At 44.1% G+C, this 56,968-nt stretch overlaps 1 protein-coding gene across 1 annotated transcript; it reads left to right on the forward strand.

Annotated features, from left to right (window-relative positions):
* Nucleotides 1–2,460: 2,460 nt before the first annotated feature.
* Nucleotides 2,461–41,016, forward strand: LOC147620083 (thylakoid lumenal protein TL20.3, chloroplastic-like). Its single transcript, XM_086772254.1, has 7 exons — nucleotides 2,461–2,711; nucleotides 38,282–38,444; nucleotides 39,758–39,787; nucleotides 39,909–40,015; nucleotides 40,115–40,149; nucleotides 40,240–40,368; nucleotides 40,517–41,016. Exons 1-7 carry the CDS (start codon nucleotides 2,513–2,515, stop codon nucleotides 40,709–40,711), a joined length of 858 nt encoding a protein of 285 aa, XP_086628380.1. The 5' UTR covers nucleotides 2,461–2,512; the 3' UTR covers nucleotides 40,712–41,016.
* Nucleotides 41,017–56,968: the final 15,952 nt, after the last annotated feature.

Below are 56,968 nucleotides of genomic sequence, written 5' to 3' on the forward strand. Positions count from 1 at the left end.
AAAAAAGAAGAAAACAGACACCAACCTATTCATTCACGTTGATGTTTCCAATGATGCAAATATCAAAATTAGCAAGAAAAAACAGTGAAGCTCTATTTTAAGACCAATCCACCACACACATACACAACATCACAACCAATTTCACACGATTTCTTACTACCACACAAATCTTATCCATTCATTTTCTACACAATGCACTACCAGAATGCAAGGACAATCATGAATCTTATGCAATGGGAGTTGAAACTCCAAGAGGAAGGAAGAAACGAAGGTGTTTCCCCGACAGCGGCGCCAAAAATGTTATGGACTACCACACCTCCAAGAGGGAACTCAATGCATTCACCTAAAGGATGAGCAATAGATCACAACTGTCGTAGGGCACTTACCAATGCTTCGAACTCGAGTCCCTTGAGGCCTCCAAGCTCACTTATTAAGCTCTAACCTCTAAGCTCCACCTCCACGCTATCACCGTAGAGTCGCTCGCTTATTAAGCTCCAACCTCCAAGCTCACTGATTAAGCTCCAACCTCCAAGCTCCACCTCTACGCTGTCACCGTAGAGTCGCTCGCACTGTCGCATAAGGCAATCACTCTCTCTCACTCTCCCACACAAGCATGAATCATACAAGCATAGAAGAGGAACAATGCTAGAATTCTCTCTCTCTCTCTCTCTCAATCTCTCTCAAGACACAAGGAAGAGCTCTCTCTCTCTCTCTCTCTCTCTCTCTCTCTCTCTCTCTCTCCACAAGGAAGAGCTCTCTTTAGCACAAAGGGGATTGTGTCTTTTCATTATGAGAAAATGCCTTATATACATTTGGCCCTTATTCACACTTGGGCGCCCAAAACTTACTTAACTAGGCCTTGGGTGGCCAATATCTCATAATGTACAACTTTTATAGTGCCATTTCATGACACTTATTAATGTTCTCAATTGGAGGATCATGTTTGTTAATCCAAAATGGGATTAACATGCGTTTAATGAAGGAATTGATGAGGAGTTGTGGGGCCTTGACCTAACCCCCTCCTGGGGTCCCCACTAGGTGACCAGGACGAGGTCTAATGATGCAGTCCTAGGAGAGGCTATGACCTATACGGCTCTCCTGGAAGAGTCCGACAATGGAGTAATCAAAAATCCCATGGATCATTCGGGTATTAGACCCATGGAAGGTCGTGGACCAAGGTATCTAGAATAGGAGTCGGTGTTAGGCACATGAACTTGCATAGTTATGAGGATGGGCCTCAAGTGTAGGAAATCTTATCATGAAGAAATTTGTATTGGAATTGGAAATTACAAATTGTTTGCTGACTTTTGAATGGAATGATGAACTTAATGGAAATTATAAATTGTTTGTTGACTTTTGAATGGAACGATGAACTTAATGGAAAATCAATTTAAATCCATCTGTAGGGACTGAGTGGTAGGGTGTTGGCTAGATCATGGGGTTCATGACCAAGGTTGGATACAGGCTTGAGTCTCCTCCCCTGTTTCCTCTATAGAATTAAGATATATATTCTGCTGCTTATTTAGAAAAGTTTTAAAATGGGTAAAAAGATCTGGATAATACTTTGTTGAAACCCCCTTAGGTTCGGAGGATCATCCATCCTGATCCCAAGCGGGAGGCACACAACTACCCATGAGGGTGATCCCAAGAGGGGGGAGCTGGGCTGGGCCTCACATATAACGTAGCACCTAAGTGCACTGGTGGGGGGGTTGGGACTAACATGTTGTGAGGGGATTATACAAATAGTGTTTACTACAATTTATTTATGTAAATTTAGAGAGGAGAGTTTTAAATTCAAAATCCAAACACAAAATAACAATTGTAAAAAATGTAAAATTTTAAAAATAAGAGTATTTTAAAATACATGCTTGCATGCACATGATGTATGGGTTTTTTATAGAGCGACCCCCTTGAGATGCCAATCAACACTACTAGAGTTCTTGAGGGAGGAGTTAGAAATACCCTTAAAGGGATACCCAATGGTTCTTTTAAGGGGCAAGGCTCATGGCTCATGGCTCATAAGCTATTATTGACGACTTTAGCAGTCTTACCTTGAGCTAAGTGTTTAAAGCCATATAGCCACCATATTGACTAGATGATTTGGAAAACAAGTTTGGAATTGGAGAAATATTGAATAACCCAAGGGAAAAAAATTGTTGGTGCTTGTGGCGGGACTAAGTTTAGAAAGTGAGGGGTCGCGACACCTTTAATCCTTCACACATGTTACATGCAAACTTGTAGGTAGGCAAACACATAGGGTTTAAATTAGGACCAAAGGGCTTCACACATGCCACAACATAAGAAACAAAGATTTCCACTGCCCATCAGCATCCCATGAGGCAGCCAAGTGTGAAGCAAAGATTTCCACTGTCCATCAGCATCCCATGAGGCAGCCAAGTGTGTAACGGCAAGCAATCTTAATTTCCAATGTAGAGAAGTCTACATTTCCAACTGTGAAGGCCCCAATACATATGGATAATGAAATGATGACAAGCGATCAAAACAAAGGATCATGGCTGCTATCAACATGGCCCTCCCATCGTCTTACCTGCGTCTTGGGTCTTTGAATGCCAATGGAAATCTCATCTGCAGCAGCAGTAGCAATAACAATACCATCATCAGCAACAGAGCGACCTCTCTCTGTATGATCAAGTGCGAGTCCTGCACTCCCAATTCTGGCTCCAACATCACCAGCACCAACCCACTTCCAGGTTTTCTTACAAACAACTTCCGTTTTTTTAACAGAAAACTTCTTATCGACCATCTGCTTTGCAATGTCCGTACCTTATTCTTTTTTTTTTTTTTTTGGGGAATCAAGTTTCAGACTCTATTGCTTAAGTTCATGCCCTTTTACCCTTAGGTTTAGGTTTTTTCAGTGCTGATAAGATCGACAAAACAGGACAGAGAAAGAGTGCAGTGTAGTTGACTAGCCGTTAGAAGGGAGATTTTGATCTTTCCAAGCCGTGTTTTTTGTCAACGCCACATCCATTCATGCGTGAATGGCATCCAAAAGAAGCTAGAATCAGCTTATAGTAAATTGTCTGTAGCTTTTAGTGGGGGGCTTACCATACTTGTCCTGCTACAATGTCGTGCATGCTCTTACTAGCCCATGTTGCATTACTGGCCATCTTGAGTCCCCTGTCCAGTGCAACCCAGTAGCCAGTGATAAAGTTTCTATTGATCTTTGGTATCATATGCTATAAGAGTCACGATAATGTTTCTGGTGTGGTCTAGTGTTTGATGATGTGTTCATTGGGCTCTATTATGGAGGTTTGAGATGTACCAAGGATAAAGACAAAGCCCAAGAATTGGGGGAACAACGGTGTGTCTAGGACCAGGTTGCCAGCATGGTGCAAAAAGCACAGGGAGTGGTCCGAAATGCCCAGGAAGTTCCTTTCCCAATAAAAGTGACAGAATAAAGTATGAATGAGGACAATCAACCTTTGTAGATATAGGATGTGTAAACCCATCGTTGCTAGCTAGGTCAGTTGCAGGGTGCAAAAAGCAGTGCCAAAAAGTTCCGGAAGCACCCAGATTGAGTGGAAAAGGAGGTGTAAGGCCATGAAAAGGGGGCTAGTCAATGAAGAATCCTGTTGTGTTAGGAAATGATCAGCAAAACCATGTCAGTGGAAAAGGTAACATGATGGATTGTAAAATCAATCTCTCTCTCTCTCTCTCTCTCTCTCTCTCACACACACACACACACACACACACACACAGAGGGTGGGGGCAGCATCTGGCAGTGATGATGTCAGCGGTACGGTGGTACTGTAAGGAACAGCAGCAGGGTGTACAGACCAGCAGCCGGCAAGGAGATGGTGTGGGTACATCTAGGCACAGCAGTATCACCAGCAGCCGTACTGTTTGGCAGGGTATGAGCAGCAGCCTGGGTGTACGGACAGAATTCGGATTTTTGTATTTAACAGATGCGTGCCCCTGCTGACTAGCCAATTTTGTAGGCGATGATGATTTTCCTTGTTTGATAAGAGAGAGGAGAGAGAGCCTTGGTTGGCCATGCACCGACTCTTTTGTCACGTGTGGGCCAGCCCACACACATGGCCCCACTTGCCCCTTTGGGTATTGGGAACTCATATAAGGGTGCCCAAACACACTCATCCACCATCACAAGAGAGAAGATGAAGATGCCCCTTAACAAGCCTTTTGGCCGGCTGGACTTGCCTTTATTTAAATGAAGTGTCCACCCCCTATTAAACGGGTGTGCAAAACCATCATAACTTGCAAACCTGTATAAAATAAACCAAGGTTTAGAAACCACACTTACCACTTGTTCACATGGCCACCCTCACATACATGTTTAGGCAGTGTCTCTAACGGTGGCATCTATGAAACCATCTGATGCCTATGTAAGAGCATCAAACTGTCAAAGTTAACATGCCCAAAATGTGCATGCCAAAGCCCTGCATTGGGCATAGCAAATGTGGCAATCATTGCATGTGCAACATAAGCAACTTTGACATATTTGTCTAACTTGTATAACCCATGGCATAATGTACCAGATGCCACAATCATATCACCATCATTCCTGTCAAGAACTCGACACTTGTCATCATGAATGAATTCTGCCACAAGACCTGCTCTTGTAATAGTAGACACTAAAAGCAAATTTGTCTTAATGCTAGGGACATATAACACTTCTGACAGAGCAATAGTGCCGTTATCAGTGTGGCAGTGAGCACTATTTGCACGCTTCACAGGATATGAAGAGTCGTTAGCACACAAATCACTTCCGCCTTGGTGTGCATGTCCAAGAGAAGTAACCTTGACGTAATGTGCTGAGAGGCACCACTGTCAAAGTACCAAATTCATCCTCTTCTGCAGAAAGCATGCATCTGCCTGAGAGGGATCATAACTACATGCAACAATGAAGGGTCAATCTTCTTGTACAAGGTTTGCAGATTGGTCTTCCTTCTTGGCAGTAGGGGCTGATTTGTCATCAGTAGACATACCAGCATTTTTCCTTTGCGAGTCTCTTCTTGCACTCATTAATGTAATGACCGGGCTTCCGATAGTAATTACATTTGTCTTTCTTCTTAGTTTTCCAAGCATCACTTTTGACTTTCTTGATGGCTTTCCAAAATCAGCTTTTGGCTGAAAACCACCATGTGAAGGTGCCTTCCTGTTGCTCTTATTTGCGGCTGCAAATGCTTGATCCCCACCATGCATGCCGGACCTATTAGTCCTAGTCTGCTCTTCCTGTAATAATAATGGCACCAACTCCATGTGATGGAGTTAGGATTGCCCCTCATTGTCAGGTTGAAAGTGGTGTGAAAAGTACTGTAAGAGTTAGACAAAGAGTGAAGAGTAGTAGTGACAAGGTGGCCTCATCAATATCGATGAGCTGTTCTGAAACTCGCGGCGGGGGGTGCCCGGGGGACTAGGGCCTTTGACACACTTGTTGATACCATCAATGCATATTAAAACATTTAAACATGGCCACAGCCTTAACACATATCCATCATCACTTTGCATAAAACATAAAAGCTGGACAAAACATCCACAAATGCGTAAAATGGAGCTTGCACACGTGACACCGCATAGAGGCCGGAATGGGCCGACCCCCCCCTTGGAGTATTTTATTACCCAAGGAGAATAATATCATGTACAAGCTTTGAGGGCCTTACTCTCCCCACGGGAGATGCCGGATTATCCATATACAAATGCCATAACATAGCCCAATACGAGGCAACCAAGCCGGAACATAGGCTGTAGAAATGCCGAGCCAACAATATAATCCATATACCTCCATGTGGGTACTGATTCTTCCCCAAAAACCACGGGTCTTCATGCAATAGAGAGGGTACAACAAGTACAACTCTCCATTCAGTCGGTACAGTGGCTGGTACAGCAGGTACAGCAAGTACAACAAGTACAAAAGCTGGTACAGCCGGTACAATGGGCAGTACAGCAAGTACAAAAGCTGGTACAGCCAGTACAAGGGCTGGTACAGCAGGTACGGTGGTTGGTACAGCCGGTACGGTGGCTGGTACAGCAGGTACAGCAAGTACAGAAGCTGGTACAACCGGTACAATGGGTGGTATAGCAAGTACAGAAGCTGGTACAGCCAGTACAAGGGCTGGTACAGCTTGTACAACAAGTACAAATGCTGGTACAACAAGTACAATGGCTAGAAATCATAATAAATGATTAAATACCCTTGCCCTCAGTATTTCTTCGCGATGGAAGCCTCCAAAACAGTCCCCAACAGCCGGTATTCTTCATGGGCAGCCTTCAAGTGAGAGAGAAAGAGAGTAGCCATCATTAGGGCAACCTGTAACGGTGGTAGAGGCTAGTGTGGAGCAAGAGAGCCTCCATTAATGAAGAGAGAGGGCTCCAATTTATAGATTTGAGCCTCCCATGAGCTAAAATGGCAAGAGAAGGTTACGATGACAAGTGGAGAGCCACACAATAGCTGAAGTGACAAGTGTGAGGCCACTTGTCTCACTTTGATCCTTTTTCTAACAAGTGTCAGGCCACTTGTCTCACTTTGGTCCACTTTCTTGCCACATGTCCCAATCTAAGAGATGGGTCCTTCCATAATCTTTACCTCTAAAAATATCCCAACTGGTAGACATTCTGTCATAGGCACTTTGCCAACTCTTGGTATCTGCTCAATTCCAGATGTAATGACGCGAACAGAATTTCCATCGGAGTCGGGCCAAAAATAGCAACTCTCCTAAATTTTAGGAGTGTGGTCCTTTGTATTCTAGGATAATCCCCCATTCCCAAAGCTTGTACTTTCCAAATATTTAGACATCCTGGAGTCCACCAGACCCCTTTCATACTGGGAAATGTCCAGGCTGGTGACATCCTCCCCAACTTCTTAAAAGTTGTCCGCAACTTTAAGCTTCAAGCCATATATTCAAGATATAATCATGTCCCATCAATTGGGCGAGACGAGACAGTCTCAAAAATCCAATATAAGTGAAGAATCCATGTCCCAAAGAAATGGGCGAGACTAAACAAGTCTCCATAATACCAATATCAAAATCATGTCCCAAGATAAATAGGCGAGACAAAAACAGTCCCATAAGTCCAGATATCATAATCATGTCCCAAGATAAATGGGCGAGACAAACCAGTCCCATAAGTCCAGATATCATAATCCATGTCCCAAGTAAATGGGCGAGACAAAACAGTCCCATCATGTCCACTTTACCACTTGCACTCCGTGTTGGTACTCTGACCACACACCTTGGATGAGAGGTGGGCTTACAAGAGACACACAATGAGCCGGAACGACCGACCCCTCCCTTGAGTAAATTGTATTACTATTGGAGAAATTCAATACATAGCTTCACGGGCATCCATTGCCAAATCCTCCATGCCAATGCATATGAAATTCAGCATTTAGAAAACAATGGTATGTCGATGTAGATCACCAAGGAGCTGCATTGACGCCCGGCCCGACTTCAGTGCCCATATTCTCTACCATTGGCTCTATGTTCTACCGAGCAAGGTAGCAACATCTTGAAGAGCACTTAGGACAAGAGAAATAGTACACAGGGCGGCTAAACAAGGAGTCCTGAAAACAATCACTCGCACGCATAGATAACCTGGTGTTCCATATGCATTTCTGCTACACATAGTTTATAGGCATTTCGGCCACCAACTCACACTACCCTCTCAAGTGCCCATGTTCCCTTCCATCTGCTCTCTATTGTTCCACCCACGCATGGTAGAAACAATCTTCAAGAGAGCACGTAGGACAAGAGAACACTACACAGGGTATGTTGTGCTTGTCACTATCCTTTGAAGTGCCCATGTTCCCTTCCATCTGCTCTCTATTGTTCCACCCACACATGGTAGAAACAATCTTCAAGAGAGCACGTAGGACAAGAGAACACTACACAAGGTAAGTGAACCATGAGTTCCATAAGTCCAATGCATCCCAAATAAAGGGAGCCAAAAAGAATAATCCATCCCAGTAAAAGGGAGCCATAAACATAATCCATAAACCTAAGGATGGATCCAAATTCCTAGAAAAGAAGTCCAGGAATCCATACACCTGTATACCATAACTCTTACCACATACTCCGTGCTAACCACACACCTTGGAGTAGAGGTGGACTTTATCCATAAAAGCATCATATCCATGAGATATCCAAAGATTTCTTCTCTATAAATTCGGACAGATTCGTCCATAGAAATTGCTTGTGAAGCCCAATATCTATATAAATCTCGTCCAAGAAAGAAATCTCCATAGATATATTCCATCCCAATAAAGGGAGCCATGAAAAGAATTCATCCCATTAAAGGGAGCCATAAACAATGTTTCCCTGAAACCATCTCAAGGCAAACAACAACACCTTTCTCCTTGCATAGCTATACAAGGGTTAGTGAACATCAAAAACACTTCATAGTAAATAGCAAAAGCACCAACTTTGCAAACTCAAAGTATACTTAGCTTTTCTTTGCCAGGTTGGTCATGAAGCCAAAAGAAATATCTCCTCACCATATCCTTAAGATATCCCGAGATATATCTCCATATAGCTTGCCTGTAAGCTTGATAATATAATCCACAATATCCATATGGAAAGAGTGCTAAACGTGTGCACATAAAGCCAACTCCATACTTCCAAGATAAATTTTGTGAATTCATAAATCCTTAGATCAACAAGCTATCTACTCCTCATGCTCTTGCTTCATAAGCTATGAAGCGGCTAGCCATGCTTAACAGCAATGATGGTAAGTGTGGTCCCCACTTGAGATCTTTTCTCTTCCTTATTGATAGAAGGAAGCCTCCGCTTCCAAGGAAGTCTATGCTCTGATACCAATGAAACTTGCGGCGGGGGGTGCCCGGGGGACTAGGGCCTTTGACACACTTGTTGATACCATCAATGCATATTAAAACATTTAAACATGGCCACAGCCTTAACACATATCCATCATCACTTTGCATAAAACATAAAAGCTGGACAAAACATCCACAAATGCGTAAAATGGAGCTTGCACACGTGACACCGCATAGAGGCCGGAATGGGCCGACCCCCCCCTTGGAGTATTTTATTACCCAAGGAGAATAATATCATGTACAAGCTTTGAGGGCCTTACTCTCCCCACGGGAGATGCCGGATTATCCATATACAAATGCATAACACAGCCCAATACGAGGCAACCAAGCCGGAACATAGGCTGTAGAAATGCCGAGCCAACAATATAATCCATATACTTCCGTGTGGGTACTGATTCTTCCCCAAAAACCACGGGTCTTCATGCAATAGAGAGGGTACAACAAGTACAACTCTCCATTCAGCCGGTACAGTGGCTGGTACAGCAGGTACAGCAAGTACAACAAGTACAAAAGCCGGTACAGCCGGTACAATAGGCAGTACAGCAAGTACAAAAGCTGGTACAGCCAGTACAAGGGCTGGTACAGCCAGTACAAGGGCTGGTACAGCAGGTACAGCAAGTACAGAAGCTGGTACAACCGGTACAATGGGTGGTATAGCAAGTACAGAAGCTGGTACAGCCAGTACAAGGGCTGGTACAGCTTGTACAACAAGTACAAATGCTGGTACAACAAGTACAATGGCTAGAAATCATAATAAATGATTAAATACCCTTGCCTTCAGTATTTCTTCGCGATGGAAGCCTCCAAAACAGTCCCCAACAGCCGGTATTCTTCATGGGCAGCCTTCAAGTGAGAGAGAAAGAGAGTAGCCATCATTAGGGCAACCTGTAACGGTGGTAGAGGCTAGTGTGGAGCAAGAGAGCCTCCATTAATGAAGAGAGAGGGCTCCAATTTATAGATTTGAGCCTCCCATGAGCTAAAATGGCAAGAGAAGGTTACGATGACAAGTGGAGAGCCACACAATAGCTGAAGTGACAAGTGTGAGGCCACTTGTCTCACTTTGATCCTTTTTCTAACAAGTGTCAGGCCACTTGTCTCACTTTGGTCCACTTTCTTGCCACATGTCCCAATCTAAGAGATGGGTCCTTCCATAATCTTTACCTCTAAAAATATCCCAACTGGTAGACATTCTGTCATAGGCACTTTGCCAACTCTTGGTATTTGCTCAATTTCAGATGTAATGACGCGAACAGAATTTCCATCGGAGTCGGGCCAAAAATAGCAACTCTCCTAAATTTTAGGAGTGTGGTCCTTTGTATTCTAGGATAATCCCCCATTCCCAAAGCTTGTACTTTCCAAATATTTAGACATCCTGGAGTCCACCAGACCCCTTTCATACTGGGAAATGTCCAGGCTGGTGACATGTTCTCTCAAATCCTTGATTTTTGGCAGGTGCTCATTCATAGAGTTGCTCTCATTCATCTCCAAATTATCTAGCTGCCTCTTCAGATAGGTGACTCTCGCTTCATTGCGAGTCTAGTAGAGGGCAGCCAATGCATCCTCTTCACAGGCAATGCAATGTGGGAATGAGGAGACACATCACGCATATCCCATCTCCTCTGCTCATGTGTAGAAGGGGGCGGGCGTGTAGGTTTTGCAAGTGGCTGCCCACCACATTTTTGGGCGAACTTCGTCCAATGTAATGATTCCTGAAAACCCTTTGGCTACAAGCATATGCCGCATGATGTATGTCCATAATGCATAGTGCGACCGCTCCAACGTGTCGTCCTCTGCTGTCAACATCCCAAATACATCATTATGAGCCATTTCAGATAAAATACCAAGCACAAAATGCAAGCTGTCCTCTGTTAAAATTCGTTGCAAGTAATGATGCCAAAGCTCTCTAATTTGCACCAAACCACTGGCACCTGCAAGAAATTGATTGAAAAGCAGAGAACATTGACGATTTTTGAATTAGTGAAATTGATGGTTGCAGACGAAAAGCCCCAAATTTTTATGTTGCAGGAGCTTTGATGCAGAAGGCTGATTTTTACAAAAGCCACAAAGTTCGATGGATCCAAGAGGTCCAATTTTGTTGGTTTTCACTCAAAATTGAAAAATCTTCAAATTAATTTTCGACGTGGCAGTTGCAGGTACAACATGTACAGTATGCAAGCATAGTTTCAACAAGCGGGTAGTACGGACAACATCACACATTATGGATGCAATACGGACAAAGGTGCAGGTGTACCGACAACATCACAGAGTATGAATGCAGTACGAACAAAGGAGCAGGTGTACGGACAGAGGTGCTTAGGTGTATGGAAATGCTACGTAGGTAGTACGGGTGGTACATGATGACTGAACGGACGTCGCGCGAGGATGTACGGAAAAAGTACGAGCTCGCACGCATACGAACAAGTATGGGTTTGCACATGTGTGCGGTCGTAGCACGAGGATGTATGGACAAGTATGGGCTTGAACAAAGCAAGCCGAACCGTTTGTTTCTGATGCCACTATTGGGTTTAGGGTTAGATTTAGGTTTAGCAAATGAAGCATAGAATGCACAATGAACAAAGAGAGTGAGAGTGAGCTTGCACGATGTACACACAATAATGACATAATGAGGTAAGGTACAAAGTACAAGACGTGACCTTTAAAGGTTAGTTACACAACGTAAGGGTGTGTTCACATACGAGGGAAAAAAACCCTTTGATATACAAAGGTAACAAGTGCCTTGTGTGGAGAATTATTACTCCTAGTTCACACGCCACTACACTTGCATTCACCAAATTTAGAAGTTCACCTGCTTTTCTTGCATGTGTGTCAAGTATAGTCTTCTGGGGTACACATACATAATGTTAGACACTCTTTATGGCGTCCTTGTTTCTAAAATTTGTCCACCTTGCTTGTGAAAAGCATTGTCCATCCTTCATTTAATGTAATGTGTACTTGAGACTCAAACATTAGTAATAAAGGTGTAATAAAATATTAAAAGGTTGTGTGTGCACACTTACCACTTCAAAACTCAAAAAACACTGATTTAGTTTGAAACAGGGCAAAAAACACTGTTGCATGCGCGGAAACCTTGTGTACTGATCCACAGCCCTAAGCTTGATTAAGAACAAGATGCTGATTTATACATGATTAAGACAAAGAAGAGAGAAGAAGAGAGTGATAGTTGGTGTCAGGTTTTCTTGTATTTAATATGGTACGAAAAGGTGACTGAATGCTTGTACATGGTTAGGCCCTTGGTTAGCCCCAAAGGGGCAACCTCTGGCCCCTACATGAGTTCGACTGACTTTCTATGATAATGAAATGATGCATGACTTGATGGAAGTAGTGAATAATGACTTCATGCTTTTATATATGCTTGGAGGAGCTGGTGGGCCTGCTGAGGTGTTGTCAGCCCGTTCTTGGACAAATAAATTCATGTAATGCTTTGATAAATGTTGCACTTAATTCTAATGCTTGCCCACACTAGCTGGCCTTTACACGCATGCTGTCGATTGGATGTTTGGATCCCCCATGGGTTGCGGACATGGTTGTTTCCGTACGACGTACGACGGCATATCGTACGGCACGATACCGTATGTACTTGTACATATTTTTTTTCAAGAAAATTTTATTTTTTCCAAAAAAAAAAGTTCAAAATGTTTTTTTTCTCCAAAAAAATTTAAATTTTTTGGTAGGTAATGGTCTTTCTTTTGCTTATCTATGGGTGTTTGAGCTTCCTCTATACTATGATGCTTCCCTCCTTTCTAAAATACTCCATATCTGGACTTGGAAATACCTAAGTTTATAAGTATTTTTTTTAAACATTGTATTTTATCGTACGATAAGAATTTTTTTAATATCGTATCGTATTTTCCCGTACGGTATTGTATCGTACGAACCGTATGGTAATATACCTGACAACTATGGCTGTGGACTGCAGCTGGTATGCTCTTGATGGTTGCCGACAAGGTTTCCAAACCTTGCATGGTGATGTTGATGATGATGGTGCTGATTTTGATGGTGATGCTACTGTAGATGATATTGATGAAGATGATACTATGGATGACCTAAAATACTATCCTAACTAATGGATTAATTAAGGATTAATGTTGTTCATGCTGGAGATTAGCCATGGCACGGGCGTGCACGTGACAAACACAAGCATCCACGGGGTGCTTAGGTGTCCCTTGTCCCATGGACATTTGTACGCAAGAAATACCTAACAAGTTCCACACAGGGTCATCGTGAAATGCACTGCGCTTCTTATGAAACGCGAAACGCGAAACGTGAAATGTCCATGAAACGTTTTTGTCATGGACTGAAACGTTGGGCATTTCAGGGCAACTTTAAAAAATATGAGGAAAAAAAGTGTTACGATACAAGCTTTCTAGCGCGGTGCCATGGCTTAACCTGCTTCTCTCATCTAGGAATCGCTTCAACAAGGTAACCCTCTCTCTCCCCCCCTTTGACACACTCTCTCTCTCCATGTGACTAGGATTAGCTTTTCATTTCAGTTTTTCTTTCCATGATACTACTCTTTCTCTCGTATTTTTTTGCAAAAATTGAAAAAAAAAAAGAACTCTCCCCGTAGCTAAATTTTTTTCCCAAGGTTATCAATTTGTTTTGTTTTGTTTCTTTTTTTTTTTGGGGGTAAAATGGGTAAAACAATTAGTTGCCCAATTCGAGCAATCCCAAATTGGTTGCCCAATTCTACCAATTCGGGAGTTTGGGCAAAAACCCCCCAGTTTTAGATTTGTGCCCAAATTAGAAAAGGCCCAAATTTCAATTTGGGCCTTTTTAATTTTTATTCTAATTTTCAACAACAAATTACAATTATAATTTATGGTTGAACTATTGGTGTGTATACTTTCAACTCTTTTGGCACCATGGTTCGGAGGGGAGTAGCATCAGGCTCATCGAGAGGGAGATCTTCGGTTGGAAGGGACCCATGGCTTGATACGGTGGTCATCACCGAATATAACCGTTCAAGTTCTAGGAACGCGGTCTGCATTTATTGTGGGCAAGTGATGTTTGGTGGTGTGACATGTGTAAAGTCACGCCTTGCATGGGGAGATGGCAGCAAAGGCATCAAAGGCATGTGTTGGAGTCCCTGAGCACATCTTCATAGCACATGGCTGTGGGTTGCTTCCTTGGTAGACAACACCAAGGAGATAATAAACTTTGTGACTCGGAAGTCATTTGCGCTTGGCTGATTCCGATCCCACTGCTAATGGGAATTGGTAAAGCCAACGAAAATCAAATTTTGCTACATCTTTCTTGTCTTGTGCCGGTAAGTCTATTTGGATATCGAGTCTTCTTTTTGCTTGGTTTTCTTAGGGCTTAGGGTTTTTTATGATCTTTCTTAATTCTTTTACATATTCCAAAAGTGCAAGCTAATAAGGAGCAAGGATGCACTACGGAGTATGGTAGTTAACCAGGAGTGGATCGAGTGGCCCGAGTCTACCATGCTTGCTGCCATAAGCATCCAAAACACTATCTTCGACGATGAATTCTAGACGGAGACTGATGGATTGCAGTGTGCATTATTGCCTATGGTGTCTATGCTACAACTCTCTGATGGTGAGAGAGCCACCATAGGTCTCTTTTACAAGTTCATGGAGAGGCTTCAACGAGCTATCACAGGGTTCATGACTATTAGTCTTGATAGGTATTGCTTGAACCATATTTGGATGATTCAATATTCATAATTTAATCATGATTCATAAATAAATCATAATGATCAAAATTTGGAATGCTCATTTGTGACACGTGCAAGATTTCTCTCATGTTGAGGATTTTTGAGAAGAGATAGTCTTGGTTTCGAAAGCCGATCCATTGTGTTGCACACATCCTCCATCCTGCATATGGAGAAGTGATAGCCAGAGGTCTGATTGTGTGCTTTTGATTGCATGGAATGAGTATATGGAGAAGGTTATCCTGATGGGGCCATGTAAAATTAGGTTGTGGAATACATCTTAGAGTACAAAGCTAATAGGGGTAACTTCTCTCGCCAAATTGCATGTGATCTGGAAAACTAGGTATTGCTTGTCATCTGGTGGGAGAAGTTTGGTAGATTGAACCCCACATTGTAGAGATTAGTCTTGCGAGTTCTTTTGCAAGAGGTGAGCTCATCAGGCTCTAAGAGACTGTGGAGCATTATGGGTGACATCCACACGAAGGATCGAAACATGTATAGTTTGTTTGTAATTTTAATATGTGTATTATATAATATAGACAACATTATGTCTGAGTTTTAACTCCCAACTTGTTTTTAAAATAATTTCAGACTGAACACAAGCCAACTTGATAAGTTGACTTATGTCAATGCGAACCTCGGAGTGTTGGAGGTTTGGTTACTATGGCAGCATTGAGTTAGATGGCGGAGCAGATGAATTATAGAAAGATTGATGTGAGACTTACTGATGTGTCACAACTACAGCCGAGGATAATGTCTACGACGTCATCGTTGACGAGGACATGATGAGATTTACACGTCAGACACACTTCTTCACACGCCATGCAGTCCGTGCTCATGAGGAGGCATCCATTGGAGAGACATTTGCAACACAAGCCCGTTGAGAAGGCCATGGAGATGTGGACAGTCTATCTAGATGGACTAGAGAGATGGATCCTTTACTCTCTAGATCTACTTCCACTCCCTCTAAGCGACTAGGCTAGAAGAGCCTAAGACTTTGTCCATGTCATGGTCTTTTTTGATGAATTGCACACTTGTTTTTGGACTCCAGTAATGTCCATTTATCTGTTAGATTTCTTATTTAATCGTTCATGCCATTGAATCATGATGTAATAGGTTAAAACTTTAAGTTATTGAAATCTTAACTTGTCAATGACTCAATGGTCATGACCTCATGAGACATGTTTTTTTAAATATAAATGTTACATATATGACTCATTATTAGGAAATCACTATCCATGAATGTAATCAACAATGTATTATAGTTTTAAATTTTGTTTGGTAATTGCCAATCGGTTACAAGATTTTTGTACTTTTGTTTTCTTGATTGTATGTTATTAAAGTAAATAAGTTTGAAGGTCCAAATTTGGAATTTCAGATTTGGGCTCCCAAATTGGAGGGAAAAATTACATTTCCTCTCTCCAATTGAAAGTCCAAATCTGAAATTTCAGATTTGAATCTCCAACCTTCAGATTTTATGTATATAATTGTTTCAGTCTATCATTTGATTGTCCACCTGTAACGCGCGGAAGCTCTGGGTAGTGTTCTTTCAGCCCTAAACACTCTTGGAAACCTTTTGATGCAAAAACGCACCATCTGATGCAAAAAAGCAGGCAGAGAGAGTAGAGAGAGAGAGAGTGAGAAGTGCTGGAAATTCAGTATATACTATGGTACAAAAAGGGTACATATCTTGCAGCCCTTGGCTGCCTTCATAAAAAGGTGGTTAACCCTAAAATCTGTCCCCTATGGGACCTCTAATGATCCAATCCCCTAGTGGGAGAGAATGAATTAATCTATGAGCACTTGGGCCTTTTTATAGGTTCTTGGACAATGTGGGAGCTGGCCGACTACTGGTCGGCCAGTTCTAAAAGCATTTAATGCTTCCTTTAACTCAGCCGACTGGTCTTCTTGTTCATGATGCGCAGCCGACTGGTCCTCCTTCTTGTTCATGATGCGCAGGCTGCTGCCCTTGTCCCCTGGTTCAGCCGACCACTTCAGTGAGCAGCCGACAGTCCTTTCTGGCAGCCTTGCTCCAAGTCCTGCTCCAATTTACATTGCCATCAGTGCTCTTTGCTCTATCATCCTAGTTCTACTCTTTATCTGGTTGCCTCTTCTGGATCTAGCCCTGAGAATGTCCATGGCATCAATGATGCACATGACACCACCTACCCGGTGGTGAAACGTTTCGTTGCAAAATGAATTGGGGGTCTAAATCTGAAATTTCAAATTTGGGCTTTTTCAAAATCGTGTAACCGATTGGCATTTGCCAAACAAAATTTAAAATTACAATACATTGCTAATTACATCCGTGGATAGTTGATTTCCTCATACTGAGTCATACATGTAATTAAAAAAAAAACATGCCTCATGAGATCATGACCATTGAGTCATTGACAAGTCAAGATTCCAATAACTTAAAGATTTAACCTATTGTATCATGAGATCATGACCATTGAGTCATTGACAAGTCATTGACAAGTCAAGATTCCAATAACTTAAAGTTTTAACCTATTGTATCATGATTGAATGGCATGTACGATTAAATAAGAAATCTAATAGTTAACTGGATGTTACTAGAGTCCAAAAAAGAGTGTGTAATACATTAAAAAAGACCATGACAGGGACAAAGTTCTAGGCTCTCCTAGCCTAGTTGCTATCATCACACTCACACTTAGAGAAAGTGGGAGTAAGTTCGAGGATAAAGGATCTATCTAGTCCATTTAGATGGACTGTTCACATCTCCATGGCCTTCTTGGCAAGCTCGTACTGTAGATGTCTCCTCATGAGCACAGATTGCACGGCATATGGAGAAGCGTGTTTGACGTGTAAATCTCATCGTGTGCTCGCGAATGAAGTCGTAGATAGCATCCTCGGTTATCCTGGCCTATGGTTGTGACATGTCAATCTCAGCAAGTCTCACATCAATCTTTCTATAATCCACTTGCTTTGCCGTCCAACTCAATGCTTCCATAGTGACTAAACCTCCAACTCTCTGCAACACTCTCAGGTTCGCATTGAAATAAACCAACTTATCAAGTTAGCTTGTGTTCAGTCTGAAATTAGTTTTAAAACAAGTTAGGAGTTAGAACTTAGACATATTGTTGTCTATATTATATAATATACATATTAGAAATTAGAAACAAACTAATACGTGTTTCGGTCCTTTGTGTGGATGTTACCCATAATGCTCCACTGTCTCTTAGTGCCTGACGAGCTCATCTTTTGCAAAAGAACTCGCAAGGCTAATCTTTACAGTGTGGGGTATAATCCATCAAACTTTTTCCACCATGAGACAAGCAACACTTGGTTTTCCGGATCATTGGCGAGAGAAGTTACCTCTACTATCTTTGTACTTTAAGAGGTCTTCCTCAAGTGGATTTTGCACGGTTTCATCGAGATAACCCTTCTCAATATACTCACAAAAGCACACAGTCAGACCTTTGGCTATCACTTCTCCATGCAGGATGGAGAATGTGTGCAACACAATGAATAGGCCTTTGGAACCAAGACCATCTCCTCTCAAAGATCGTCAACATGAGAGAAATCCTATACGTGTCACAAACGAGCATTCCAATTTTTAATCATTATGATTCATGATTAAATTATGAATATTAAATCATCCAAATATGGTTCAAGCAATACCTATCAGGGCTAATGGTCGTGGACCCTATGATAGCTTGTTGAAGCCTCTCCATGAACTTGTAAAAGAGTCCCATGATGGCTCCATCACCATCAGAGAGCTGCGGCACAGACACCATAGGCTGTAATGCACACTGCAATCCATTAGCCTCTGTCCATAATTCATTGTCGAAGAGAGAGTTCTCTGGATGCTTATGGCAGCAGGCGTTGTAGACTCGATCCACTCCTAGTCAATTACCATACGCCGTAGTGCATCCTTGCACTTTATTACCCTGTACTTTGGAATATGTAAAAGAATTATAAAAGATCATACAAAATCCTAAGCCCTAAGAAAACCAAGGAAAAAGAAGACTTGATATCCAAATAGACTTATCGACACAAGACAAGGAAGATGTAGCAAAATCTGGTTTTCGCTAGCTTTACCGATTCCCATTGGCAGTGGGATCCGAATAAGCCAAAAACATATATCTTCCAAGTTACAATGTTTATTATCTCCTTGGTTTTGTCTACCAAGGAAGCAAACCCAACGAATGCAACCGATGTTCTCCATCATTAAATCCAAGGAGTGTGCAACTATCACGAGCATGGACATAGAACAAGCTTTCAACAGTGGGCTGTTTTGGGACAGATTCAGAGATTGTTTGGGATTGCTTTTGTGGGATTGTTTTGGCTTGGCTTTGTGAAGAGGGCTTTGTCAAAGTCTTGTGTGGACACGTGTGGAAAATCCGGGTGTTGATTACACACTCACCTTGGATTCTTTCTAAAAAGCTTCTATGTAATAAACTAATAGGGAGGGCCGGCCGTTCCGGCTCAGTGTGCTGTCTATGTATACGGTTTGTGGCTTTGTGTTGTTATTCTTTGTCTGTACTTGAAGAGTTTCTCTTCTAGTCCGGGTCTTATTGGTTACTCTGGTATCAGAGCTTAGGCTTTCTCGGATTTGGGTGGCATAGGAATACTGAGAACTTTAGAACCTACAGCCACAATGCAAGGCGAAAGCAACCCAACTCATGGGGAAAGCTATGGAGGATGTAATACTCATGATCAGCCACATTCTTGCAAAGAGGATTCTAGGCATGAAATGTAGAATTGACAATTGCAGTGCCCGAGGACAAAGGGATACAATTGGAGAGTCCACTTGAGACCGAAACTTAGCAGAAGGGAAGTGGTGGTGGTACAGTCAAGGCTGTCATGGTAATTGGTCTTAGAGGATCAACAGGTAGCTGAAGAGCTTCATGAGTGTCTTTTCGAAGCTCGATGGAGGAGGATGTACACACTAGCAATTGTTCACGCACATTGGAACTGCTTTATTTAAAGCCTAAATACAGTGCTAGTTTACACAATTAATCACTATCAATATTTAACATTCCCCCCATAGTGAAAATGTGGCTAGAAAGCCCAATCATCTTTGGGTAGGTTTGCTTTTTCTTCTTTTTGTTGCTTCTTATCGTTCGAGATAGAAGTAAGAGTTTGTAGAGCCTTCATCAGCTTTCAGCTTTGCAAGCCTCTTTTGACACTCTTCAATGTAGTGCCCTGGCTGGTGGTAGTAATGACACTTTTCTTTCTCCTTCTTCTTGGTGTCACCCTGTGTGACGAGTCCACTTTACCTTTGTACCTAGAGAAGTAGGCTTGGTCTCATTTGCTTGCATCACCTTTGAATCTGTTCTTCCTTGTCTACTCCTCATGGAGAAGTAATTCAACGAGCTCCTCAAAGGATATAGGATTGCCTCCTCCTCTCATAGAGAGATTCAGAGAAGTATGGAATCTTTGATAGGACTCAGGTAAGGAGTTAAGAATGGTGGTGACCAATTTTTTGTTATCAACTGCCTCATCTATATTCAGGAGTTGTTCTTTTAGGTTTGTTACATTGGTAAGGTGATATGCAATGGAATCACCTTTGTTCATGATCGAGTTGTCCAACTCCTGCATCAAGTACATGATTCATGCTTCATTACGGGATTGGAACATGGTCTCGAGAAACACCCAGGCAGCCCTTGCAAAGCTGCAGGATCGGATGTGAGGAACAATGGATCGCTTGAGTGAGAGCAATCATGGCCATTGCTTGAGCATCACGGGCATACCACCATCTTTGATCTTCAGTGGGTCCAGGTGGCGGTGCTGAAATGCCTAACACTAATTGTGCCACATTTTGAGTCCCCCTAGATGCTGCCACCAACATTTCCTTGGGATCTTACACCGGTCTAGAGTCCTTACTTGGGGAAAGTGTCTCTTGCGTCATTTTCAATTTCGGAAGCTCTCGGCATCTTTGGAAACCTTTGATACCCTACAATTTCTAATTTTCTTGCTCTCATAGACTAAAAGTGTCCATCTTGCTACAACCCAGCACCTTATACATGGTTGTTGGCATCACACATTACATGAGAGTTTGTCCCACTATGCCATGGCCACGCCTAGTGCTTGTACAGTAGCCTACTTGATCTTGTGGGAGGCTACACCACCTTACCCCTTGCATAAATTTTATGTCTGCTTTGAGGAGTTTTGATGACAAAATAACAATTTTTCGAGTGGAGCGTGTCTTCTAGTAGTGTGAGCCGCCACAGCTCCGCACCCGTGTTAAATATTAATATTGATTAATGTGGGAGTTTACAAGTGCTCGGTGGTTGTATAAACTAGCACTGTATTTAGGCTTTTAAAAAAGCGGTTCCAATGTGTGTGAACAACCACTAGTGTGTATACGTCTTTTATGTGGGAATAGCCTCTTAGAAGGATATTATGTAAAGTGGTGATGTGTGGCAAAGTGACACCTATCGGGGACACTTGGCATCATATTTGGCATATGGCATATGTGGTGACAGCATATGCTTCACCTCTGTAAAGGGAGTCTCTCCTTTAAAAAGGACCTATCGCTATAATAAATTTATGCTTTCCACTACTCTTGTATTCCCTCAATCCCTTTGCCCTTGTGCTAATATTCTTGTTGGTCATCATCTCTCTCTTTTTTTTCCTTTTTTCCTTAAAGGTAAGAATGTAATATTACGCAAAGGTAATGTACACAGGCCTCATGGCCAACAGCTGGGCTAGAACACAAACAAACTTAGAAAAAGGGGGGAGGGGGGGATAGAAATAGTAGACAGTAGACAGTCCAGACAACTGATACATTTTCCTGAGTAGTGACGATGCCATCGGGAAAAAACCCTCTATGAACTATGCACACAATGGAACTGTGCGGACGATCGGAATCCAAGAAGCGGCCAAATCTCTCTCTTTCTCTCTCTCTCTTCTCCCCACTATGTGTGTACTTGCACACTTACCCTAGGCACACCTCACCAACAATTGGCGTCAGAGCCTCTGCCTAGCTACAACCACTAGAGCTCCACGCACAGAACAAGCCTTTGTGTCCATTTGCCAATCCAGAGCCATGTCGTGCGCCACCGCAGCGCCACCAGTCCAGAGCCTTGCGCCACCTTTCAGAGCCCGCCGCCACTAACCAAACGAGCGGTGCATCTGTGCAGCTACTCGCCACCGTTGGCCAAAGGGGCTGCACACTTACCCTAGGCACACCTCACCAACAATTGGTGTCAGAGTTGTTTGCTGCCCCTGCCTAGCTGCAACCATTGGAGCTCCATGCACAGAACGAGCCTTTGCCTCCATTAGAGCAAAGCATTGCCGTGCACCACAACAGCGCTGCCAGTCCAGAGCCATGTGCGACCGTTCAAAGCCCGCCGCCACCAACCAGATGGGCAATGCTACTGTGCAGCTAACCGCCGGCCAAAGGGGCGGCACTAGTGCCCAGCCAACCGCCACCGCCACCGCCGGTGGTCAGCCTGCCTCCGCCTTCTGTCCACCCAACGGCTATGAGATTTTCTCACTGCCGTACTTCTGCCCATGTCCGGCTCTTGGACAGCCTCCGCTCGAGCCCTGTCAAGATATCACAAGGGACTTCTTGCTGTGTGTCTTGTGCTTTTGAGGGAAAGAGAGAAGGAAGTGGATCAACTCGCACCCCACCATCTTGCATCTTGTTTTTTTTTTTTCCGAGAAAAGATCCTTTCATTAGTTATGTAAAAAACGCCCGTAGGGCTACAAAAGAGATCTCTCCTGCTCCTAACAGAGAGAAGAGCAGTGAATACATCATGGCAGCCCGGGAGACTCTCCCTAGGTGCTGCAAAATACAAGCATCAGTCTAAAGGACTGAGCGGCTAAATCATACAATGGGGGGGGGAAAGAGCCAAACAGGTGGCCTGTAGTGCCAACGGGGGGATCCCGTGTGTAGGGTGTAGAACGGGCCGCAGCGCCAAGTGGTATGAAAGGCCTGGCGCCGTAAAATCGCCTCATCCCGGATGCGGTCGTACTGTCCTCGCAGGGTGTGGATCAACTCCTGCCAAATCCCCCGAACAGTCTCTGCTGGTGGCTCTAATCTCCCCTCAAAGGCCGTGAAGCACCGGGCCCTCCAGGTGAACCAGATGGTGAGGCTGCTGAGGAGCTCCCATCGTAAATCCCTCTCCTGTGTCCAGCTGGCGGACGAGAAATCCGGTGCCGGAACCAGGCGAGGCTGGCCCCTAATAAATCTGATGGCCTGACTGCCCTGCTCCATCTCATAGCCCATAGCAGGCCCTGACGAAGTCGACCAAGCAGCGGCACCCCACGTAAACATACCCTCTGGAGAGAGGGGGGCTAGAATACGCAGCATCCGCAGCCAAATCTGCTGTGCCTGAGGGCAGTCCCAAAGGCAATGTCTCTGTGTCTCCATAGGGTGGCCGCATCGGACGCAGGCCGCCGGAAGACCGCTGTAAACAAGCCAAGTGCCAACTGCTGAGCCCCTGTGGGCGACCAGCCCACTGAAAAGCCGAGATCCTGCGGGCCTGTCGACTAGCCCAGAGCCGAGCCCAGAAATCCTCCAGGAACTCCTGTGATAGTCCCTGCAATCGCCAATGCCCCGCTGCCGCTGGAGAAACCGTCCTCCTCGCCGTCAAAATATGCCGTCCCAGCCGAACAGTATACTGGAAAAATGTGATCTCTGTGGCCTCAAGGGATGCATAAGGATCATGCCACTCGTACTCTCCGGGGTCCCACTGTAGCCGGGCCAAGGGGCGCGCTGCATATGCCCATATACGCCAATCCGGGAGCACGTCAGCAGGGTCGGGGTCAATATGCCACTTCCGAGAAGCGGCAGCCACCACTACCCGAATCCTCTGAAAGGTGCACTCTGCAACCAAAGGCGACTCCACCTCCACTCTCTGGAGTCGGCCCTCATCCTGAATCTCATAATAGAGGCATCTGCCATCCTCAGTGCTAGCTCTGACAGCAATCAGGATCTCCAACTGTGTAAAGGCTCCCATCCACCGTGGGGCCACTGGCTCGAGAGGTGTGAACCACTCCTCTGTAAGTGCCTCCTGAATATCATCCCTCATAATCAACCCCCCTCTGAAGTGACTCAGCCTCTCCACCTGGGTCTCCTCTGGTAGACTGCAGAAAGCCTGCCAGTCTCCAAAACTACGAGCTGGGCCTGCCGCTAAAGGTCCCCAGGCTAGACGAGGCCGAGAACCCAGCATATGACCCTGCTCTGTACGAACCGCTGGGCTCCAGATGAGCGGCTGCCTGGCCCGCTCCTCAACACAAGACGGAGGCCGCTGAGAGAGCCCCGGTCTCAGTAGCTCCCAAGCTCTCAGGATACTCAAAGCAAATCTGTCCTCCCATCCTCTACTGAGGCCTGTCCTCCTCATCTCTATGAATATCCAGCGAATCTCTGGTGCCCAAGTACCCCCTGCAGGAGGCGCCTGGGCCTGCAGTCGCTGCAAGAGGAGCTCTTTCCAAGGCTCAGCGCCTGGAAGCAACCCCCGAACAATAAGCTTCCCCAATAAGGCTCTACTCTGATCGACTGGATCTATAATGCCCAAACCGCCCTGAGCCAGCGGAAGTGTAATAACTGCCCATGCAACCTTTGCCCGAGCTGGCTGACCGTCCCGCCCAGACCACAGAAAGTTCCTGATCAGCCTCTGTACCTGGCTGATGCAAGAGCTCGAGAAAATCCAGCAAGACGTAATGTACCACCACATAGTCGCTAACAGCACCTGATTTGCCACCACCACCCTCCCAGCCAAGGATAGTCGAGCTGTACTCCAATACAATAGCTTCTTCCGAATGCTCAGAAGAAGCGGGGCAATCTGCTGCTCAGGTGACAAATCGAGGCCAATCTGGCATCCCAAATACCGCACTGCTGTGCCGGGAGGAATCCATCTAAAACCGGGGTCCGGACTCCATGCCGGAGTGGGAGCACTACTGATCCAAAAGGCCACTGTCTTGCGCCAATTGATCAATGCTCCCGAGGCTGCACTAAAGACCTGGAGCGACTGCTCTGCCCGAATAAGATTGGCCTCTTGGCCATGCAAAAATAAGCCCGTGTCGTCTGCAAACTCAGCATCAAGCAAATCCTCCCCCCGGACTGGGAGCTGAAGTCCTCTCAAACCAACCTCCTCTGCCGTCAAATACATACTCATAGCCTCCGCAAAGAAGAGAAAAAGGAAAGGGGCGAGAGGACACCCCTGACGGACTGATCTGGTCAGCTCAAAACTCGGCCCCCGACCTCCTGCAATCAGCACCTGGCTGCGAGCTGTGGAATACAAAGCTGCCACCCCTCTGATCCATCCTGGCTCAAAGCCCAGGCGTAGCATAGTGCCCTCTAAGAATCCCCAATCAACTCTATCGTATGCCTTCTCAAAATCGAGAAGCATCACGACCAAGTCCTCGCCAAGAAACCTAGCTCGGGCCGTCGCCTCCCAGAAAGTAAAGATGTTGTCAAGGATACTGCGCTCCTTGACAAATCCTGTCTGAGTAGCATGAATCAACTCCCCCAGGAAGGGCTGGATCCTCAAACTCAAGGCCTTTGCCAAGACCTTGTAGACAGTATTGAGGATCGTAATAGGCCTCCAATGCCGAATATCATCTGATACTCCCTCTCCCTTGGGGATAAGATAGATCAAGCCCTCGGAAAAGCTCTGCGGCATCACCCCAGTGTCCAAAACATGCTGAAAGCCCCTGCGGAGGCCTGGCCCCAAAAGGTCCCAATAGCGCATAAAAAAGGCCGGCGTCAGTCCGTCCTCCCCTGGGCAACTATGTCGCGGCAGGACCCTCAAGGCCTCGGCAAGCTCAATCTCTGACAGAGGCGCACCTAGAACTGTGCGCATATGGTCTGTGACCCTCCTCTGCACATGGGCCCACACAGTCTGTCTGCATACATCTCGATCCTCAGTGGCTGGCTCCGCTGAAAGCAAGTCACGATAAAAAGCAGTGGCAATGGCTCTAATCTCCCCGAGCTCAGTAGCTATCGATCCATCCGGTCTACCAAGCTGGCGAACCCCTGCTCGCGCATGACGGGGTCCAGTGATCTCAAAAAACTCCCCAGTCACTCTATCACCAAGCTGCGTCCACTGAGAGGCCTGACGACGATAGTAAAACTCATGTCTCTGCTCCTCTGCCTCTCTAACCTCCTGGCGTGCCTGGCTCAGCTGGGACGCCACCCACTCACATGCAGGCTGCTGCTCCTGAAGGCGCTGTAGCGAAGCAAGGCTGCGTCTCAGCCGTTGCTCCCGCTCGCGAATCTCTCCCAGTCGTGTCAAAGCTGCAGCGTGTAGAAAAGAGCTAAGATCAATGAGTCCCTGGGCACACTGGCCCGCTGCATCCTGGTCAGAGCACTGACTATCATGCCAGATCCTCTCAATGTCCTCAGCGAGACTGGGGTCTGCAAGTACCCTCTCTGGGATCCTCAACTGCAAGCTGGGCTCCCGTGTCCCCTCCTCCAAAGTCAGTATAACTGGCGCATGATCTGAAAATGAGGTGCCAGCAAGAATGCCGACGGAGCCCCCTCGCTCCCCCAACCAATCGCCCACATAAAAGCGATCAATCCGAGATAGATTAGTCCCTCCCTGCCGGCGATCCGACCGAGAGAAACTAAGACTGTCCTGAGACCGGGAGAAAGCCCCATGCTGCCATGCATCAATGATCCTCAGTGTCATACAAAACCGGTCCCAAGCTGCAAGCTCCGTGCCGTGCACTGTAACATGACTGCCTCCCACCCTATCTGCCGGGTCCTCAAGCATGTTGAAGTCTCCCCCAACACACCAATGTGCGGCCTCTGGCAATGCATCTGAAACCTGAGTCCAGAACTCTGCTCTGGCACTAGCATGATTGGGCGCATAGATGTTGAGCACTCCCAATAGCTCATCATGCATCCTCAGAATGACATACTGTGCTCTACCAGGCACAATGATCCCTCGATCCACAATGGCCTGCCGCCATGCATCTGCAATAACCATGCATACTCCTCCCTGTCCACCCAAAGGACCAAACCCTGCGGACCAGAAAGTGTCCCATCTACCAGGCATCACCGAACCATATCTCCGGATCCTGCTCTCACCCAAGTGGTGCTCCTGCATCATCAGAATGTCAATGCTGCCACCAAACAGGGATCTCTGTAGCTCCTGCCTCAAGCAGCCTCGATAGCGTATAAAGTGTGCTCCGCCAAGGCCCTGTACATTCCATGAGATGATCCTCATGGATGTCCTACTGAGGTGGATGCTGTCTCAGCCGTGCGGCGGGCCTTCGCAAGCGGCTTGGATGGAGAGTAGTCCCCATCCGAACGGCTGCGAGTCTGCCCACCCGGTGTACTGCAAGAATCCCGGATCAGGCGCCAGTGGCTGTGACCCATGGCGACTGCCTCCTGCTCTGACATAGTAACCTCGTGAATACTCACATATCCTGGGTCGCGTGCCAGATCTGCAACTATGCTCACGACCAAATGCCGAATCCCGGATGTATCCACACTCCCGGGATCCAAGACAAAATGAGCCAACTCCCAAAGTCGGCCTAGCACATCTGTAACCTCCAAATCGCTCATGTGATGAGAAAACTCAACTGCCTGAGTCTTCAACGTGCTGAGAGCGAGCTCTAGAGTCCACTCCCGGTCACAAGGTCCACATAGAGGGAACGAGAAGGCCACCGCTGAGTCTAGTGCCTCCTCCCCGCGGGCCGGAGGTATCACTACATGCACTCGGATGGGTGCTGGCTCATGGGGGCCCTCTGCTCCAAAAAGCCGTGTGAAGGTATAATCAAACGCCGCCGAGCGCTGTCGAATGCCGAGGCGACTCAGCCGACTGCGGATAGATGAAATCCGTGAGGCCCTAATCGGCATAGGTCTCCTCTGTGATGCTCGAGCGAGGTCAGTGCTCAGCGCCCTCCGGACTGCAGTGAGCGCCAGGGAGCTGCCAGGACCTCCCGGGAAGGCGAGGCGGGCGGAGGGGGAGGAGGGGGAGGCGAGGGAGGAGGAGAGGGAGCCGCTGCCGAGACCGGAGCGGGGGCGGGAGGAGGCGATGGTGGAAGCGAGGCGGTGGGAGGGGATGGGTGTGGGGGAGGTGAAGGAGGGGGAGCTGGCATCTCCTGGTCCTCGGTCGCTGCAGGGGTCTCCTCCTGAAGGGGAGCAAATCTGTTCCTCACGGGAACCCAGTGAGGCTGAGACTGTGGCTGCTGCTGCAGCGGTACCTGGGCGTGCTGCTGTGGCTGTCTCCCTCGACGGCGCCCCTGTCCAGGCTGCCACTCCGAGGTCTCTGTGGCCTGAGCAGGTGTCCCTGAGGCAGCCTGCCGAGCCGAATCTGTGGGCGGGCCATCCGTGGCCTGCTGCTGTGGTGAGGGCCGAGGTCTCCTGCGAGGGCAGGCCTTGGCCAAATGACCGACCTGCCTGCAAATGAAGCACTGGTTCGGGAGCCCCGAGAACTCCACTCTCTGATCTATCCACCCCCCCCTATCCTAGGTAGCTGAATGACCTTAGGAAGGGAGGAGATGTCAGATACCAACACTCTGACCGAAGGTAGCCCAGCTGCTCTAGCCACCACTGAAGCTGCTGAGGGGCCCGTCTCAAGAACCGAGCCCACCAATGCTCCGAGCCTGGAGAGGAGCGGAAGATACTCCCGGCGGAGACCAGGGAAACAAACTGTAATATGGAAGAGGCGCTCTCCCTGCTCCGCCGCAGCTGGGTCAAATCCATGCTGCCAAGGCCTGAAGAAAGCCCGAGCACCCCTGATATCCAGAGGACTCATGGCAAGGACCTTGGCAACGCTCTGGGCGGCCTCGAACTCGATCTGATAATGTCCCCGGCCCAAGAGCTGTACATCCAGGATCTTGCCCACATCTGCAAGAAGGCGAGCCTGAAGTAGATCCCTGATCTCCCCTCTGCTGGGGCGAGTGCCGACTATACGGCAGATGGTGGAGTGAGCCTGAAGGCGTTCCACCTCTGCGGTGAGGCTCGCTTCCTCTTCCGGCGAAAGAGAAAGCCTGATGGGGATGACCTCGGGGGCGGGCGAGGGGGCTGCGGAAGAGTCCCTCTGAGGCGAGGCGGGAGGAGTCTCCATCAGAGTCTGAAGCTCAAGCGAAGGCGAGGCGAAAGCGGAAAACCTGCAAGAAGCGGGCTGCACACCAAGAGGCGGAAGGACGGATGACGATGAGGGGAAAAAAAAACCAAAAACCCCCAAGGGGTGAAAAGCAGCACGACAGAGGAGGGAGGGGGGGGGCGGCGAAAAACGGAGGAGAGGCCCAGAGGGGGGGGGCGGCGACAACGCGAGAAGGAGGGGGGCGGGGCGCTGCTGAATGGAGGCGGGCGTGAGGAGGCGAAGAGGCGGGGGAGCGAACAGGCGGCAGCGAGGGGGGATGGCGAACAGGCGGCAGCGGGGGGGATGGCGAACAGGCGGCAGCGGGGGGGAACAGGCGGCAGCGGGGGGGGATGGCGAAATGGCGAAGAGGGGAGGGGGGCGAACTGGCGAAGAGGGGGGGGAGGCGCAGCGGCGAGGAAGGAGGGGGGGGCGGCGCAGCAGCGTGGAAGGAGAGGGGGGGCGCAGCGGCGAGCAGAGGGGAGCAAGCGGGGGGCGGAAGGAAAAAAGGCGCGAGGAGGGGGGGGGAGCGAAGGTGCGCAGAGCAGGGTGGAGGCGGGAGCTTCAGCGAGCGAGCGACCAATCCCTTTTGAAGCACACTACTTTTGATCGAGAAGGATCATCTTGCATCTTGTTCAAAGAGGTGAAGACTAAACAGGGTTAGGGTTAGGGTTTACAGAAAGAAAACAGGCATAGAAAACAAGCAGGGAGTGAACACGACTGCTGTAGATATCTCAATGATTGAAAAATGTGAAGTACAAGCCACATGATAGTGACCCCTAAAGGATAAGTGTTCACATGACCGGCCATAAAAGTGCCGGGTGGGCCAAAACACTTATAAACTGCATATAAGTGAAAATGAACTAAACTGGGGGAAAAAACCTCCACTAACTGAAGTAAAAAGTGCCCCAGTAACCTACTGATGATCACTAGCACTCCTCTGGGTGCATACACAGCATAAAACCCAACAAACCCCCCTGGAGTGATATGTGATCACTGTACATCATCCACCAAAAGGAAACAAATTCAAAGCATTGCGGAATGCTTCAAATTTCGGACGTGGTAATGCCTTGGTGAAGATGTCTGCCACATTCTGATCTGTAGGACAGTAGATCAGACTGATATCTCCTGCCTGAAGTCTCTCCCGAACAAAATGATAGTGAATCTCAATGTGTTTCGTGCGAGCATGAAACACAGGATTCCTGGCCACAGCAATGGCACTCTGACTATCAGTATAGATAGGTGTAGGCTCCTCCACTGAAATATCCATATCAGTCATAAGACGACGCAGCCAAACACACTCAACAGTAGTAGTGTAGGCTGCTCTGTACTCTGCCTCACAAGATGAAGTGGCCACCGTGGTCTGTTTCTTGCTTAGCCAAGAAATGCATGAAGCGCCAAGGAAGAAACAATTCCCACTAGTGGAATGTCTGGTATCAAAATCACCAGCCCAATCTGAATCACTGTAAGCATGTAACTGCATGTCACCCCCTTCAGGATAAAGCAACCCAAGAGACGAGGTACCCTGCAAATAACGGAATACACGCTTCACAGCTTGCCAATGTGACAACCGTGGGCTGTGCATGAATCTGCTCAACTGAGAGACTGCATACTGAATATCTGGCCTTGTATTACACAAGTAAATGAGGCACCCAACAGCCTGAGCATATGTAGTGGCATCAAAGGAAACACTGTCATCTTGTAGTGACAGTTTCATCCCAGGCTCCATAGGAGTACTAATAGGCTTGCAATCCTGAAATTTAAACTTCTCCAGAAGTTTAGCAACATAACGTGATTGCAACAACCCAATGCCTCTGTTATCCTGCACAAACTGTATGCCCAAATAGTAATGTACAAGGCCCAAGTCAGACATGTCAAATGTCTGTTGCAGTATCTCTTTAAATGCTGCAATTTTGTCATCATTTGATCCCATGAGCAAGAGATCATCCACATAAAGACTGATGACTAGCAGATCTGTCTCTTCTTTCTTCACATACAAAGTGGTCTCTGATGGACTGTTCACAAATCCCTGAGTGAGTAGAAAAGCATCTATTTTTGCATACCAAGCTCGTGGAGCTTGTTTCAAACCATACAAGGCCTTTTTCAGCCTGCATACTTTCCCCTCATGACCATGTTCTGCAAATCCCATGGGCTGAAATACATAAACTTCCTCCTCGAGGTCCCCATGTAGGAATGCAGTCTTTATGTCCAACTGGTGAACAACCCAACCACGATGTGCAGCCAATGCAATGACACACCTAAGTGTCGACATACGGGATGTAGGAGCAAATGTCTCCTCATAATCAATGCCCTTCTTCTGTGCATAGCCCTTTGCAACTAGACGGGCTTTGTACCTGTCAATGGATCCATCTGCATGTCTTTTCAACTTGTAGACCCATTTAGTACCAATGGCTTTCTTGCCTTTGGGCAGATCAACCAAATCCCATGTTTGATTCTTTTTAATAGAATCAATCTCATCCTGCATGGCTTTGTTCCAATGCACATTATCTCGTGCATCCACAAATGAATCAGGCTCATCATCATCCTGTAAACTGGCTGCCATAACCAGATTCAAATCCATGATGTGTGCATGCTCATTGGTCCTTGTCTCCCTACGAGTACGACCAGCAAGAGGACCTTCTAAATGGCTGTCCTGTAATGTCCTCAAATACCATCTAGGTATATGTCTAACCTGTGGTGCCTGCTGTCCCACATTTGGTTCAGCTTCTGGCTGATTTGGCTGCTGAATTTCTGCACCACCTACATCATTTGCTGGCTGTCCAGTACCCACATGAGTTGGATCACCAACTGTGGAATGAAACTCCATGGGTAGTAGACCTTCAAACACATCATTTTCAGCCTGATTTGCCTCATAACCAGCCATGGATAATTCTGATTTTTCATCAAAAATCACATCCCGGCTGATAAATATCTTCCTGGATAGTGGGTCATAGAACCTGTAGCCCTTGCTCTCACGGCTATACCCAACAAAAATGCATTTTGTGGCTTTATCATCAAGCTTCCTCCTCAACTCTTTGGGTATGTGTGCATATGCAAGGCACCCAAAGATACGAAAATGCGATACAGAAGGCTTGCGGCCATGCCAAGCCTCAAAAGGAGTAATAGAAACCAATGCCTTTGTGGGACATCGATTCAAAATATGACAAGCACACATTACTGCTTCCACCCAAAAGATATGTGGTAGTCTTTTTGCCTTTAGCATACATCTGGCCATCTCCATGAGTGACCGATTTTTCCTTTCTGCAACCCCATTCTGCTGTGGAGTGTAAGGAGTAGTATACTGATGTTTTATACCTCTACTCCCAAGAAAAGAATTCAGCACATGTGACATATATTCCCCCCCTCGGTCAGAACGGAGAGTCTTCACCTTGCATCCAGACTCTGTCTCAGCAAGTGCTACAAAGGCCAAAAATGCATCATATACCTGTGATTTCTGTGTCAAAGGATAGACCCAGCATATACGAGAGAAGTCATCAATAAATGTTGCAAAATAAAAGCAACCACCTAATGACTTCGTCTGCATGGGACCACAAAGATCACTGTGTATAAGTTGCAACTTTGCAGTTGCTCTTAGAGCCTGATCACGTGGGAAGGAAAACCTGTGCATTTTTCCCAAAATACATCCTTCACAAATGTGATCTGGAGGCTTCTCCATGAGAGGTAGATCAGTAAACATATTATGTCGCTGCATAAGCATAAGACTACCAAAATTTACATGCCCCATGCGAGCATGCCATAACTCCGCATCAACCATAGCTGGAGTAAGAGTGAATGCATGATAAGCAGACTGATCCACTGGCTGAAATGCATCCAACTCATAAAGTCCATGACATAATGTACCAGTAAGCATCAAGGTCAAGGCATTTGCTTTGTCTCTGACCATGCATTTATCATCATCAAAGTGGACTTGCATTCCACAATGTGCTAAAGAAGAAATGGACAACAAATTCTTCTTTATCCCTGGTACATATAAGGCATCTGTAAGGCGGAGAATGGAGCCATCAATGGCTGTAAGCTGAATCTCCCCAATGCCACACACTGGATATGAAGCATTGTTGGCACACTGAACAGTTTTGCCAACAGGGGCAGGGCCAACATGACTAAACAAATCCCTGCGAGATGTGATATGCTTTGAGGCACCACTATCAAAATACCAAGTACATGCATGCTCTGTCATACTGAGTGCCTGTGAAGACCAAGAGGCATCATAGCTGCATGTATAGAAACAGTAATCCCTGTCCTCAACAAAAGAAGCAGTCTCTGGAGGAGCTTTAGGAGCATCATTAACAGACATCCCAGCTTCCTTTGCCTTCTCTTTGGCAATCCTCTTCCTACATTCCGTGATGTAGTGACCTGGCTTCTTACAGTAATGACATTTGCCCTTCTTCTTGGGCTGTCCATCACTTTTCTTGGTATCCTGTGAAGAACCACCATCACCTGAATTTTGATTTGCACTCTTTGGCTGAGATTTCCCTTTCCCCTTTTGACCTGTAGTAAATGCTTGTTCAGCATTTGTGTTCATATTCATATTCTTCCTCATTTGCTCCTCTTGTAGTAAGAGAGCAACAAGTTCCTGATACTTGAGGGGTTCAACAGCATTCCTCATGCTGAGGTTCAAAGAGGTATGGAAAGCCAAGTAAGATCTTGGCAAAGAGTGCAAGATGGTGGACACAAGCTGTGTCTCAGGAATAATCTCATCCACATTGATGAGTTGCTCTCTCAAATCCTGCAGCTTGTTCAAGTGGCTAGACATATCATCTCCTTCATTCATTTTCTGATTTTCCAGCTCTCTTTTCAAAAATGAGATCCTAGCCTCATTACGAGCAGCATACATTTGCTCCAAAGTCACCCATGCATTCTGTGAAGTGCCAGCTGAACGAATATGAGGTATAATAGACCTCTGAACTGACAATGCAATGAGTGACAAAGCTTGTGCATCCCTGGCATCCCATGTCTTTTGAGCATTTGTTCTCTGAACAGGCAATGGCTGTCCTGGAGCCTGTACCTGTTGTCCTCGTCCACGAGCACCCCCTTGAGGAGGAGTCTCTGGAGCCAATGGACCTGGACGTGGTTCATCACCACTAACAAAATCCCAAAGACCTTTTGCCACAAGCACATTTTTCAGCATAAAACTCCACAAGGAGTAGTTCGTGCCATCCAATTTGTCTTCCTTAGACAAATATGTGAATACATCACTTTGCTGTTGATTTGCCATTATGCTTTACGCACAATGTTGTACCTGTTTACCAAAAAACCCAAAAGCAAAAACCCTGATAACAACTGTACTCCACTGAATACAGTTTACCCAAATCTGCCTGCACTCTCAATCCTCTGAATGTGCAGCTTAATGCACCAATGACTGAGTAGAGCAGCAAATGGCGTACACAATGCCAAAATGCCCCAAAAATGCCCAAATTTGCTGCACCCAAACTTTGCAAAAATCTGTATATTTTCTTGCTAGAAAATCTGCCTGTTGTGCCTGTATATTTTTCACAAAGAAAAATAAGAATGCCCAAAACTCAAAACCTGTAATGCTTACCAGCTGAGTTGATTGTTGTACTCTGCAGGTACTTTACGAAACCAGTCCTCTGTAAGCAAGCAGGTACAGTCCTCAAATACACAGCACTGAATGCTGCACTGAAAGTACACAGTGCACGTTTCTCTGTGCAGGTGACAAAAAAACGATGACTGTACAGAAGCTAGTCGAAGGCCTATACACAGCTGGTATATACGGGCAGGTACACGTCAGGTACAGTCGGGCGAGCAGGTTCACTGAAGACACGTCAGGTACGTACAGTCGCCAGGTACAGTCGCCAGGTATGTACAGTCGCCAGGTACAGTCGCCTGGTACGGATGCAAGTGTACGGGCAGCAAGTGATGGTGGCTGCGCTTGACTGGCTGCAGGTGTCGACTTGCAGACGAATACCAGCAGGCGGCGACTTGTAGTACTATTGGCGCTGAAGGCGTAGGCGCACGGTGGCTAGTACACGTGTGTAAATGTAGGCGACGCCTGTTGTAGTACTTTATTGAAGGCGACGTGCGACTGGATGTACGGGCAGCTAGTGCGCACGGCTGAAGCTGAAGGCGGCGCACAATGGGAGTACGGACAGCAGGCGCACAGCTGTACGGCGCTCAGAAGTACGGGCAGAAGGTACGGGTGCTGTACGGCAGCAGCAACAAAAAAAAAACTTGGATGTGTACGGGCAATGAACAAGGGCAAAGCTTCAATGGCTCTGATACCAATTGAAGACTAAACAGGGTTAGGGTTAGGGTTTACAGAAAGAAAACAGGCATAGAGAACAAGCAGGGAGTGAACACGACTGCTGTAGATATCTCAATGATTGAAAAATGTGAAGTACAAGCCACATGATAGTGACCCCTAAAGGATAAGTGTTCACATGACCGGCCATAAAAGTGCCGGGTGGACCAAAACACTTATAAACTGCATATAAGTGAAAATGAACTAAACTGGGGGAAAAAACCTCCACTAACAGAAGTAAAAAGTGCCCCAGTAACCTACTGATGATCACTAGCACTCCTCTGGGTGCATACACAGCATAAAACCCAACAAGAGGTACATGTATTGTAGGCTTTCTTTTGCTTACACCTTTTTTGACATATTCAAAGCTTCTATGTTGCATATTTGGGGATTCTTGTTCATAAGGGGAAGATTTGTGAAGTGGAAGCATCCATAGGCACTCCTATTCCTGTGCAACACTCTCGGAGTCTTGTATTAATTCATTCAAATATGCACCTTGTTTTTGGTATACTTTGGCGATCGTGTTGGAGAATGCACAGGTGGAAGCATAAACAAAGCTAGACACACCGCGCCCATAATCCCCAACAGTGGACGGAAAACACATCACGTCCCAAATGTGACACGCGGAAGCTCTGGGAGTATTCTTTCAGCCCTAAACACTCCTGGAAACATGCTGATGCAAAACGCAGACATGAAGAGAGAGTAGAGAGAGAGATATGCTGGAAATTCAGTATATATCATATAGTACAAAAAGGGTACTCTTCTACAGCCCTAGGCTGTCTCATATAAAAAGTGAAACATCACCAAAATCTGGTCCCTACTTGGACCCTAAGGACCCAAGTCCTAAGGGAGTTGAATGCTAACAATGATGAGCATCCATGCTATTTATAGTCACTTGGGAATATTGGGCTGCTGGCCGACCAGCAGCCCTCTTTAAGTCCATAATCATCGCGGGAACTGCATGTGTACTAGAGAAGTACACCATCTGGGTCCTCTTGAGCCGGAAGTGCCTTGGGAGCCCTAGAAGTGGTACTAGAATCTTTCACTGTCGTGTGTCGTGTCTTTGCCCTTTCTCTGAGATGAAGCCTTGCCCTTGGTCTTGTTCTTCTTGGACAAATAATCCTTGGATAGATGTCCTCTTTTCTTGCAAGAGAAGCAGCGACTCCGGCCTTTCTTCTGAACTGAGGAAAGTGCCTGGTTAGAACTGTTGATTGACACCTTCAACATACCCCGTGAGACAAGGATGGACTCTTCCTCCAATAGAAAGGAGCTAAGATCATCAAAATCCAACTGAGTGGATGTGACCTGGCACTGCAAAGATCGAGAGATCACATCATAGTCCGGGGGAAGCTTGGTGAGGATAAGTGCAGCCAACTGAGCAGAGGACAAAGCAGCCCCCATAGCCAGTAACTGGTCATGGATAACCTTGGCCTTCATGAGAAACGACTGCATGGAATTGCCTGCAGGGAAATAACAGACCATAGAGCCGCCCTTGCAAGGTAACTGCCCTCATCGACAAATCTCGAGCAAAGAGATCCTCCAATATAGACCATACCTGATGAGCATTGGTGAGAGTTTGCACGGCCGGTGAGACCTCCTCTTTGATGGTCCGCACAAGCACCGAATGCGCCTTCGAATCCCGTCCTAGTCTTGTAATTCCACAACGAATTCATCCTCTTGATCCCGAGTCCACGTCCTAGAGTTCTGAGGACACTCGGGCTTCCTCTTAGTGCCTTGGACAATATCCCACAAACCCTTGTGGATGAACTAGATCTGTATTTGAAGCTTCCAATGAGCATAGTTGGGTCCTTTCAACTTGTCATCCTTGTTCGTACAGGGGGGAGCCATATCCACAGCAACAAGAAACACAAATCTCAGCTCTCAAAGACTCCTCTCAAGTGCTTTCCAACGAAGCGAGGCTCTAGAACCAATGAGCCCCCTCTCAAGCCTGAGAGAGACAGAGGCTGGACAGCAGCAAAACAATCCGAGAAACCACCGGGAACCTCCTATCAGAAGGTTAGGGACTCGTGGAGGAAGAAGAAGATGTACAGCCACTTGTCTAACAACTCCACACGCAAGAAGCTCACCACAACTGATGCTGAAAACAGAAAACGCAGCCAATAACTCCGACGCTTGCTTCTGAAGAGCAAAACGCAGCCTGTAGGGCTGGCTGACAGCAGCAAGAGGGCTGACTGGACCAAAAAACGCAGCGAGGCAGTAAAACGCAGCAACTGGATATGTTGATTTGTAGCCGGAGAAGCTATGGAAGCAAAACACACAGTAGAATAGAAGAGAGGGAGCAGTTCGCAGAAGAATGGAGCAGCTTGAACCTAAGTGAATGATACCATGTTGGAGAATGCACAGGCGGAAGCATAAACAAAACTAGAGAGAGAGTAGAGAGAGCTTGTGGACAAGATCACCTTTTATAATAGCTTGAAGCTTTACAATGGCAATAGCCAGCAAGAGAATGTTGAACTTGTGCAAGGAATGGATGGGAAAGTGCACAATGGGGAGACTCCTTTTATAGTGTAGTGTGGAAGCTGGCCGACAGCTCCACGACTCCTAAAATAGGAGAAAAATGACTAAAATACCCAATAAATGGGACAACCCCAAATACACTGAGATGCATAAATTCTAATAGATCGCACCTTCAATCCCATCATATCCTGATGCCTTGTCTCTCCTCCTCTTACTTTCCCAAGAGCTCACATCAAGGGGGGCTTTCCTGTTGTTCCTAGTACTCTCTCCAACTTTGGGAAATCCCGTATTGGGAGGCTGTCGCAAAGAGAAAATACCACTGATATCTCCAGGTTTGGGGGGCTCATGACAATTGAAGATCGGCTTGACGGTCCCAACTACTCACTATGGAGCTTTATGATGAAAAGTCTACTAATAGCAAGGGGGCTATGGGAGATCATCACGTGGCAAGAGCCTCGTCCTGTAGAACCAACTCCTGGCACCTCCCTCCCAATTATTGTATGATTGAGAAGGAAGCCTTTACTTTCGGGTCAATTTGGAACTTGCTTGAGGCCGACAACCACTCATGTAGCCTTCGATGAGGCAAATTTATGTACTACAATTCCCCAAAGCTCAATATTTAATGTCTTAGATGTAGCACTGTTGCATTGGCAAAACTACATTCTTTGTTTATGCTCAAATATGCAACTGATTATATGGTTTACTTTTATCTCCTGTAATATGTCTAGCTTGGAGAAGTTTTGTATATTATTCTTTGATCTCAAACCAACAACATGCCATCCCCCCCCCCCCCCCCCCCCCCCCCCCCCCCAAACCAACAACCCTTTATTTTTAGGTCTCATATATTTAGATTTTTCGTTTGTAAAATCAAGATCAGAATGGTAGTTTCAAGAGTGTTGTGCATCATGTAGAAGTTGTTGTTAGAGTTTTGCAGTATGGAGCATTCATAAACCTGCTACAAGCATCTCCATGCAATGTGATCTAAGCTTTGTGACAGGGATTGCTGGCAGCTGCAGAGCCAAAAGTCCTTGGAAGGTGTATAGCTGCAGCCTTGGCAGTGGCAGTTCTAGGCTCCACGTACAAGGCAGAGGCTGATCTTAACAAATTTGAAGCTGACATGCGAGGTGAATTTGGAATAGGGTCTGCTGCACAGTTTGGCTCTGCTGATCTGAGGTATGCTGCTCTATATAGACTCAACAATGTCTTTGAGCTACAATTTTTGAAATCTGACTCTTGTAGTAGTCCTTATTGGTGTTTTATATTACTTGAATTACCATCTTGGTCATATGGCTGCTGTACTATTGTAAAACATGTGAAAGGACGTGAAGAGAGGCTTTGGTGTCTTGTGGAGCTACCATCTTGATGGTTAGTGGCACAAATAGTTTTCAGGTGTGCAACATTGATTTGAGGGTTTTCATGATAATCAGTCTTAGGTTGTACAGGCGATCTGCCCAATCAAAGGTCAAAGAAAGTACTTGTATGAGATCTCAACGTTTAATCCTCAAGCCAATGTAGAGACGGGCAATTTATGGTATGAGTGCTATGGGCAGTTGAGTAGTAAAACTCTCCCAAGAAATGTAGAGAGGTAATTTAGAGCATCTACCACCACTTTTACAAATATCAGATGTATGTGAAGCTTGTATGACGGGCAAGCAAGACTGGAAACCTGCTCCACAAGAGGCTAGTTTCAAGGCAATGCTTCTCTTCAACTTGTTCAAGTTGATCTATCTGAAAAAGCATAGCCATATGGAGGTTCTTCAGGCTTGAGAATCTTTGACAATGTCTTCACCTCTAAGGAGGCCACTGCACAATTGGACTTCATATAGAGGTTCTTCAGGCTTGAGAATCTTTGACGGTGTCTTTGCTTTTGAGGAGGTTACCTCACTGACAATGTTTTCACCATAAGAAGGCCACCGCACCTTGCATAGGCAGTTTTCGACTTTAAGAAGGCAGGGTCCATTGGCCTTTTAGTATGAGACATCATGTAACAATGGGATTCTTGTTGTGCTGGATAGAGGGAGTCACACAACTCTACTCCTTGGCATTAGCCAGGTGTTATGTTAGGCTTCCTAAAGCTGTAGGAGGGACATACATAATTAGCTATGTTGATTTTTCTCATAACATGAATGCATAGATCCCATGGCTTAAAGGACATAGTTTATCAATTGTCAATCATGAAAAAACTTCACATGCGAGAAAGAAAATAAAACCACAGAGGTATAGAATGTAATGTTGGGAGAGAGGTACTGGTCCTAGTTGGGTTCTTTACTAGGGCATTATTGCAGTCTTGAACAAAGCCAAGCTTGGAACTTGAGGTATTTGATGGCTAGGGATTGTGTTGCTTTGTTTCTAGCTCGAGTTGATACACAGCATTTGATTTTTTCTTTCTCTAATAATATATTTGCTTAGTTCGCATTTTGTGCTTCTAATGTGAGCTTTCTCTTTGGTCTATACTAATGCCAAGGGTACACATTGTCTTACTGCAGGAAAACTGTCCACACAAATGAGAATTTCAGGTATTTTTTCCTCACTTTATCGAGGACCTTTATAGTTCGCTTTTAATAGATTTTTTTTTTCTGATTTATAGATTTTCTATCTTACTAACAGGCACATTTCAAATTGTGTCTCTGTTTGTAGGCGGGCTAACTTCACCTCAGCTGACATGAGGGAAGCTGACTTCAGTGGTAGCACCTTAAATGGGGCATACATGGAAAAGGCTGTTGCATACAAGACTAATTTTGAGAGTGAGTTTGTGACATGTGTATGCATTGGTGACAGTAATAGCCCAATTTCTTATCCAGACGGTTTCATAGTTGGAATTAATCCTGCTTTATCCTTTTCAGATGCTGACTTGAGTGACACTTTAATGGATCGGATGGTAAGAGTTGATTTAAAACAAAGTTAGATCTTGTGCTTTTCATTCTTGGTTGGCTGGAAAACATGTGAAACGTAATCAATAAACTGGCAGGTGTTGAATGAGGCGAATTTAAAGAATGCCATTCTTGTGAGAGCAGTTCTCACCCGCAGTGATTTGGGAAGTGCTGTTATTGAGGGGGCTGATTTTAGTGATGCTGTTCTGGACTTGCTTCAGAAGCAGGTCAGCTTTACCCAAAACCCAATACCCTTTTTCGGAGTGGCATGTTTTTATCAAGTACGCTTGGCCCTGAGGCATACATATTGTCTCGTCACTACTGAATGGAGTACGGCTGGGCTTGCTGAACTGTTAAGGTTTGACATGGTATCAGGCCCTTTGCAAATATGCTGATGGAACAAACACTGCGACCGGCATGAGCACGCGGAAAAGTTTGGGATGCTCGAATGCACGTCGGAATGCCTACGGCTCTCCATCTTCTCCTCTCTTGAGTGCCCCACCTGTGAAACTCCTTGATAGGGATGGCTTTTGTGACGAGGCTACTGGATTGTGTAAGGCTTCTCCATAAAAATGAGTGAGTAAAGACATCCAAATGGAGTAGCCTTATATGGTTCTATCTATATTTTCCACCAAATTTGTGAGTTGTTGTAAGAGTTGCTGGTCGACGCATGCAGGGAGTCTTGACTAGCTAGCTTTGTATGTATGCCATTATCAAGAAGAGAAGAGGCATTTGAGTGTATTTTAGAATGTGTATATTAGTGCTCGAGTTTGGATGAATTGTATGCACATATGGAGGGAAAAAGGTTTCTGTAGATGGGCTGGACAGATATTTCTTTTAAATGGCAGTGGGGCTCTACAATGGAGCTTAAAAGCATCAATAACCTTTGGCTAGGCATGCACATTATAGTTTCCAGTGTTATTCTGTAATGATGTCAACATCTGTCTCATATGTTACCTAATTATGAGTAAAGCTGTGATTGTCTACTACTGCCTGATGATAAGAGTGTTTCCTTAACTTTTCAATAGAAAATGAGCATCAGCAACTTGCTGCTATGGGCAGCCCGGCAGTGTGGAGGAGCTCATGCCTGAAGGAAGAAGACCAGAAGTGCCTAGAAAGAAAGAAAGATGTTATTTACGTCTACAAAAGACCCAAAGTGTCTATGAGACCAAAAAGATGCTTGTTTGATGGGGTCGCCTGGCTCTGTCATGGTCCATATTTTGGGCAGATCTCGTATGGCTGAGTGTTGGACAGGGCTCTGTGGTGAGGGCCAAAGAAGTTGGTGATAGATGTTTGTGCAGTATCCCGCCTCTTGCATTGCTGCAGTAGTGTGTCTCTGTGGTGCCTCAGCTCTAGTAGGTATAATCCAAGACAACTCTGACTTTTGTATTGCATCACTCATGACAGGCCCAAATCCCATAGCCTACATATCTGTGTGTCCTGTGGGATGCCCTGTGCTCTTACTGTCTCAATTCAAAGGCAACATGATGACACCCTAAGCGGCAATCCTCGTGGCGTGGGATGTGTCTCTGGAGATAACTGGGCCTCTCAGTGAATCCATCCCTAGTGACTCTGAGGAAATGCTCACCCCCCCTGAGACTTTGGCACTAGTGTGCAGTCCGGAGGCCATCATTGATGCTGTTGCTGAAGGCTTTCTTGAGCTCTTCTCCGAATTTTCTTCAAGGGGGGGTTTCGTTGGGATTCCGAGCTTCGTGTGTAAATCGGCCCTTTGCAAGTGTATGTGTGTGAACCACCTCTTAGTGTGTATAAGTGTGCCTATGTGTGTGAACAAACTCTAAAGGTTAGAGATTATGTGTGTATGTAGTAAGCAGTGATATCACATGTGCCATGTGTCACTGTATTAGTGTGTGAATGGGTCAAAAGATAAGGCTCTAAGCCTACAAAAGCATTGTACTTGGTGATGGATTCACATGAATCTAATCATCATTGAGTCGTGCAACACTCTTGAGCATTGTCTGTCTCTCTTGAGCTTCTCTCTCTCTCTCTCTCTCTCTCTACATGGATGTCTTCAATCCACCATAGCTTGAACCTTGCAACCCTAAGCCCTCAGGCTCTACCATTGTGCAACTTCAATAGAGATTTGGTGATATTGGTTGTGGTGAATAGGATAGTGATGATGAAGGCAGCATGAGGGGTGGGATACATCATGTGGGGGCTAATTTGGGATATATTAAGTGGGGGATAATTTGGGATGCCGAATAGGTGGCGTCTCAGTCTCCTACATGAGAGGCCTGTGATGGGCGTGGGTGTCTTCTCCTTCTCCAAGATGTGCCACGCATATGAGGTCTCTGCACTCACGCTTTGCCAAGAATGCACGCTTATTCTGGCGGCGGCGAGCGAGGCAACAAAAAACTCCACATTTTTTTCGCGGAAAGATTTGTCTAGTCTCCTTTTCCCAAAGGAGGTGAAGCTGCGAGACAATGCACCACATCATCATACCACCCGTTCGGAGGCTGTGAGCACATTGAGGGTTTGGTAGTGGAGCAAAGTGTATGTACTTGATGCTAGCCATATGGTTAGTCGACCTAATATGGGGGCTAGGAGGCCTAGGGATTAGGAAAAGCAAGCTAATTATAAGGGCTAAGGGTTATAAGTTAACAAAAATGCTTATAAGCTAATAATGATGCGTATAAGTTAACAATCCCATAAGTATAGCTTTTATTGGAAAAAGCTATATAAGTGGGTGATGTAATGAGTGGATTGTCATTGTTGTATTGTCTTATGACAAGATGGTCTTTGCCTAGACCATGGATGCAATCCATTCCCAGTTCTCTCTCCTTGAGGCAGACAGTCCACCGATGGCCCCTTATGGTGGTATGTGACACTAGGGCTGACTGTTGTGGTCTATATGGATAGAGTCTTAGCGTGTATGCTTGGGGGAGATTTTGTGTTGTATGAGATCTATGGTTGCATGGTGAGCTAGCTTGCATAACCTTAGTCTCGATTAATCTTGTGCTTGTTTAAGGATTATGTCATGAGAATCCTTGATTCCTTTGCATGGATCCCTTACATAGGGTGTGAGGGAAGATGTCTTGGTATGCAGGATAGGTATGTGGTAGTGGGATGGTGACTTCCTGGATATGTCGCATAAGAGTAGTTGACCCCATCAACTAATCCACTGTGCTAGACCCATTCCGGTGAGGGAAACAAATTAGGCTATGTGAGGTGGGCTGACAGGCATCCTATCGTAGATCAAGAGCTTATGCATGGCTTTGCGTGTGAATTTTTCTATTATTGTAGATAGGTGAATTTTGAGACTCTGCAAACCTGTGAGGGTGATGGTCTAAAGTTTGCAAGTATGATCTCATGTAAAATCAAATGCTTAATCCTAAAAAGCCCATACTTAATTGTTTTCATCAGCCTCTCAATCTTGGATGTGAGAATGGGTATTAAGCCCCTAGATGGGAGAGTATAAATAGCTACATTATGTGCAGATAGAGGTACAATTCAAATCATGTCCTTGGCCTAGATTCCTTTAACAAACTTAGGCCGTTTCATATAGACTTGTGTGTGTTTGTGTGTGTGTGTGTGAGAGAGAGAGAGAGAGAGAGAGAGAGAGAGAGAGAGAGAGAGAGAGATTTATGTAATGTTATGTATTTTTTGTATAATTCTCAAAGAACCCTTGATCGTGTCCCAACGTGCAAAAAGAGTGTGAGTAACATTAGCCCAAATAATTCATGATGATTAGGAATGGAAAGCGTCACACACACACACACACACACACACACACACACACACACAAAATATGCATTAACTCTTTATTTTTTTGAGTTTAATTAATGCATTATGCCTCTGTTTTTTGAAGAGTATATACTATATACTATATTATCGTATATTAGCATGTCAAGATCTTTATTCATTTTTCTATGTAAGTGATCCATAATCATATATTGAGTTTATTTCATAGCAAAGTTTAAGCAAGAAATTCATACCTTGCAAAACGAAGTGTTTGGTGTGTAGGAAGAATGGATGGATTTATGGCAAGCAGATGGAAAATTGAGAGAATACATAAACACATAAATTGATGTGAACAACTTATGCGTTAGATTATTGAGATGCAAGGGAGTTGAATAGAGATTGAGAAGCAAGAGGGTGAAACATATTAGATGACCTTGATTATGGTTGAACGATTTTTAGATGCAGAAACTCAACGGTGGCAAGGAAGGACAACCAATACGCATGGGATGGAAAGGTCTAAGAACTCGAAGTCAGAATCCAAGTGAAACTCAAGCAATTGAATCGAAGGGTGCTAGTTCAGCCTGTAGTTTAATGGGCTCTAGGTTGAGTGGTGGAGGATATGTAAATTTTGGGAAGGATCCAAATAACCTAAAAAGAGGAACTAGAGTTGTCTAGATCAAAGTAACCATGCAGTGTATCCGCTCCTTGCTTGAGAAAGGTGATGAAGGTCAATGAGGTGGAAACAGGATGCAGTATTGGAGATCCAAAGATTTCGATTTAGGAAGTTTTAGATGAGTTCAAGGATATGATGCCCATAAAGTGCTCAATGAACCACAAGATTGAATTGATTTCACAACAGAGTCCTCCAACAAAGGCTCCGTATAGGATGGATGCCATTAAGCTTAAAGAACTTAAAAATCAGTTGGGAGAGTTGGCAAGGAATGGGATGATTAGGTCAACTCATTCGCGATATAGGGCTCCAATTCTAATTGTCACCAAGAAGGATGGGTCTACAAAAGACTATGTATGGACTATTAGGCCCTCAAGATATCCATTTGTTGTGATGGAAGAGTTATTGGATGCAAAATCCAAGTATTTCGCAAGGATTGATCTTAGGTCTAGCTACCATTGATTCCATATTCTTGAAGAAGGTATTGAGAAAACATTTTGCACAAGATATGGGAGTTATGAATAGTTGGTGTTGCCATTTAGTTTGACCAAATGTCTTGCATCCAACATTTTGTACAATGATGAGTGGTATTTTTCAAGAGTACTTGGATGACATATACATTGATGACTTGCTCATTTATAGAAAGACATTAAAGAAACATAATGAGTACTTGAGGAAGGTCATGAGACCGTTGAGAAAAAAGTAAGTTATTTGCAAAGCCTTCTTTTTTGGCAATGTTCAAAGTCAAAATTTTGGGATTCCGTGTAAGCAAAGAGGAGATCATGCTAGACCCACAAAAGATAGAAGATGTGGTGAACAGATGTTCCAAAGAATGTGTGTGAAGTCAAGGAATTCGTAGATTTCACTTAGTTTTATAAAAAAGTCGTTCAATATTTTAGCAAAATAGATGCTACTCTCACATATATCACTAAGGAAAGGATCAAATGGTTGCAACGAGAATAATCAACTTTTGAAAAAATGAAAGTGGTTATGTGTTGTGTATTTGGGCGGGACAGTTGGACAAGTCGAAACACCACAGTCGTGGCCAGTCGGGCACTTGTAACAAACTCGCCTTAGTCATGATGAATGTAACAAAGCCGTTGCTCAGAGCACGAAAACGTCTCTTTTTGTAATTGCACTTAGAGCTGTATAAATTGGTAATGAAAATCAAAACAATGGTTGTTGTTGGCCGGTTTGATCAATCAATTATCTATTTTGTATATTAGTCTCTTTTCTTTTTCATTTGGTAATACATAAGTGCCGATTCGTCTCTTGTAATTTTATTCATCTCTTGTGATTCAATTTATGCATTGTCTTCTACTCTTTTTTGTGTATTTGTTTGGCACTACACTGGTGTATGATGCGCACATAACCAGAGAAAACTCACTAGGTTATTGGGCAGCAGTCACCTGATAACACTTTGGCGACCACAATGTGTCTTGCTTTTTCTGCATGGTTTTCTGTCTATGTGATTTTCTTTGACTTTAGTCTGTCATTCTTCGCATGGCCAAGAAAGCCCATGTCAGCACGCAAGTAGCGCTATTTAGGGCATCTGCACGCTCGGCCACTTTCACTTGCTGAATCCAGCTCAGAATCATCACATGATGATGATTATAAGGATGCATCAATAGCTAAGGAGGCGGGCTTGGAACTGTCAAGAGCCCTCTTAGTCTGTCCAGCAGTAGAACTTCACTTAGAGGAGGATTCTGAGGAAGAGGAAGAGTCTGTAACTCGTCCATCCTCTCCGGATGTCGGAAACAACTCGCCACCACAAAACTCACCACAACACCTCACCCCACCACACCCCACACCCCCCGTCCTTGCCACCCCCTCCTCGATTTCATCACTACATAATGCTTACATGACTAGCAGTCACATAGTGAAGTATCCAAAATTATCTTGGAAATCCTCAGAGGATGCGGATGCACACATTCTTCTCTTTGACAGTGCTTGGCATGTGAATGTTCCAGGGCCAATTGTTCAGAATCTGAAGAATGCAACTTTTGTACCAACCTTACAAAAAAGTGCGGCTCTCTGGGTTACTCAATATGAGTATGCTCACTTTTCGACCTATGATGCAATCAGAGATGCATTTTTCTAGATATTTTGGGAGGATAAGACCTCCGTGCATGTGCTGGATAAGTTATGCCAGATAAACTAGAAAAAGTTGATGCAGATGCACACATTCTTCTCTTTGACAGTGCTTCCCGTGTGAATGTTCCAGGGCCAATTGTTCAGAATCTCAAGAATGCAAATGTTAAGTATCTTGTGACTTTTAAGAATCATCCTATTAAAGATGCTAGATGCCATAAAGGTTTTTTTATTCTTACTAAAATCTCATGCACTCATACCATTCATGGTCAATTGCAACCCGAGCAAGAGGTCGTCATAATCTCTATGGGGATGTCTATATTTTATTTTGGATATGCCTGTTATTTGTATCATCTACCAGGATTAATGTGTTTAATCAGTTGTGTACGTTCGTATGATATAGTCAAGATTAATGTGTTTAATCAGTTATGTGCACTGACTAATACGGATTATGTGTTAATCATGGGTGGAACATTTGTTAGACCACTATGAGATATTTTGGAAGAAATGTGAACACCTTTTATGGTTTCATATTTTGGTATTAATTTTTTTGTAAGGCTAAGGCCTCAAACCTTTGTGCATACCAATTAGTATTTTATAATTTTGATAGATGCAAGACTTTATATTTGTAGCTTGCTATATTTTTGTAAGAGATTTTACTCTCAAAAACTCAAAAGCACTTGTGGGTTGTTTTTGGAGTTATCTTTTTGAAAAGTAAGATTTCTATATATATAAATATAGGTGAGTGGTATAAGGGCCACACTCATCCAAGAGAGATTCAACCCAATCTTGTGTCAAGAGTGATCTCTTTCCAACTTTCTAGCTCTTTTGTTAATTTAATTTTGTTTATGTAAGGTTAAGAGTGCTCCCTTTCCAACTTTCTAGCTCTTTTGTTTATTTTATTTTGTTTATGTAAGGTTAATACTTTTAATTTGTGTAAAGTCTATGCTATGCTCTAATTTTTGTGATTGAAAATTAGAATTCTTCTCCAAATGTCTTAAAGATCTCGACAAAGATGTATGACAGAAATGCTTTCTAAGAATATATTCAAGAGAAGTATGTATGACAGAAATGCTTTCTAAGAATATATTCAAGAGGAGTATGTAAATGTGTTGGTATATTTTTCCAAACTTTTGCCAGCCAAGTATGAGGATTTGAGGGTCATTGAAGGGGTTGAGCATTGTATCAATCTCATAGAGGGTTCCAAACTTGTAGTTTATTGTAACAATCTCAAAGAGGGTTCCAAAATTGTAGTTTAAAAGTTGAGATTAGGACCTTGTGAAGGGGACGGAGATCAACAAGCTTCTGACTGCAGGCTTTATTTTTCTAATGGAAGATCCTGAGTGGGTTTTGATTGTAGTCGTGTCTCCCAAGAAGGGTGGTGAGTGGAGGGATTTCTACTGACTTTAAGCCACTCAATGCTTATACAAGGAGGGACCATCTTCCATTGCCATTCTAGGATTAGATTTTGGACGAAGTTGTTGGGCATGAGAGATATATAGATATACTATATGTGATGGCTTCAATGGATATTTTTAGATTCGTATTGCTGAAGAAGACCAAAGGAAAACCACTTTGGTGACACTATGGGACACCTTTGCTTATATAGGGTAATGCCTTTTAGGTTTACAAATGCTATTGCCACTTTTTAAAGGTGCATGGATCAAATCTTTGGGCCATATTTGGGTAAGTTCATCAAGGTGTTTCTTGATTACTTTTGTGTTTATAGTTTTATCCCGACTCATAAAGAGATGCTTTACTTGGTATTAAAGGGGTTCGCCGTTGCCTTGGGTTCTTTGAATCCTAAGAAGTGTCACATTGGGGAGAAAAAGGTCAAATTTTTGGGGCACGTGGTGTCTCAACTGGAAATAGCAAATAGATCCTGACAAAACCAAAGGTATTTTAGCTCTAGAACCACCCTCCACTGCAAAGCAACTCAAATCCATGTTACAAAAGATCCATTATTCTTATATGAGTCAGCTCAAGTAATCCACATCCTCTTCATCAACTCACTCATTCAGGGAAAAGCTTTCATGTGGGAAGAGAAGCATCAAATTGCTTTCAAGGAAACTAAGAAACTTGTTTCTCAAGCTCCAATTTTGAGTCCTCCTAATTTCTCAAGCTCCAATTTTGAGTCCTCCTAATTTCTTAGAAGATTTATATGTGTGTTAGTGTGGGAAATTGTGCAATTAGGGCTACTCTACTTTAGAAGGGAGAAGGAGGATATATTCATCATATCTACTTTGCTAACATGTACCTCATTGCAAACCATTGTACAAGCCTTAGGATGCACCTTGAGATTTCACAATGATCTTTTGTCAATGAAACTATACGTAATACCACTATCCACCAACACATAAGCCGCTTTCCCATTGATCTTAGCTTTGAGCCTCAAGGTACTAGTCCTTCTACAACCCGCATATGCATCATAAGATAGTGTGCAAAGAGTACCTTCATGCCTCGATCCCTCATACGACCCACCTAGATCAGAAGGAAAATCACCACCAAGCTTGTGGCTCTCATCAACTTCCTACTCCTCATGGAAATCCTTAAAACTTTCAGCTTCTTCATCAACTCCATCTTTTGGCCCGATGAGAATCAAACTCAAAGAAAGCTTCTTATGCTTGCATGTTCTATGGTGATCTTTGTTCCACTTTTCTCCACACTTAAAGCACAATCCTCTTGCCTTAAGCTCATTAGTGCGGTCTTCCTTGAACATGGTTCTCTTGTTCTAGCACTGTCTATTAAGCACACCACTCATAGAGTGATATTCAGCACATCACCACAACAACACTGTTTGTTGCAGCACGTCAGTGTATCATGCTCAGCGTATCATCTAGCGTAATTTTCTTTAATTAAAAAAAACAAAAAAAAAAGAGAACAAAACTAAATGAAGAAGCTTCACAGCCTTCTTTGAGAGGGCTCAGCTAACACCAGAGGATGAGAAAGAAGGGACAAAATGCCAACACCCCAGTGTGAGAAAGAAGGGTTTAGGCTATCGCGCGAGTAGTTTTTTAAAACTGAGAAGGAAAGAACTTTTCAACGTTTAGGGTTTTTTTTTCTTCTTTTACACTTGAAGAGTCTCGCCTTTTTAAATGTCCACTCTATTTTTTTGGGCTCTTCACACTTTTCTTTTTACACTTGAAGAGTCTCGCCTTTTTAAATGTCCACTCTATTTTTTTGGGCTCTTCACACTCTTTTGGTCCAAGATACATTACTCTCTTGTCCACAATCCATTTACTTGGCCTTAGTGGTGTTTCGCATGCTGCTTGCTCCATTGGGATTTTTGTGGGTTTGAACATACTTGAGTACATTTTGTGGGTTTGAACGTACTCGAGTACATTTTGGGCAATTTTTATGAGTTCGTACACACACCCTGGACTTCATTGATGATCTTTCATAGGTGTGAGGTGTGATTCATACACAGCATTCATGGAGTGTGCTCAACCGTTTTTGGGTTTGTTGGGGTTTGTTCATATGCTTTTACGCATTGTGAGACTTGTTCACACACAAGCACATTTGTGTGAGGTGTTCACATGCTTTGGGCCTTTATGGGGCGTGTTCATGCGCATTAGCATATTGTGGGTGTTATTTGCACATCTACGTGCATAATGTTCTTTTCACACACATTGGTGCTGAGTTTGGGTGCATTCACACACGGTGTGAGTTCATTGTGCATTGTAGCCCCTGTTCACGTGTTCACGTGCTTTGAGCATCGGGTAGTTTTCACATATGTAGCCATTGTTTATTACCATTACCCTTCTGCTACTTGCCATAGTCCTTGTTTTCTTCGACGACGACATTATTTTGTGACTCTCGATGACTAGGGATGCATGTGTGATGCTAGATTCTTAGTTGGGATTCTTCGTATACAGTACCATGGGTTACCTGACATGATCAGATTATAGATCACTTTTGCCGACTTTGTGCATGCATTTGGGACATCCAGACTTCGACCATTGGATCCTTCATCATCTATTTCACGTGATGAGGAGATAGTTCATTCAGGCCATAGATGGAGGATGAAGTTGCGGAGCTTATTGCTTATACATGCTCGTCATCTATGGGATGAGAGAGATTGGCACATTCAAAGCGATCCTTTAAGTGTTGGTCATTGAGATATTTCTTGGTGGCAGATGGATTAGTTTTTCTCAGTTGGGATGACTCCTATGGTCGCTTATTTGAGTGTCCTACATTCTTGAGTAGCTGTGATTATGTTCTTGAGGATGTATACTACATTGACATTGGCACAATGATGATGATGATGATGATGATGTATCACACCCACATACCTATGATGATGTATTGTGTGCACACATACACATGATGATATTAATGTATTGCATACATATACACATGATGATATTGATGTATCGTACACACATACACATGATAAGCACATGTTCCCACTGACACATGCACATGATGATGTATGTGACAACGATAATGAGAGTGATGTATGTGAGTCAGATCATGTGGGCATGATCTCGATGGGAGGGATGGCAGCAAGCATTTCGAGCATTGTGATTGATGATACGCCTATGTCTACCCACCTTCCAGTGGATCATAGTGATGCATTAGACTATCATAGGGATCAGCTCTTGACTAGTGATGCATCCATTGCAGTGTGTGAGATTCGGGATGATGATACTTCACATGTTGATGAGCATACGATAGTGCATGAGGAGCATAGACCTGAGTTTCTAGTGCTAGATTAGTCAGGTCACTCTTTTAGATTCTCTATTCATGGAGATATCTACGATTCTATCTCTACTCCTAGCTCTCATAGCATACATGGCAGCATTTACTTAGGTTTAGTGCATATACTTGGGTAGTTAGGCATTACACATGAGCATAATGATGATTTTGTTGAGGTGAGGCTTTGTAGGAGAGAGAGGATTATGCATATGGATCTAGAGAGCTTTGCATTTGATCTAGACATCTCCTTAGATCCTATATTATTGGAGATAGATTTATCATGGGATATAGGTCACATAGGGGCATCATTGATGGACATAGACCATGTTTATGAGGATGACCTTGGTGGAGGCCTTGGAGATGTCGTAGATGATGATTTCGAGGATGATAACAACTTATCTTTCATGTGAGGATACCTCTTCATTTTTTAGTGATGATTATGATGATGTTGATGAGTACATTGATATATTAGATCATCGTACACACATAGAGGATTTTGCACATGAGGAGGTAGTGCATGGTTTGGCTCATGTCCATATACCTATGGATGTAGTGGATCATGTTTTTGACATTTTGAGTGATGCTACATGCATGACAACATTGATTCACTCTTACCCTCGCATGATGCCGACCTTGAGATGTATTCTTTTGGCTTCTACGAATGTCGACACGATCTTGTTTTCTTTGGAGCTAGGGCATTTACTTTTGGATGTAGTATATATCATTTGGGATGCAGGGTATCTGATTATATGGTGCATTATGTGTATTTACATGCATTACATCCAGATTCTCACTTGACTAGTTATTTGGACCATGGATTTGATGATATTCTTGGTGGCCATTTCACTTTGGACGAGGATCTTGGATACTTCCTTCTCGATCTAGGTGGAGGATTGGTCGGCCATGACATTGACATTAGCTCTCTACATTTTACATTCGATCCAAGCGATTGGAGAGTCGTTGGTTCGAAGCCTACATGGTTTGGATTTACATTCCATATTACCTCATCTTCGGGGCAACACTAGTGTCTTTTCCATTTAATCTTGGAGGATACTCGACTAGCTTCGTCATCGACAATGGTTCCTTATCCTTTTCACTTGCACTAGATTATTGTGGGACCATTGCCTTAGATTTTGCATGCCTCGGATTTCCTTTTGATCCAAGCGGTTGCATAGATAGCTTCATCCTCATCAATAGGAGTCCTTTATCTTTTCCATTTGATCCCGCGGGTTATGAGATTCATGTATGGGTATTGGTGCTATGCGATGGTGACACTTGGTCATATATATGGTTCATTGTATATAGCCTTTGTATTTGTTTTGTACACGACCACCCTTTAATTTCGAGGATGAAATCATGTTAGGAGGGGATGGTTTGTAACAAAGCGTTCGTAGGATGCATATGCACATGTGATGGGCCTAGGCACATAGGCTTAGGGTCATTTACATGTGGGATTAGGGCACATGGGCCTTGGGACTATAAAAGGCATGTGCTCGAGGAGTATTGTACCTTTTGATATACTTCTTGATACTCATTACACTTTACTTTCCATACATATTGCTTAGTGCTAATAGGCTAATCTAGATGCACCTTTCTTCACAACAAGAGGGAAGAAGAGAGCTCACAAGTAAACTATTGAAAGGGAAGAAGAAAGCTCAGAAGTAAACTATTGAAAGGGAATGATTGTGTCTTGCCTATTGTCAAAAAATGACTTATATATACAAATGACTAGTTTTCACACTAGGCGTGCCAAACTTAAAAATGGTCTTCGCTTTATTACTAGCCCTAAGCAACTATATACACACACACACACACATATATGTATGTATGTATGTATGTATGTACGCACACACACACATATATAAGTACATACACACACACATATGTATAACTATGTATGTATAAATAAATACAAAAATGTGTGTGTGTGTGTGTGTGTGTGTGTGTGTGTGTGTGTGAGAGAGAGAGAGAGAGAGAGAGAGAGAGAGAGAAAGATATATATATATATATATATATATATATATGAACATATCTATGTATGATGTATGCATGCATACATACATACATACATAAATACATACATAGATGCGTATATACATGTACATATTTATATATATGTATGCACGATGTATGTGTCCATGTACACATATATAGAGAGGGAGATACTGTGACATGAAAAATTAATCTTTCATTTTTAATTTTATGCATATTTTGATGGTTTCTCAATGGTAATAAGGTAGAATCTTGTCCAAGAAGATTGCGGCGCCCACAATGGAATAACGGCGTGGTGATGCGGCGGCTTGGCGGCTACCCTGATAACAACATTCTATCTTCAAATATAATGGTTTTACTTGATTTAGGGTGCACACATTGTAAATGCCACAAGTATGCTTGATAAATATTTTGGTATGGTAGATAGGCTAGTGATGTGGAAAATAAAAGTGGGCCTTCATGCTCACAGGGATTTTTATTGTATTATTAATATGGTATTCACCATAAGGCTACAAGTTGGGGAGTGTGGAAGGCATGTGGAGGAGTGTGTGTAGGTGCATAATTGGAAAAGATTCTTCTAGAATACCTACATGGAAGAGGAGAATTCTGCCATGTGTAAGTGGGATCTCCACCTACATGCCACTTAGACTTGGCTATTATCTCATCACACTTTCAAAGTCAAAAAGTCTTCAATTTAATAATCAATAGAAGACTTAGCCTAAGAGGACAATTGATGGTGACATCTACCCTTATGTCACTGAAGGGTTGAAGATTTTTATATTATAATTTGTAACAATGGAAGAGAGGGTGATTCTCCACCTATAAAAGGAGCCCTCCTCTCCCTTTCAAATCAATGAATGAAGCCTCCTCAATTGAGCATTTTGTGTCATTGCCATTCTCTTATCTTTCAAACCCTTATTCAAACACACTCTTTACATGTGAATATCTCATTTAGCATTAGCTCCTCATGCTTAACCCAATTTTGGACCTCTTTGATGATTCATGACAAGTGGGATAAGGAGTTATTATCTTGGTGGGCTTGTGACTTCTCAAGGTAGCCCTTGCCTTATTGCCGCCCTCCTTTTTGGAGGTACCAATGGTTTTAGCGGTAATGAGCATGTGGAAAGACTTTGGGGACCATAGGTAAATCTTTACAATTGTCCACTGAGCAATGTTAACCCTTACCCTCTAGCTTGAATCATGAAGGAGACGAGAAGCAAGAGGCTATGTGAAAATTGAGGTTTTATGCAAAGAGAGAGAAGTGCAGTTTTTTGTGGTCCAATATCTAAATTTCAACCGATAATTACTCATCTAAATTTCAACCCGGTAATTACTCATCACTCGGATATTGATTTCTAAAATTGATCATATGGCTAGGAAGCTCTTTATATTCTCTTTCCACTCATGTAACTAATTTCTTAGTCCTTTACTTCATTGATGATCAGAAATTCTCCCAAAGTTGCTAACTTTTAGGCGAATTTTGACAGTTTTATAGTCTTGTAGCAAAATGCTCATAACTTTTCACTCGGTTGTCCGTTTTTGAAAGTTTTTATATGGGCGCAAAGCTCTCTTCAAGCTCTACGCACTTATGTAATCCTCTTTTGCACAGTCTATATGGATTTAAAACTGCAATTCTCTGTGTATCTCTGTTTTTATAGACTTTTGGCCATTCTTTCTTCTTAATAATGATTAATTCCTCTTAATCTCTTATCAAAAGGCCAATCCCATGTGTCTTATCCTCTTGTAAGTAATTGCTATATTCTTTTGCTTTAATATGTTCTGTCCAAATCGCCCAATTCGAACGGATGAACCTTACCAACATTCCCCGTATGTTTCCGTTCACATAATCCTGAGTCGGAAGATTTTCTTTCAACAAAGAATTGCCCTCTTGTTTGGAGCTGCCAGACTGGCAGAAATTCTTGCTTCTCCTGAGCCTTTCATCTTTCCTTCCATGAATTATGATCTCACCTTTGATGTGTATATCTTTATCTTAACCTAGGGAGAGAAAGGGGGGTGAGGAGGCTGTGAGGTTTCATACAAGTGTGTTTTGATTCTAAGAAGTGACCGAAGTCCAAACCCCAAATTTGTGTCACATCTTTTGGTAGAGACGGCGGGCAAGTTTTACTTAGAATTATTCTATTTTAACCTCAAGGTCCCGCATGATTAAAGGAAAGTTATTTTGAAACAAGTAAATTTCCAGAAGATGTGACACAAAGTTGGGGTTTAGACTTCGGTCACTTCTTAGAATCAAAACACACTTGTATGAAACCTCACAGCCTCCTCACCCCCCTTTCTCTCCCTAGGTTAAGATAAAGATATACACATCAAAGGTGAGATCATAATTCATGGAAGGAAAGATGAAAGGCTCAGGAGAAGAAGGAATTTCTGCCAGTCTGGCAGCTCCAAACAAGAGGGCAATTCTTTGTTAAAAGAAAATCTTCCGACTCAGGATTATGTGAAAAACGGAAACATACGGGGAATGTTGGTAAGGTTCATCCGTTCGAATTGGGCGATTTGGACGGAACATATTAAAGCAAAAGAATATAGCAATTACTTACAAGAGGATAAGACACATGGGATTGGCCTTTTGATAAGAGATTAAGAGGAATTAATCATTATTAAAAAGAAAGAATGGCCAAAAGTCTATAAAAATAGAGATACACAGAGAATTGCAGTTTTAAATCCATATAGGTTGTGTAAAAGAGGATTACATAGGTGTGTAGAGCTTGAAGAGAGCTTCGCGCCCATATAAAAACTTTCAAAAAGGAACAACCGAGTGAAAAGTTATGAGCATTTTGCTACAAGACTATAAAACTGCCAAAATTCACCTGAAAGTTAGCAACTTTGGGAGAAATTCTGATCATCAATGAAGTAAAGGATTAAGAAATTAGTTACATGAGTGGAAAGAGAATATAAAGAGCTTCCTAGCCATATGATCAATTTTAGAAATCAATACCCGAGTGATGAGTAATTACCGGTTGAAATTTGGATTTTGGACCACAAAAACTGCACTTCCCTCTCTTTGCGTGAAACCTCAATTTTCACATAGCCTCTTGCTTCTCATCTCCTTCATGATTCAAGCTAGAGGGTAAGGGTTAACATTGCTCAGTGGACAATCGTAAAGATTTACCTATGGTCCCCAAAGTCTTTTCACATGCTCATTACCGCTAAAACCATTAGTACCTCCAAAGGAGGGCGGCAATAAGGCAAGGGCTACCTTGAGAAGTCACAGGCCCACCAAGATAATAACTCCTTATCCCACTTGTCATGAATCATCAAAGAGGTCCGAAATTGGGTTAAGCATGAGGAGCTAACGCTAAATGAGATATTCACATGTAAAGAGAGTGTTTGAATAAGGGTTTGAAAGATAAGAGAATGGCAATGACGCAAAATGCTCAATTGAGGAGGCTTCATTCATTGATTTGAAAGGGAGAGGAGGGCTCCTTTTATAGGTGGAGAATCACCCTCTCTTCCATTGTTACAAATTATAACATAAAAATCTTCAACCCTTCAGTGACATAAGGGTAGATGTCACCATCAATTGTCCTCTTAGGCTGTCTTCTATTGATTATTAAATTGAAGACTTTTTGACTTTGAAAGTGTGATGAGATAATAGCCAAGTCTAAGTGGCATGTAGGTGGAGATCCCACTTACACATGGCAAAATTCTCCTCTTCC

Source organism: Cibotium barometz, chromosome 32, assembly GCF_041138505.1.
Source record: "Cibotium barometz isolate CiBa-2024 chromosome 32, ASM4113850v1, whole genome shotgun sequence".
Lineage (NCBI taxonomy): Eukaryota > Viridiplantae > Streptophyta > Polypodiopsida > Cyatheales > Cibotiaceae > Cibotium > Cibotium barometz.

Excerpts from the sequence above, each read along its gene's own strand:
- LOC147620083 (XM_086772254.1), top strand. The coding sequence starts at position 2,513 with ATGGCTGCTATCAACATGGCCCTCCCATCGTCTTACCTGCGTCTTGGG. Across the intron at positions 2,712-38,281 it reads CAGCACCAACCCACTTCCAG|CTGCAGAGCCAAAAGTCCTT; the intron begins GTTTTCTTACAA and ends GATTGCTGGCAG. Across the intron at positions 40,369-40,516 it reads TGGACTTGCTTCAGAAGCAG|GCCCTTTGCAAATATGCTGA; the intron begins GTCAGCTTTACC and ends ACATGGTATCAG.